Source organism: Aphelocoma coerulescens, chromosome 1, assembly GCF_041296385.1.
Source record: "Aphelocoma coerulescens isolate FSJ_1873_10779 chromosome 1, UR_Acoe_1.0, whole genome shotgun sequence".
Classification (NCBI taxonomy): Eukaryota; Metazoa; Chordata; class Aves; order Passeriformes; family Corvidae; genus Aphelocoma; species Aphelocoma coerulescens.
The window spans coordinates 108,592,312-108,664,400 of NC_091013.1; positions in this window are offsets into that span (position 1 = coordinate 108,592,312).

Sequence of the window (72,089 nt, forward strand, 5' to 3'; positions counted from 1 at the left end):
ATCTGATCTAAACCTACTCTCTGTCAGTGTGAAGCCATTCCCCCTTGTCCTGTTACTTCAGGCCCCTGTAAATTGTCTCTTCCTGTCTTTCTTGTGGGCCCTTTCAGGTACGGGAAGGCTGCAATTAGGTCACCCCAAAGGCTTCTCTTTTCCAAGCTGAAGAATCTGAAATCTCTCAGCTGTTCCTCATAGGAGAGCTGCTCCATCCCTCTGATTATCTTAGTGGCCTTGGTCCAACAGGTCCATGTCCTTCCTCTGCTGGGCCCTCCAGGGCTGGATGCAGCAATCCGGGTGGGGGTCCATTCCCCTTAAATCCAATAGGTGAAAAATGAATGCCCTTGCACATCAGTGATGTGGAATCTCAATAGCATACTGAAGCAGCTGGGCATTTCAATTCTATGCTGATAAATTTGTTCCTTTGAAAATGTGGAACATACTTCAAAAATATCAACGTGATGCCTCAGTGAGCATCCCTTTATTGAAAACCACAGTAATGACACAACTCTGGTCACAAACAAATGGCCTGACAAAGTCTAGATACAGACAGTCAAGGTCCTCTTCTGCCTTCACATTCACAAGACTGATTATAGTGGAAGTGGCCCCCCTCATGGACCTTAGAGAATAATTGGCCTTTAGTTTACAACACCTTTAGGTCCATGTCGTTCTGATAATGAAAGCTTTCCTCTTTTGCTGCTACCAGCACCATTTTCTATCTATATAGCTCTTGTGAACATCATGGTATTTTGCTCTGAAGGGGGATCGCTCTATCTGCATTACTAGAAATGAGGAGAGCAAAAATAAAAATATTGAATGACAAACTGACTTGCTCAAAACTATTGGCAGTTACAAAGAATATTAACTCTCAGACATCCAGTCCACCACACTCTATCTATTCAATCTATCCCAAGAGTTGCTAGATACCTTGGAGATTGTACACAAAACAAAAAGGAAGAAAAAAAAGCACTGTGAAAGAAATAATAAATTAGACAGTGTTAAAACGAGGATTGAAACAATTGGTTACATGGGAGAAGGGGAGTCTGGGCAGCAACACAAAAATGAACAGGTATCAGAAAGTAAGAGAAGAAACACCAACAGATTGCACCATCAAGCAGCAATCAGGAATTAAATTTGTTTTGCAAAACCTAGCACATGTAAATCAAGAGGAGACATGTATCAGAATTTAGGTGAGGTGTGAGTGTCAGCTTGAATTTACAGGAACTAAAGATAGAAAAATTATTCACATTGTGTAATTGCTGTTGTTATACCTTCGTTTGGCATTCTGGAGGAAAAATTTGAATGGAAAGGTCTTGCCTTTACAGCTCTCTGTTTTCATTTTGCTCATGTTTTTTTCTCTGGAGTTTTGCACGTGCAAATAGCATAACCAACTACTAAATTCGAGCCACAGCTTCATTTTCTACTTTCCCTGGAGTCCAAAAACCAGGACCGAAATATTTTCTTCTCAGATGCTTTTCCACAACCCTAGGCCAGAAGGCTGGCCAATACTTTTAACACTTCCTAAGATCCCCTGTTGTTTGACCAAAGGGTTTGGAAGGCATTTCTGACAGCTGGGGTTGAGCTTAGCACCCTGCAAAGACATCTACTGGCATCTCACTTGTGCCATCCCAGCACTGCCGGGGGCTGTGGCAAACCCTTCACTCTCACAGAGTGGTGGCTGTGCCCTCTCTCTGCTGACCTTCAGAAGCAGCTGCAGGGCATAACCTGCCTTGGACTGAAGTCCTGTTGCTGTGACCAAGAGCAGAGTGGGATGATTTTTCTCCCAAGTTTTTCAGCTCCTGTTCAAATCAGGGAGTAGTGCACAAGTTGGGCTCCTTTGCCTGTGCGGAAGAGTTCTGAGAAACAGAAAACTGATGACTGGGTAAAACATTACACATGGCATAATAATAATGTCACTTCCAGGCTTCTAAGGTTATGCAGACTTCAGCCCTACAGAGTGTTTATTATGTAACTGCTCCCCATTAGTTTATATATATATACAAACTGGTAGAGAAAAACATTTACATAGGAATGAATAATTATAGTTACAATGTAATATGTTGTATCTCAAGAAAAATAATATTGGCATTCTGTTTGAAAGATCACTTCTAAGTTTCAGAATATAAAATAATTACCAATTTCATATACGTGTATGTGATGTATAAAATAACATTTGTTGGATAAAAGAAACTCTATAGTTACAGTTTAATTCAATTTTATGCTATAAGGAAGGAGTCTGTCTGCAGAGGACACTGTGGAAGGCATAACTTCAAATGGCAGCAAATTGGACACAAAATTAAAAAATTTATCCATGATACTTATGAAAATATTACTGTTCATAGAATAAGAGGAGAACAGGCTCAGAAATGTGTAGGAAGTAAGTAGTGATTTAAAAAGCGTGATGAAAAAATCTATATGTATTTCACACTTCGCCCTAACTTTCAGTACCATTCCACGTCACAAAAATCTTTTAGGCTGTTTTGAATACCATTTATGTAAAAATTTATCTTCAAATGATGTTTGAATTTTAGACATACATTATGAGGGGAAAAGATTAGGACACAGAAATATTCATCAATATCCTAATTTATTTTGAACTGGTTCTGACACCTGCAATGATGAAAGCAAGCTTATTTCACATTTGCAAACTTGAACCAAATTGTTTGATTTGAGGAATTAGATTACAGTTGCCATTGATTTATAATTCTGAAAAAAGCCCCATGACAACAAGTTCTCACAGAAAATATAAACTTTGATTTTGAGGACCTCAGGAAAAAAAAAAAAGCCAGTTGCACTTCCAGGTGTCAGTGGTAGCTGGATTCTTTCTGTACACTTTCTGTTATTTTGCTGCTATCTGTTAAAAAGTAACACAGGTTTGTCTTTTAGCATGAAAACATTCCAGATGTATCTTTAATGAAGTTAGAGGTTAATGAATAAATAAATTAGAAAAAACCATAAATATAAGAAAAATTAATACCTGTTAAGGCTGGGCTTCTTGGGACTTTCATGGCAGAGTTCTCTAGCTATTAGCTGTTCTATCACAAAATATGATCTTGCTACAACCACAAAATTTAACACATTAATAAAACCAACTGATCAATACAGCAGTACCAGCAGTTGGCCATCTGTAAAGTTCAACACTTAATCATAATTAAGTCAGGAAAAGCTGACAAATACAAGTGTAAGAAATCACACAAAAATAAGGCAATAGAAGTAACCAAGCACCTTAAAATCATCAATTTGGTCAATTCTGACACTGCTTTCAGTTACTTCCAAATTAATCTGGAATAAAAATTAATCCTTAATGCATATCTTTTCCAGTTATCAAATTAAGATTTGAGTTAAACCAATAAATGCAGCAGTATTTTAATTATATTAAACCACATGAAACACCCAGTAAGGAAGAGGGGGTGCACAGATAACTACTTGTGTGCCACACATTATATAAATTAATGTAAAAAAAAATAATGGTGTGTTCTCTTTCCCATGCAATATTGTGCTGCTATCACAGCAACCCCTGTTGGTCGGTAGATGGGTATAAGGAAAACAGAGAATTTACAGCTTTGGATATGATTTCTTTTCCTAGGGCACCAGGTGCTTTAAATGCCACCAGAAGGATGCTCTAGGCAGTGCCATACTGTCCAACATGGCTTGGCATAGATTAGCTCAAAGCTTTTGTGTCTTTGCAGACTTTGATTAAGGGCCAGTGCTAGAACTCCTATGGGCTTTTACTTGATCCAGTGTAGCATAGGGATTTTTTTCCTTTTTTTTCCTTCTCATTACAGCTGCCAAAAATATGCCAGTTAAGATAATTACATGTCAATTTAAATTGGTAATTTAATGGAAAATTTTAAACTAGGATGTAGGGCAGGATTTTACTTCCAACCCTATCCCACAACACCTTTTGTCTGTTGGAGATGATTTAGGAGGCCAGTTTCTTATTTTTGGCTCTCAGCAAGACCAGAGAGTTTAGAAATCTCCACAGTTTTGCAGGATTGTTTCTTCAATCTATTTTAAGTCTTCAAACCTCACCTCAATTTAGTTTCATCTGTCTACTGTTCGCTGTTCCATTGACTACCTGCCTTTATGAGTCACCATACATGCAAAAACCAAATTATTCATCAAGATATTTGCTCCCTTTTGAGAGGAGAAGTAGAAGAACCCAAGATATTCTGCCTGCCATGGCTCTGCTGCTTTCATTATTTGTTTCGGGGTGACACAGAAGCCTGGCAGTCGCAACATACTGTAAGGAGAATCATCTTCCTTTGTTTAGAGCGCAGTGTGTACCGTCATTTACATAATAAAATCCTCACACAAATAACAGATGGTGAAGAGGCACTCATGTTGCCACATGTTGGAAGCATGATATAGTTCCTTGATGAACTCATTTCTTTTACTTTTGCCTACAGACTCCTACCAGCTATTAAACCTTGGGGGTTAGTCATCTGGTCAGGGGTTTAAAGGCAGGCAAAAATCTGTCTGCAGAATTTTCCTGCTTTTAGGAGGAGCAAATGTTATGCCCTGATGGAAATGTGCAATCCATTGAAAATGGTTTGCACTACTATGAAAAGTAAATAATAGTCTCTATTTTCAACACTCATTGGGCTGAAATGCTTCACTATAGAAGACAGAAAATATCATTATTCCAGTGGGTCTGAGCTCTTTTTCTGTCTTTTTGGAATCCTTTTCTCAGCAGAAGCTTGGGACAGAGCAAGCTATGCTAATGCTGCATATTAGCAATACCAGTTCTTGGATGCATTACCATTAATTCTATGTGCAAATTAAGTGCTGGAAAACAAATGTCTGTCACTTGAAATAACAGCTACAGAGGCTGTATATAGTGCACTGAAATAAGATCACACCATATTCCCTAATTAGAGTTAATGGATCTGCTTCTGATCCCATTTGCACCGATTTTATAATAATGTAATCCCTGCTATTGTCTTGAGTGGAGCTGGTCTGTAAAAAGAATCAGTCCCCAGGATGACAGAGGGTATTTAAATGAGCAGTCATTTAGTTGTCTGAATGCTGCTGTTTAGATGCAATTTTCTACATTGCTTTCAGACCTGGAGTACTGCAGTTTCACTGCAGGAGTTGGGATGGTGAGACAGGCTGTGGGAGCTCCTGAAGACACCTTGTGAAGGCCAGATCTATGCAGGAAAAGTGGCCCAGGACATGGCATTAGCCATGGGTGGCAGGTACAGTCCCCTGTAGGACTCACATGGAAACTCACATTAGGAAACTCACATGCCCTGTAGCCCTAAATCAGCAGCTCTGAAGCTGCTGTGCAAAGCAGAGGTGACTCATGCAAAACCTCTAGAGTCAAGAAACTGCTGCAGCAACCACATGCTTTCATCCCACCCTCTCTATTTGTTACCTCTGCTCCAAAATGACTAGACTGTGCATTTCTGTCTGTCTCATGTCTGCTGCATTAAAACCTACAGACACAGAAATTCTGTATAATAGAGCTGTTGATCAGGTGGTACTTCTTTCAGGGAGATACACAACTAAAAAGATCCACTCTCTAAAAAAATCTAAAAAAATCCCAGTCCAAAGCAAGCCTAAAAATTTAAGGTTTGCATGAAAGACTACACTATGATGGCTTTGAGCTCTTATTCACACTGTAAACCTGCTGTGAATACTTTTTTAATGTTTGGTTAGCTCTGATTATCTTGTTTGGGTTTCGTGGGGTTTTTTGGTTGTTGGGATTTTGGGATTTTGTTTTGCTTTTGCCACAGGAGCCTGTCCCTAAGGCAAGAATATTTTGAATTGGCAGTTTTTTAGCTAGTGCAGCTTAAAGAGGAGCTACAGGTCTGATTATCCCTTAGGATGGAGCCTTGATCTGCAGTCTTTAGAATCCAGGAAGTGTGTGGTTATTTTTCATGCATTAATGCACTAGTGTTGACCAGTTAATTTGAAATCACTTTGCATCTCATGTCATGACAAAAAAGCAAATGCAGCACATCTGGAGCCACAGATTTACAAGGTTGCATGAAAATATAAGCACAAAAAGGCACATAAAATCCCTTCACATATTTTTGCATCAAGGTCGAACACCAAAGGCTCTCTAGAAATGCTTTACCTGACACTGATGATGTCACCAAGAACTTACTACTCCTTAAACAATTTTCACATCTGCAGGTTATATTCACAGAATATTACATTCCACTCAGGTAATCCCACTGAACTGTCTTCAGTCAGTGTCCCTTCTTACCTTTCTCTGTCTTCTCTCCTTTACCACTCCCCAGAGCAAACAAAGACAGAAACCTGAGGATTGAGAAGGACTGAAAAATGTCTTCTGGGTAATTAGGGAATTTGAAATAGGATTTTGATTAATTTCCTCAGGAGAATCTGCATCTGACTGACAATAAAAATACATTATTTTCATTTCTGCTTGTTCTGTAATTAGAGCTCCATAGATACAGCTATACATCATATATTTCAATTATCACAAATACAGCTCTTAAGCATAATATGCTTGTAATATTACTGATGTTGGTCAAACAAATAGTGGGACTAGAGTGTAGATGTAAGACTGTCATATGGATGTGCTTCTCAAGCTATAGCTAACATGCATGTTATAATTAAACCTCTACCAAATAAAAATATTATGATTGAATAATTAAAGCCAAAACTGACCAACGTTCCTGACTGACTAATTTACATTTCTCCAGTTACAGATTATATAAACATCAATAATTTTTTCATAAATGAATGTCAAGAAAATTAATATTATGCATGGAACTTAAAACCAGGGCATTAGAATTACAATCTGAATAGCTGAGAACTGAATTTAAGTGTCTTGCCTTCATATTGACATACAACATTGGCTGTGAAATCAGATATCTATGTACTTTCTGTAAATAAGATCTCTTGTGCACTGGAGCTAAGATACACAAAAGAATGATGAGTACAAGCAGAGAACAAGCATATCATGTTATCTTGCTTTGCACTCAGGGTTGAAACAGAACTCAGGATTTAAAGAAAATCAGATAGATAAGATATCTATCAGATAGATAAGATAAAATCAGAAAGAAAGATATTTAAAGCAATGGTAACGAGTCAATTCTAGACAAAAAGGGTCAATTGTTTTGATAAACATTTTTACTTGAAAAGGAACTGGTTCACACAGTTGAAAAATTTACCCCCACTCTCACTTTTATTATCCAGAAGCATTGTTAATGATACCTTTTTTGGATAATATTTTGTATTTCCAATTCTAGACACATAGAAGGAATCAAAATTAAAAAAACAAAACCAACAACAACAAAAACCTGCAACCAAACAAACGAAAAACAAACAAGAAATCCATCTTTCTCCTAAAAGAGTATTTGTTTTTATAGAAATTTCCATACTTGCCAGGCCAGTTTACTGTTGGCATTAAAGGCTTCCTCCTCTAGAAGAAGGCACGACCATGGTATGACCATGGCTGTATCTGTCATGTCAACTCTGTTGCTGACAAGCCCATAACACTGTATACCATGCTTCTACTGACCCTTTATTTCCATTTTTATTCTCCCTTAGAGCTGTTTCTCTTACTGCTTTTCCCCTTTTTTCTTATTTTTTTTTAGCTCCACAAACTTGCTTTTCTACAAAGAGATTGATTTGTTTTGTACTTTTAAAAGATGCCTTAAATTATTATTACCTCCTTTTAAGATTCCTAACTGATGCTGTCTCAGACAAATAAAAGCTTCTCATTTGTCTCAATTTTACTGGTTTTTCTAATGTCTTGAATTCAAATTCAGGGTTTTTTTTTTTGAGGGGTAGATACTCACTGTCAAGGACCCCTCAACTTCAGCAGGTCTGTGACATCACAGACAAACCAAACTCCAATATTTTGTTATAATCTATTTCTGCTTTTTCCTAAGTACTTATTGCAAATCCCAATCTCATGGATCTCTCCTTACAAGCAATTATTTCTCCAAAACCTGTTTCTTAATAGGTCTAGTACTAGGTAAGGATTTTCCTTGTCCAAAAGCCTATTTCCCATACAATGCAAATAGAATACAACAATTTTACCTGTTTGTAAGTTTATTGAAAACACAGGTGCACTGATGTGTCTACTGGAATTTCCTTCCTTTTGACACTGACACATCTTTTGTAGTTGTACGTAGAGTGAAAAGTCTACACTGGCAGTAAAGCATAAATCCAAGAATTCCATCCTGATTGCCTTTTTATTTTCTGTTTTATTCTCCTGCTTTTGTTGTCCAGAGAGGTCAGAAATAGCTGCAAATGGTTCTTTTTCATCCTTCCCAAAATTCTTATTCTGGACTAGCTGCAGAAACTCTGTAAGAGCAGGGAACAGTGTCAGTTCAGAAAAAAATCATGGCAATTCCCATGTTTATGTATAAAACTTCTTGTAAGCTAACTACAGAACACATGAATGAAGGTGATGTCAGAGTACAATAACCTAATGCTGGTTTTTGGGGCTTTTTTTTGGAAAGGGCAGGGTGTCTGATGGTATTTGGAAATATCAAAGGAAAAAAAATCTCGATATTATTTAACCTATAAACAGTTCATTTATCTGGTGGAAGTTTCAGCTTGTTGATTTCTACTGCTGCTCTTTTTGAAGTAGCTCATAAGCAGCTCTTCAGCTTTTCCCTTCAGTTATTGACAGCTCCAGAGAGACACAGGACGACAGGGGGGAAGTGCAAGATCTCTAGAAACCTTGAAAAGATGTTGCAAATATAGTTCCTTTTTTGGTTTGTTATTATCCATCAGCACTTAATGTCTCAGTAACAGCAATATCCTAACAAAATTAAGTGGTCTTCATGCTAACAAAACAGAGAACCTATCATGATTCCTAAAGACCACAATAAAATTAGAAGACACACCAACTTTTCTCTTTTTCAGTTTTAAATGTATTTGATAGATCACCCATTCAACTCAGACCTTCAGAAAACAGGGTCATAACCTCAAGACCATCACATCTACTTCATTGCCTGTTCTTTCTGCTAAATATTTTTTATATCTTTTATTTTTTGTCTTCAAGTGTTAAGCAATTATTTAAATAGCATCATCTCCTCTACCAAATAATTTACAAATCCTTTTTCATTTCACCACAAATTTACTATCTCTAAGTGAAACTGTAAATCTACACATGCAGTTTTCTGGGTCATACCCTTGACTGTACACAAGATGACAGGATCCTTGTCTTTTCCCTCATCCCCTTGAAGAAGGGATTGGTCTTCTTTTAAAAAACAAAAACCTAGCTGAATAACAGGAAATAAGCTATTCACAGACATCTTAAAAACAACAAAAGAACTAATTCCAAGATATGTATTTGCAATTCAGCATTGGATTTCCGCTTAATTTTCATTTACCTATTTCATTGATCTCAAGTCTCTAATGAAGCAGCAGAATTTGGCTATGACTATTTTCCTTGCTATCTCAATTTACTCCAGCATAATCCCCTGAATGAATAACTTCACTGAACATGGAGGTATTGTGCTTCTCATTTTAAATACAGAGAAATACCCACTAATTCCTACCAACATGCTAAAAATTCTGGATGACCAAGTTGTCAGTGAACCAGTACACACAGCTTTCATTATTCATAGCAATACAACCTGATTATTGCCTGCCTCCAATCCTAACAGGCAATTTCTTTATTTTTTCTTCTGTAGCACGTGTTTTGCAGCATTGAATCAGTTAATATGTGAGGATACATCACCACTGAATATTAGCACATCATTACTGGCAGAAGGTAAATACTTTCCAAGGAATTTTGGAAACACAGGTCTCCTCAGTCACAAGCTGCATAAATTCCCAGCTGCATAACTTCCCTCCTTTGAATCAGAAAGATGTGCTACCCAGTGTGCAAAACATTAAAAGTAGTATTAAAAGAACAGACAAGTAGGATCACAGGCAGAAGATAGTTACAATACATTTGCGACTTATTAAAGTAAAATAATCCAACTTTTGGAGATTGTCTTGTCACCCCAAGACAATATTTATCCAACAATTTCACCTGTGGAGGGGAAAAAACCAACAACTAAAGACTCTCAATTTGAGGTCTGAACCTTTATGTACTCAAAACTTTGTATTCTGGTTCAGACATTTCCTTATCCATAGGCACATAAAGTCCCTGCAGAGTTAAGCCTCCATCAACAAGGCTGATGTGTTCAAATTTCCTTGGTAATGTGCACAGAGGTACCTTGCTCCTGATTCTCAGTGCACATACCTCAACAACTTTCACATTTACTCCTAATCTTTTGTGTTCAGCTCTGTCTAAAGCACAGAAATATCTGAAGCAAAAGTAAAAAGGATTCTCTGCCTGACCACCGCTGAAGGCATTCACCCAGGAGACCAGCATCTAGTCCTGTTTTAGTGAGTGCATGCAAAGGAATAACTTCAAAGTGGGAGATCAAATAGTTACTGCTGGCAGACACCATCACCCTCTCACAGGGGATAAAAATGGATCCAGGAAAGAATGGGCTTAAATCTGGATCCTTCCTTCTCTACCTGTTGGGTAGGCTATAAGTTGAATCCAAACTACGAGTCAGGAGTAGACTTCTTGCATCTTCTCTCCACAGACAACTACAAAAGCCTGGCTGAAGTAGAGAACTGAAGACAATGGTTGCTGAATCCATGCATCTCACAGGAAACCTTAACACTTAGCAGACTCCTGGCATTGTCACTCCAGATCTAAACTGTTGACTAGAGAAGCTTTATGGCTCTATTCCTCTGTGATTTTTGGCAAGCTGTCTAGAAATTTCATTGTACAGCAGAGGATTAAACCTTGACATGCAACATTCTGGCCTTGCCAGTTAAATATGTCTGTCTGAATATTAAACAGTTACATGCTACTGAAATGCAGCTTGCTCCTATCCCCTGCTCAAAAGCAAACACCAACTTAGCATGGTGAAATTAAGGCTGGTGCCTAAGCTTGGCTTATAGTGCACATGCAGGTCTATGACAGTACTAAATCAGAGCAAACCTGTTTCAAATGTATTTGCTGCAGTAGTAGTAACTCCAGCACATCCTGATCATGGGCATACTTGGGCTGATCGAGGTACTGGGGTGCTCACAGTGCAGGTTCCCTGGACTGCAGGTCATTCTGCAGCAACTTGTCCACATGGAGAGCCCATATTTCCAGCTAAAAAATATCTCCCTCTTGTTCTTTGAAAGAAACAAAATACATAAGCATTACTAAAACACACAAAAGTTTAAATTAGATGTTTGTACACTCTTTATTTGGGTGCCTGCTTTTCAGATATTTACACTAACATGTCACGTGACCTGTATACATAATCCTAAATTTGAAGAGTATGATTCATCCTTTATACTTGTCCTATGCCCCTAGTCCCGACTGAAGAGTCAAAAGACTCAAGAGTTTGCATAAGTGGTTTAAAAAGGAGGAGTACAAGGGCTGATGTGGACTTATTTTATCTGAGTTTCTGTAGGGGTTTGGCCCCTTGGGCAGATTGGAATCATCCTGAAGGATGCAGCACATTCCAATGCTGTAACACCATCTCCATGTGTCCATCCACCTCCTCACCATCCTCTGAGACTATGGGCTGGGACAGGGACCCACAGTCATTAGACATTCGAGATCTTTGCCTGCCATGATCCCCTTCCACCAGCTGAATTCCCAGGTTTAAACATCTTACATGCACACATTGGGCTAATCTTGCTGCCACTATGAAAAAATAACTGAAACAGGTATTGGACTCTTTGTAAATACCTAGGAAATACTAAACTGATAATACCAGCTGAGTCCAACTATAACCTTAATAATTTTGCACATGATGGCAGAAAGAAAAACACTTCTGCATTCTCTCTCCAGGAGCTCCCTAATCTTCAAGAAAAGGCAGATAAGTAAATGCACTTACAAAAAAATTGACAGAGCTTTGCCCCGATATGCTGTGGAGAGATATGACCTATCAAATGAGGCACCAGTCTGGGCATAGGGGACTTTGGTTCAATTTCCAGCGGTGTTAGGGCTCTCATACACATCTTAAGTAAATTGTGCCTGTGCGTTGGTTTTCTCCACCTTGAAAGGGATTTTATTTTTTTGTGGTTTTATCCTTTAAAGCACTGAATTCTACAAACACAAGGGGAAGGTATTACTGTTTCACAACTTTGTCTTTACTATCTGAAAATGTATCCTTCCATGCCAGTGGCACTGCTCTTTTGTTGTTTATCATGTACTTTTCCATCATCCAGCAACAGATGTACTTTCTGGATAGTCTTCAAGATTGTTTTACAGAGCACTTGAGAGTATTTTATTTTAATTTTATTTCTTTTGTTGCTTATTTTCTTTAAACATTGTAACCTTAGGGATTTGGCTAAGCTACGACTATTAAAAAATTATACAGCAATATGTAGTTTCTGTTTTCCATTTCAGCTAACTTTTGCAAACATAAATCTCAAAGGATTGAATATACCTTCTCCACTTTTCTGATTCTCTCCCCATGAATGCTTCTTTCTGTCTGGGCAACGTCTCTTCCCTTTGTAGAATGATTATTAAAGCCAAATGTTGCTTGAAATATGGAATATATTTGCCTTTCTCCTAGATTGAGGACATAGTGATTTCCTTACTTTCCTGTTTGTCCAAATTCTGTCATCATGTTTACATAAACAAGTCAGGTAGTCTTTCTTGAGACCAAGGAGACAATGACAGGAAGAAAGCAGACCAGAATGAAGTTGCAGAAAATGGGACCTTTTGAAAAAAACCCAGTGAATTTCTCTAGTCTCCATTTCAAAGAGGCCCAAACTACTTAAATAAACTTCATATATCAAAAGCATGGCTAATGCAGATCATGACCTTGTTTTCATTCCTACCCTCTGTCTTTTACTGTTCTTAAAGCCACGGCATTTAAAAAGTTACGTATTTTTACATCTTAAATTTGACCCAGAATGTAGAAGGCTCTGGAAGGTTTGAAGCCAATCACAACTTGCAAAGGAAAATAAGCCTGTGATCAGCTGTAGCAAAAAGAAACAGAAGAATTGCAAGATTGATTTAAAATAGTGCCATAAACCTTCAAAACTGTGCTGGAGTTGCGACTACGCAGCTCCCATTCCATTTTATAGGGGCTGTGTGTTTGTGTTGCATATGTTGCTCTGAAGAAACTCAGTCTGCATGCCTAATCATAACTTCAGATTTATTGCTCCATTTAACCTCACTCTGGCCACTGACTGATTCCCCAATTCTACAAATCCAGAGCAGCTTCAAATACCAATCTTTACAAAGAAATAAAATCCTGTTTCAGAAACAATACCATTCTTTTCCTTGAGTATTAAGCATAGATAGAGAAAGAGGGTTAAAATCTGATGTACTTGACATGTTTGGTCTACAAGCAGTTTTTGTTCAGTTGAGAACAGGATAAGAGTCACCCTAGGAATATTTAGGTAAGCTCAAGAAGCAACACTGGCAAGGCAAAAAAAGAAATCCAACCTGTTCCTAGTCATCACAATTAGTTCTGACCCACAGACACAACCTAAAAAAATCTTTAAGAAGCTCTAAACATATAATTATTTACAATTCTCCCTTCATTAAACTGGCATTTTACTGAATGTGTATCCATTAAGAAAGAAAATTACATCCCAAACCCCCAAATTTTACACATACACATGGAGGCCAGTTGCTTCCCTCTCTGAACCTTAGTTCTGGCACTGAACTAACAATTATTCCAACTAAATTGCTTTTTGAAGGGTAAATTTCAGATACTCTCTCCTTTTCTTTCATTATTTTGCCTGAGGGTTTACATGGCCTCAAAAACTAACTAAAATAAAAATAAGTCAAGCTTTCCAGGAGGACAAAACCAGTTTTTTTTTTTCTCTCTGCAGTCTTAGCAACTGATCAAGTGAGCTTCTGTGGGTGTTTTACAAATCAACCAGTGGTTTCTCCCAGTCCTGCACAAACAAGATTCCCATGACCAATCACCATGTGATCATCATTTTGCAGGACAGTTAAAAACTACCCACAACCCCCAATACAAATTGCAAGACACCACCTAACAAAAAATCACCTTGTTAGACTTTGGCTGAATGTTGCTTATGGAGGTGAGGATAAAAATAGGTGGCACAACATGTTATGAGACAATTCTGCACAAAACCCCAATTCACACAGACAGGTTTGTATTTTCAAAGGCTTCAGCCATTATTTATTAGCATGTATACCTTGTACAATTATAAGTGGAAGCTTTATCAATGACCAGAATGCTATTTAACTCCTAGAATGCTGGCAGTTTCTAAACATGTTGTTCAAAAAAATTCAATGCATCTATGGGAGATCTTTCAGGAAATTAATTTCCAGGATTTGTGGGCTGGTATAAGCCCTGCTTATTATCTTCAAAAAGGCCATAACTAGGAGAGACCTTAAAAAAGTCACAAAAGTAGTTAGGTGTTATGATTTAAGTACCTAGTTCCTTAAATAATTGGTGACTGGTACTACCAGTTATGCAGGAGAGAGGATTTTCACTGTAATTTCAAAGATACAAATAGATTTTACCAACATATTCCAGATTAAAATCCTCACAGAATGTAACAGGATAGAGTTCACATGCATGTTTATTTTCTGATGGATTGAATTAATGACTAGCATGTACAAAGGGCTCTTTAAATCTTCACATAACGTGCAAGCTTCCATTACTATGAAAGCAGAGAACGTGGATTCTCCCATTCCAGCATTCTAAGGGAGTTCATGGGATCCCACCACGGGGTCTAGCTGTCAGAAGCAAAGAGGAAACAGCAGCCTGTGAGAAGGCAGTGAAACAGTAGCAAAATGCTAGGACTGGGTGAGTGAAGTGGTGGAGGAAAGCTGTACATTACGAGAATGATTTTGCATCTTGAAATAAAAATCGCTCAGAAAATACAGACTCCACATTAATTCCTTCCAGTTAATTTTCACAGGTCTGTGTCACCTCATTTTCTCTATGTAAGATTTTAGGATTCTGTAAATTTATAGCAGAAGTTATATTAACAGATGTTTTTAGGCATTCACTGCACCACTTCAATTCTGTGTAATATAAGCTTGTCTATGTGTATTTAAAGGGAGTAGTATCAGAAATAAACATGGCATCAAACATTATTTCAAACATACACATAAAAACTATTCTTTCTTCCCATTCACCTTCCTTTTCCTTGACAGCCATCTTCTTTAGCCTGCCTCCCCTTTTCACAAGTCTATCCATTTCACTTCCCTAGTTTTGTCAGCCTTGCCTCTTCCCTCCCTCTCTCATATCTTTTATATTCACTCTTACTCTCCTGTTTGGCCTTTTAAATTTGGTTTTGGCTAAAGTGTTCTTAACACTATTTGAGTAAATACCAGCTGAATGGATACCATAGGCACTAATCACTTCCATTGTGCTGCAGTAAACAATACTTTGCAGTTGCTGCTGCTTAAAACAATGTATTGTGCTCAGATTATACTCACTTCATATATATATTGTTTCAGTTAGTAGAAAGTAATTTCATATTGATTGCAGAAGCTTCAAAGGAATGTTTGAGCAGAGAAGATATAAACCCAATCTAACAGGGTGAAAAATAAAAAAGAAAGAAAGGGTTTATCCTCATAAGAGTACACACTGCATGTATACATGAAGTAGAAGATTATAATTTTAAGACATAAAAAGAGTGGGGAAAAGGATTTTTATTTCACATATGGTAGAGGCTAAATGTCCTAATGAATTCAGCTCCCGCTTCATCAATTAAATTAAGGAACAGTCCTAGTATATTCTGATACAAGCCAACTTTTCCTCAAAGCCTCTCTTCTCTTGGTCTTCCCCTTCCTCCTTGAATGGCCTCTGGATCCCAGAACAAAGAGAAGGAGGAGGAGAAAGCAAAGGAGAGGGACAAGCATGGAAGTGTCACTGTTGGTTTATCCAGAGGTTCACAGAAGTATCTTTTTCTGGGCACAGATAAAGTTAAGATAATTAAGACCTAAAATTATGAAAGCAATATTTAAAATACTTTAAAGAAATATCCTGTCACATGTGTGTTTGAGAGAACGGGGAAGAAAGCACTTTAGCTCCAATTAATCTGTTATCAGTTATGGGAATATTAAGTCTATGAATGCTGAATCCATCCAGGGATATCTTCTCCACTGAAAACAAGCCTTACTGGGGGAAAAAACCCCAGATACACATGCCTCTGCTAATATATACATGGAAGACGGTGAATAAAAAGAGGTGAGAACAAAAGTGAAGAGATACAAAGGAATTTAATTTAAGTAATTGATTTGTAAACATAGGGTATGTTTATCATTCCTGACTTTCTTTGTACTGTACAACAACAGCAGGATGAACTCTTCTTGATGATGATGACAATGTCAATTTGCTGTTAGCCCAGGTCCTGCACTATCAAAGTATTTTATCTGTATATTTTCTTTTTCCATTATTACAGGGGTTGCTGCAAATAAGTTTATTTTTATGTTAATGTTCTTACCCATTCCTTCTCCATCAAAATTCCTTTCCTTTAAGCTACACTTAGGAGAATTTGGCAGATTTTCCTCTTCATATAGATAGGGAAAAGGCCCCTTTCCCTCTTAAACTATACTTAGGAATTGTTAGTCACGGAGGAGGAAGTGCAGAATGATGAAAAAGGATAATAATTATGATGATAGAGTCTTTGCTCATTTAAAGCTAATCCAAAAAGCATAAACCATAAGCAGATTCAAACCTGCATTGAAAACAATTGTTACTTTGCCCATCTGTTTGTCTCTTCCAAACACATGCTTATTCAAGTCATGAAGACTTCAACAAAATAGCTTTATTTACTTCACTTCATCCAGTGTGGTCTTTCCCACACCCATGGAGTATTTCCTGATAGTTTCATTTGGAGGAACATCCCATAAAAGCCAGCTTGACATGTTGTCTCTTGGTGGTGATGCAAACCTGAATGCTGCTGCTCTTTGGAATGCATGCTTTAATATTAATATTAATCTTATTATCACCATCTATGATTTATTCTTGGCAGAACCAGATGGCCTCCCTGCCCACTCCAGGGTAAACAGCCAAAATTTCTGTCTGATTTAGTACTGAAGTAAGGCTAGTTCCAGAGAAACTGATGATTCCTCTCTTACCATTTGAAAGAGAGCTGGGGCAGGGGGAAGACAATACACCTTTTTTTTTCAACTTTTCCTCTTTCAAGTTTACATCACCCTTGCACATTCAAAAGAGCAGAACAGCCAGTGACCCACCCCCTTGTGAACTGACTCTGAAATTGTTTCACAAAGATGCCTGCAAGAGGTGCTCAAACACCAGCTCCTCACTTTCCCCTCATGGTTTGCATTTTGCTCAACTTCATCAGTGAGGGGTAAGACACCTAAGGCTGCTTGTGATGCAACATCTCCCAAAATGTAAAATGTCTCTTTTAAGAAAGTACAAACTACAATGGGTTTAAGTACATAATCTAACTTATGTTAACTTCATTTGAACTGGGAAAACACCTGTATTCATTCTCTCTATATGCACATTTTTTTTCCCTTAAAACACACTCGATGGCACGGAGCTGTTTATGAGAGATTTGTGACTGCAGAGAGAAATATTTTTGTTCAAACCACATGAAAGTTGTAAGATCATAGTGATTGGCAGCCTAAAAATAAATGAATTTGTAGTGTTGAATCAGGCTCTAGTAAAATATTATCTCCTGGGTCACCTGTTTGTTTCTCCCAGTAGAAAATTACTACAAAAAGCAGCACTGATCACAATATTTGCAGTAGAGATCAGAAGGAGAAGAATGGCCTTGAAAATGAAATTATTTTCACATTCCTACAGTCTGTGTAGTCACCTGTATAAAGGCAGAAACAAAGAACACATTTGTAGGAGCACCAAAATATGTCTGTATTTACTTGTTTTACATGGAAAAATAATATTATCACATCTCTGTAATTAAATCCTTTATTAAAAATAGTCTAGTTCTGCAGGCATGAGGTAACACTTTAGAAAGAGGTTCATAAAGCCCTGTGGCAAGACCTGGGTTCAGCAGACTGAAGCAGAACATTCCTGTTCTCTGAGAGCAGGAATGATCGGGGCATGGTAACAGAGGTGAGTGAAGACTCTGTGCAAAGACTCACACCAAACCAGTGTGTGCCACTTCATGTCTGTCCTGAGAGTGTAATTCCATAGGAACCTGCTCAGCTCATCTGGTGCCTTTCATAAGCATCACAGAAAACTGCCAATTTTGCTTCTTGTAAAGCACTTTTTTTTCCACTGTTTTCCAAAAATAAAAAGACTGCTGGTGATTGTGTCCTCTCTGTCAATTACACAGCTAAAATTCTAACTATTTTAGACTATTGAATGCTACTTCAAATTAAATCTCACAAGTCTTTGAACAACAGAGTTAAATTTTTCCAGGCACAACAGCAAGCCCTTCATTTTGTAACCCTTGGAGTCCCATTTCCCTATTTTGTAGTTGTACTACAAGGCCAGCACATAATTGTCCCCAAAACTATATGCACACATACTTTTCATCATTTCCAAATGGTTCACTCCTACCTGAAAATGGGAATTCTTTTTATATTGGCCCCAAAAACACCACCTTCTTGCAATAAAAAAGTCCATTCTTCCCATGTATTGCCATTCCTTGGGATTATCCAGTTCATCCAGTATGAAATTTCTTCCAGTATGAAATCTTTGCTCTCCTGTATACTGCCAACACCACTTAACATCATGAACAGTTGTCACTAGCATGCTCCCTATGTGAAAAATATTAATGAAATAGTGAGTAAGAAAAACCTCAGGAGTGATCCTAAGGGAACTTCATTGGTAAACTTCTTCAGATCTAAGACCAAAACTTTTGACAATTTGTTATTGATCTCAAATTTCTGCTTATTATCTCCATCTTCTTAAACAAAGCTAATTTTCTGCATAGTACCATTTCAAATTCATTACAAAAGTCCCCACAGACTAAAATCTAACATTTTCCTTGCCTATGAAATCAGTTGCTTAAAGTCCTAATTTAATGAAAATATCAGGTTATCTGATGTGATCGTACTTTAATAAACACATGCAGTGCTACCTTCCCCTTTTTTTTATTTGCTATCGTATTTCAGTTACTGTTTCAGGAAATAATCATATTGAGGGAAATTACTGAGGCAGATTAAGAATTTGATGGTGAAGTTGAACAAAGTAACTTCAAAAATTTTGGCTTCCCATCCTAAACTAGGGACAATGAATGAGAAGAGTTTTCTAAAGAGGAATGGTAGAAACGCCACACCTATAAAAGCAAGGTCATGGCAAGTCTGTTGTCGGTTCTTCTACATATTGCATATTTTTCTAGCCCCAGTATTATTGCTGGGTAGCACAGTCAAATTACAAATGCAGTAGTGACACTTAGGAAAAGAGAGATATGTTTTTAAAATACTAAACTTTCAGCCTTAAAATTAGTGCTGTTATTATTGATATTGTCACCTGGGAAGCACTTCTGCAAAGTATCTTAATGACCAAACAGCACTCCATAGCCACTGCTTATGTGTGAGGAAAGGTAACGTGGCAAAGGAGTAAAGAAGGACGAAAGCAAGGAAACAGCACACTGGGCATGGCATGGAAGAGCAAGATATGACAATAAGGTGCTTGCTTGTTCTGGGAACAAGGGAAAGCAAGACTTACAGCAGAGTAAAGGGGAAAAGAAGGAAAGCAAAATTTTTTAGTGGCAAAATTCCTCCTGCACTAAAGGAGTTGTATGGTCAGTTTGGGAGTTGTAGCAGCAGCCTGGCTTTTCCCTTGCTTAGAGAGCTACATTCCAGCAATGGGGCTGTTCTGTGCCCACTTGTGTGTGCTGAGAGCAAGTGCCTAAAGGGGGATGAAATAACTGCATCAAAAGTTTTTCAGGTAAGATGCTTCTGAAGAACCCAAAAGTTTGCCTGTTTTCACTTAAGATCATTTACTTCCAGCACCCATGAACTATAAAAGCAAACTTCCAGACAATTCCCATTACTGAGGCAAAGTGGAAAGAAAAGTCCATCATGTATTTCAAGAAAACAATTACTGTTGCTACTTTTCTTCATCATTAAAGGAAAGCAAACGTAACTCTAGCTAAAACTTCAAAGAAAACAAATCTCAGAGGGAATTCTGCCAAAACACTGCTCAGTATCATATTAGGAAATGCTTGCAGATCTTCAAAAGTGTAAAGACATGGCTTTTAAACAATTAAGGTCATTTATGAACTTAGACAGTGGCAAATCTTTATATTTTGCTAGAGAGAGGTCTCCAGGAGCAAACTTCAAATTCGTTTGAACTAGACTCTACATGTCAATTTTTATTTTCTATTTCTATTGGTAAAAGTGTAATATTGAGATCAAGGTTAAGGTTTTTAAAAAAATTATAATCCTACCAAATAACATTGTCATACTTCTCAGAATTTATTAAAAGATGTTTGAGAAGAGATGATAGCAACAAAGTTTGGCTTAGGCAGTAGGAAAAGAAATGCAAATTTTAGGTGTTTTTTAGACCTTAATCAGAAGGAAGGAAAAAAATAGCAAAATATATCCAGAATATTCTTTTAAAATATATATTTCTAATGGTAATGGTTTCTAGGATTCCTGCAATTTGGCTATACCCACAAGATGATTTAAGTTAAAATATAGTTATTTTTCTTTTTATCCACTAAGAAATTCCATTAACCTTGAGCATGCAATGTCAAAACAATGATGGTGAAATCTGCAGTTTGCACTTCCAAAAACAGTTAGTAAAAATATGGCTGAAAGCAATCTGCAGAAAGCATAGGGAGAGCTAATGGAAAATAATATGACAGATCAACACAAGGACTTTAGAAAAAGACCACTTGTCTGCCAACATCATTGTCACAGTTACCTCTTTCTCAAATAAATTCTAAAAAATAAAAAGTAAGAAGTGCTAAACTTCAGTCAGAAGGATTCCATACTTTAAAATTAGGCCATAAATATGATTTAATATAGGATCACCTTACCTTTTTAATACAAATGTTTTAAGCCTTATTTTATGTTCCACATGAATTATACATCTGCAGTTCATATCATTTATAAATGATGTGGCCTTTAAGGAATCTGACAATGGACTGATCTAAGATCAAGGGAAATTCTCCAGAATGCTTTTAGGAATAAACATCAATCTGACAGTATAAATTTTTAGGCATTTTGAAGTGAAGTATCAATTTTATCAGATAATTACCTGCTGGAGGTCAGTGTATGTCAGTTCCCAATCATTTTCTATTAGAGATATAATGCAGAGAAGGTATATATGTACTGGAACAGATTTTCCCTGCATATTTATAACTAGGTAGTCCTTCAGGCTTCAGGAAGATAACACATGTAAAACAAAGATGTTTAATCTGCTCTCCTGAGCCAGACAAGATCCATAGCATGCACAAAACCTGAGGTCTCCTGTTATGGTACTGTCTTAGCAGGGATAGATTATTGAAAAGAGATTAATTTATTCATGGACAAAATTCAATGACATTCAATTCTTCAGAAAGAAACATCGTATTTTTCAGCATAAATATATAAAAAGCTAAATACACCAGTAATAACAGAAAAACATCGGTAAAGCTTGTTTGAACTTGCTTTAACTATGATTTTATCTTTTCTAGGGTACTACTTCTTTCCTTTAAATGAATTTTATTCCAGATCTTTATGTCGTTCCTTATTTTAGAATCAAATTTGATCTGTTTCTCTATAAAGACCTGGAGCTGCAGTCTCACCATAATTCATGAATGTAAACAAAAGCTGGAAATGGTAAAGTGGAATATTATGTCTTGCAATTATTTCAGAGAGAGGTCTCTGTGGTGTTGTAATTTCCCACTGATTCACTTATTAAATGCCTTTCACATTGTTCCCCCCTGCACTTTCCCCTGCCCCCAGCCCTGGCCACTCCCTAGGGCTCTCCCTGTTGGTTCCTGTACCCCAACTCTGCCCATGTACTGCCCCTGAACCCCTGAGAAAACCCCCCTGTGCCAGGATCACAAGGTCTCTCTGCCTCTGGGAACCACCTGAACAACATGATGTAACACTGAAGGTCCCAGGAAGCCCTCATGGAGGGACCCTTCTCGCCTCCTTTGCTATCACTGTGCTGCTGAGCTGGCAGCCGGCTGGAGCAAGAGTGTGGGGCCATCCAAAAATGACTACGGGAGGGCAGAAATGGCTGCTCTGCCCTAAGCAACCCTGCTGAGCTCTCTGGGAAAGCTGCAGCTTGCTAAACCAAACCTAGCACTGCAACAGGTCTCCAGGAACAAATTTCTAATTTTTTTGAACCAGACTCCATATGTCAGTTTTTACTTTCTATTCCTAAATTTTCATAACAATACTAAAATCCTCACAATTACTGAAAATTAGTGTGACCTGCAAGGGTATGAAAATTCAGACTTTCCAGGATCTGTCAATGAAGTCCTGGGATATGGTCTATTAACCTCTTTCCAAGACCACCTGATGCTGAGTGTTATTGGCTCTACAACTAACAGAAAGTACTAGGCAAAATTTTAAATACAGGTTTTTAAATCTGCAAACTTGCAAAGCAGAACAGAAGGATGTATTCTGCACCTGTTGCAATCCTGTGAGTGACCATGGGGCTTTGGACATCCCCACTGCTCTTGGAGGGTGCGTCCCTTCTGTTTGACTTGGAAGCCTTTGTTGAATCTCTGGTCCTTTTAGACTCTAAGAACTGATGGAGTGTGAGAGCACAGCTATAACTGAGGTAATAAATGCACTCACTCTCTCATCATACTGCTCTACAAGAGCAAGGATCTAGGGGATTCAGTTGGGAACCTGGCAAGCTCCAGGAAGGTCTTCCACCTGTGAACGTGCCCAAATGGAAATACCAACCAACTGCAGCCCCACAGGGCTCATTATAAGATAAAAAGCTACTAATTAGCTTGCAGAACAAAAAACCCATTGGTTTAGAGGCTTCTCTCTATGTGATTCTTAGGGGATTTATGTTTTTCTGAGAAAGAAATGTTCTCACTGCGTAACTTCCATATTTAACATTGCAAGGGAAGTGTAGAGAAAAGGGAAAACACTGTCTTAAAAAAAAAGCAGGACATCAAACCTCATGTAAAATTTTACTTGTTGGGCTCTTTTTTTGTCTTTTATATTTGACTTGAATAAACTAATTGCCTAAAATTGTCAAATAGTGGCATTACAGCCTGCCATTTCAAACTGCAATACTGATTGTGTTTCATAGATGAAGACAAAGGCTTCCCTGCCCTACATGCCAACCAGGCTGCCACTGCCTCCCTCCACACCAGGGAAGTAAATGCACATCTAAGACAGGCTTTTGGGGCTTTGCACAGCACCACTGGGAGAAATTCTGTAGCCCTAAGTGCAGACAACAGCAGATTAGGTCCTTTCTGGCTATGACATGTTTTAATTTCAGTATGGCCCATTACGAAAGTCATTTTAGACCCACAGAAAGCAGGTGTAATGCACATGACATGGCCCTTCCACTGCAGGCTGGCTTCACCATACCCCAACTGTGGCAGAGCTGCCAATGCATGGAGAATCCCGCTTTAGCCTTCCCCAAACCCTTAATCCTCAAAGATAGGAGACACTACAGCAGAAAAAAGCAAATTGCTTTGCCTCAAAACCACAGTATCCAGAGAGATAGCCCAGCACATAACAAACTATATTTTATCCTTCTGGCTGTTTTTTTTTTCCTGCAGGGTGCTCGCTATTCATCCCAGAGAGCTTAAAATGCACTGGGAGCACATTAATGAACAAGGCCTTGTGTTGCAGTTATAGATGAGGTATTGCCCCCATTTCACAGTTGGAAAAATAAGTGCACAAAGAGAGCAAATGACTTTCCCAGTTGCAGAGCATGCACATCTGTGGCAGAGCTGGGAGGGACTATCCTGCTGCTTGAACCACCGTCCTACGCCCTATCCCTCCCCAGGACTCATTCTGTTCTCATGAATGGTAAAAACCAGACAGAAGTTCCTGAGAACAGACATGTCTAAAAAAAGTCTTTGGCACTGATTAAAAATGGCCTTGAAGCTTTAAAAAGACAGTCTATGGCTCTGGAGCTGTGTAATGGGTTTTTAAGCTCCATTTTTAGTTTCTGTGGTTATGCAGCAAGATTTTAAGTAGTCGACCAGCCCAGTGCATCTGGCTGTTGCTGCCAGCGATGATAGCAGTGGCCTCTGTTTATACGTGCTGTGCTCATCAACAGAGCTCTGCAGCTGACATGCAGCAAACTCAGGGTTTGTTCCACTTGGGCTTTGAGCTACAGCATTTGAAGATGAGCAGTTCCTTTCAAGATATTTGCAAACCTTGTCAGAGTCTGATTGCAGCATGACACTGACACTAGGCTGATTATCTCTTGTCTGAGAAAGCACCGTTTCCATGAATACACTGGCTTTTCTCCTGCTATCTACTGAGCTAGATATCAGCACATAGAACTGTGGCAGCAGAACTACAGCAAAGCCCCACAACACTGCTGAAACAGAAAAGGATCCATTTTTTCTGTAAATGCTAAAAATTTGCCAACAAGATTCCTAGGACAGTGTTGCTGTCTATCTCAGATTAAAAAACAAACAAACAAACAAAAAACCCCAGGCTGGCTGTATCAACTTCAACTCTGACTTATTTGGTATATTTGAGTAGGTAAAGAAAATCTATTTCACCTAAATAGTATATTCATTACACATTAGTGTTGCAGGAAGAAAGGAAATAAAGAAGGAGAATAATATCTTTGAAAATGACACAACAATATTTTTCTTCATTATGTCTTTTTTTCTTTCTTCAATTTTCATTGTTTTGGCCTCCAACACCACCCTTTTTTATACAGCATAAAAATAAAAAATAAAACAATCCCGGTCTTTCAGTCTGGAATGAGTGGATTAGAATAAAGAGGTAACCTCTGTGAGGTGGCATGTACATGCCATCTGTACAGAGAGCCACAGCACGCCCAGAGCAAATGCCCAGTTCCACGACATCGTTCAGCTACTCCTTGGGAACACTGAGCAACCCAAGTGCATCTGAATGGAAACCAGGAAGGTTCAATCTCTGCTCCCCTCCCCAAGATCTTATAGGTTACAGTTTACAATTGCTGGTCTCTGGAGGAAAACAAAGTCACTATAAATGATAAGAAAAAATAAGACAAATGTGTGTTCTATACATAGCCACAGTCCCTATGCAAACTTGTGTTCTCTGCACGTGCCTTAAATCCACATTGGATTGCCCTGATTCAGATTCCTCAAGCAAAGGCAAGAGACTGGAGGGGACCTGGACTTCCTCAATATCTGATCACATTTTGGCAGTGGTGTGGATTTTCTGCCAAGCACAGTGGAAAGGTTAAATGGCAAATGAGCCAAAGTCCTACAGGCATCTGACAAGAGCCTCTGGAAGAGAACTGCTTTCCTGCACCCAAGCAGCTGAGCTAACAGAGACAGCATTTCTTTTCACCAGAGCATGTTGCCACAACCCTCTGTTTATTTTAGCATTGTCAAATTTTCCAGTAAATCTTTTGGGAATATACTCTGCATGTAACTTTCATTAACTGTAGGGAAAGTATGAATTGGGACAGGGGAAAAAAAAATTCTTACGGAAAAAAATTGGGATCTTCCTGCATAATTACAGGAATTTATCCATGTTTTTAGTCCTAAAAACTGAAAAGTAATTCAGAAATAAAACAAATAGCCAACAGAATGAGTAGAAACTATATAAGCTGGTGGTGAATTTCTCAATTCATGATGTTAAGAGACATTTTGGTCTATTGTGCTGCCTGCTTGCTAATTATATAAATAATAAAGGAAGAAAAGAATCACTGATGAGAAGAAAAAAAACCCCCTAGAAACAAAAGAAAAAAGGAAAAGTGATTACTTCTATCCTTATTCAATCATTATTCTGAAAGGAACATTCATTAGAGGAAAAGAAAATAAATGTCTGAGATCATGTGCCATTACACACAGGAAAAAGCAGAAAAATACTTTCAGAGTCGTGACAGACCCCGGGGCATGTGTCCTCTGCTTAAGTGTCCTGAAATTCACAAGTATCAGATGGGAATTTGCAAGATGGTTTGTATTCCCTTAAGACTATTTGGGAACTAGATCTAGATGGTGCACAAAGGATTAGATAAAAGAACCCCAGTGCTTTTTACTAAACCTTTTAATGATCCATAAAATGTGTGTTTATTTCTGCTCCTGGATATAACTAACAGCTGGGATGTCACTAGCACAGTGTCTACCTGCTATAGATATATTTATTTCCTAAGCAGTTTCAGGTTCTCTCCCTCTTCAAATGGCTTTCCCAATTGCCACTTTTATAGCTGTACACTTCCACAAAGTAAGCTTATGCCACTAAACTGCAGTGCCTTTGTTCCTGATTGCCTTCTTTCCCTCAGCAAAACAAACTAAATGCCTAAAAAAGCTGAACTTTCTTTTTTTAAAAAAAAAATTTCTATATTTATTTTTATTTATAAGTTCTTGCTGATGGAGCTTGGGGTAAATTGTAACTCATCATTGACTTGTTTCTGTGACCTGATGGTTTTCCATGACAATCCAGCAATAACTAGGACATGGAATGAAATGTAGTCAAGCCACATGCTTACTTTTGCAGGTAGCCTTTTCACATGACTGTGTCCCCACCTTTTCTACATTTTCTGCAGGGTCAGTCTCTACCTAATTTTTAGCATCTTCTGCAGATAGCCCTGAAGAGTCTCTCATGCTCCTGCTTCTAACAAACAACCTTGAGTGACGAGGAAACAGAAAAGATTTATTAATTTATCATGCTCACCCCCATGGTGCCTCTTCAATCTTTCCAAGGTGTCTCTGTCCCACAGAACAGAAGGAACCTGCCAAAGGTCTGCTAAATTTGGAGGTAAAGAGCAGTATTTGTCTTTACCTGTTCTTCAGTAGAAACAGTGCATCACCTCCGAGGAACTTGTGCTGCATCATGATGCACAAAGAAATATTATTTTCTCAAATAAAGTTAGTCATAGAAACAAAGACAACATGATTTTTTAAAATTAATACTTATTTTAATTGGGAAAATAGCAGGAATATATATGGCATGTTAGCATCTAGCACATTTTAGGAATAAGGCACCAAAATATACATAGAAATACCTTTCAAAATTCCTTTCAGTATAAATTTTAACCTGTATGCAAATCTATTTTGCCCCACAGATACCCTCCTAACAAGAGACCACCATCAGAACAGTCTCTACAAATGATTATCTGTCTTAGAAAATAGAAATTTAGAAAAAAATCAGTGCTAAAATATTTTTATATTTTTCTTAAATTGTTTACATTTCTCAGTTCTCTTAGCAGATTATTATTAAAAAAAAAATTCAAGAAGAGCACTCCAAATAACAGTGTTCATAGTTTTTGTCAGGTAACACCAGATTTCTATTAGGGATAATTTGAAATAATTGTGAACATTTTATACATGCATTTATACATATATTTGTCAGATAAGTATAACTATATTTAAAACAAATTGCTTCATGTAAAGTGTGAGTACAAAAATGGCAATTTTCACATTAGGAGAGGGAGTAGAAAGAGGTGCGAATGTGCCCTAACAATTTTTTGCAACTTTAAGACTGCTTCTATCTGCAGCAGCCATTTGCAATAGCAACTACGAAAATATTCACTATTCTTTCTTTGGCCTAATTAGTTGTATTTCAGTAGTCTCCAGCTTTAATGTCACAGTGCACAGTGAATTAGTACAAGGTTGACAGCAACAGGAAAGATTTTAATGGCTACTGCTGAGCATAAAATATAAAACAAGGGGAATAGAGAGCAAGAACAAGAAGCAGCTACAGACCTGGTGTTGGTGTCTCAGCTATACAAACCTCCCCTTAAAGTCCACACCATTCTAGAGACATATATTTGAAATCAAAACCTTTTGGCAAGCTGATCACCTTTGGCATTCTCTCATTTGGGCCCTTTTGGTTTGGTACTCAGTGAATTAACAAACCCTTCCTAAGCAGCCAAGTGTGCCAGCCCAACAAAAGGACGCCCATCTTTGGGACCTGGTTGGGGAGATTCTAAGGACCTGCAGCTTCTGTACAACTCCTCAGACCTGTTCTGCAGCTTGTCATCAGATTTTGCTTGCATATTTCTGCTTATGGCTCGATTCTTGTGTGCTTTTACAGCCTCAAATATCAGGTACAAAGTACAAGGGCCAGTCTCTCTTATTTCTGTTAATTTTTCATGAATCATCCTGTTACTTCTCAACAAAACCTTGCTGCCTTCACAATCCACTCAGTGGAGAGAGAAAAAAAAATCAAACACCAAAACAATGAAGGAAAGAAAGATCTGTGAAATCTTTCCTCTGACTTCAGTGAGCTTTGGGGGTCAGCCTCTTCTCCAAGGCAACCAGCAACAGGACAAGAGGAAATGGCCTCATGTTGCACCAGGAGAGGGTCAGGTTGGACAACAGGAAGGATTTCTTAATGAAAAGGGCTGTTAACTTTGGAACAGACCACCCAGGGAGGTGGTAAACATCTCGAGGGATGGTGGCTCCAAGAAACACCTGGATGTGGCAGTTGGTGCTGTGGTCCTGTTGACCAGGTGGTGTTTGGTCAAAGGTTGGACTCAATTATCTCAGAGATATTTTCCAGCCTAAATGATTCTGTGATTCTGTGAATCAGGACCACAAACATATGAAAGAAATAGACCCAACACTTAAATTTTTAAAACTACTAAATAATTAACTAAAAGAACCTAATGTTACTGTGCAAAATAGAATATAATTGCTCTGATACACGCAATGAAGAGCCACAAATAGAAATAGTAGAGATGCAAATATAAAGACAGTTAATCTCTCTGCACTACCATTCTGTGAGCTACCACTGGCTCTTAGCATTAGCTGGAAGGATCAATGCAGATATTTCTAATTTGAGAGGTAGAGCAAGTTTCAAGATAGTTGTCAGTAGAAAATAGTATACTTTTTATGTTGCTGTTTCCTTAGGCACCCATACACATTTATTCTCAGTTGGCTTAAAAAAACACACAAAACAAACAAACAAAAAAATAGAACATCTAAACCAAAAAAAATGCAGCCCAAAACCAAACCAAACAAAAAAAACTCCACTAAATTCAACAACTAAAACCCTTCAGACCTCTTAAAACAACGACAACATCCATTAATATAAGTAACACTTCCTTTAACATCTCTCTCATAAATTGCTGTGCAAAATGCCTATATCCTAAGTCCTCTGCAAGAGAATTTAAATCTAAGATATAAATTCAAACTTCAATTTTGTTTAAACTGGGACTATGAAATAAATAAAGCTTTGTGTTGAGATATACTTCAAGAAAAAAAAAACCAACCCTTTTTCACATCCACAAAATGTGGATCTGAAATCAAAATAAGCTGCCAGAAGTGATGGAAAAGGGAAATAAGACATAAAGACGTTTAACTACAAGATGGTTAGCACCTTCTTTAAAAATTAATATAGCAGTGATGTTTCAGCATAAAACACCCCACAGTTTTATGTCATGCTCTAAAACCAGCATTAGAGTCTACCTACAGTTGCTCTGATCAGCTGAAATCCTCAAAAATAGTATACTTTAGGCAACTGCATATGGAAACCATGTACAACAGTCAATGCATAGACAAACCAGAGAGAGGAAGGAATCAACATGCCACACTGCTGATAGTCTTTCTAAAGCCTTGGTGAGGAGCCCATGTAAATCCTCAGAGCATAGCAAATAGCTAAATTGGCAAAGCTTTACAATAACCAGCAAATCATTATTGCTTTACTCACCATTTGTTTTTAAAACAACGTGCTGTATTCTGTTGATGTTCATGTGATGGTTACGCTTACTTGTGGCAAGAACTTTGTTGCCCTTTAGTGTAAGAAAAGAAGAAAAAGTGTAGGAAAGGAGGAAAAAACTCAGATGTCCCCAAATTAATCCCTGCTGTGCTTACACGCTCAGGACATCTCAATGGAAATGTTATGTAGGTTATATTGGTGAATTAAAGCCAGGTGAAGTTTGTAATGAGTCAGGATAATTATGGCAGAATTCCTCCAAGTCGAAGGCCTTGGCGGCTGCTGGCTCATGTGACACAGCAGCTGCTTCAGAACAAGTAGACTGATGCTTTGTCTTTGACTCTCCACTGTTTTCCAAACTTTATTTCTATTAAGGACTCTCTCCAGGTAGTTTTCCTTGTTTTATTATTAGCTTTAAATATACTTTCCAGTGTAGTTTCATGGAGCAATTAATGTCAAGAGGAAATCAGAAGAAAAACAATTAGCAGGAAAAGGTCAAGCCTTGTGAGTCTTTTAATTTACATACAAGTACTTGCCTGCGTGAAAACCCCAACAATGTGGGGTCACCCCAAAAGACAGGGACATATTCATGCTACCTGCGAGGCAGCAACACAGCAGCTGACAAAACCTAGACACTGCCCTACCATTAAAGCAGGTCAATATTCATACCAAAAATAAGAGCATCAGCTGCCAGTCAAGACAAATACAAATGCGTTTCTAGTGTGCCTTCCCAATTCTCTCTGTCAGGTATAACTTGCAGACAAGACTATTTTAAAGAGCATTTTTAGAGCACTATTAATTGTTTTACTGGTGCTATTTTCAGTCTCTCTTTACGTAAAAGCTCCTTCAACAAACAACCTGCACATGACAGAGAAGACAAAAATGCACAGATTAAAATATCTGTAAAGATCTGTTAGAAACAGCCAACATTTCATGAACTGTGATAATTAGAGTGAAACATACTCCATGACAGTTTCAATTTCTTGGCTTTTCCACAGCTTTTTGGCAACTATACAGGAGCCTTAAACAAGCAGGAAGATGGTGCTTCAAATGTGTTTTTTTCAGAAGGCTGATACACCTGACACACCACATTTAGGACCCAACTTTCCAAACCAAAGAATGACCCACCATCACACTCTCTTTTTGATGAATTAGTTTTTCTTGATACATATTCTCATCAGAGAACTTAATAAAAAAAAGGACCCTTTTGATTTTTTTTTATGTCCACTTGGGTTTAACAGCAATACTGTGAGTCAAAACCAACCAAGGTGAAGTATAACGCCACAAGTACATTTAGCTCCCTCAAGTTCAAAGCCACTTGAAATCCCTGTACTTCCTAAAGGCTGTTTCTAGGAGATGTGGATCATAAAGCAGAAACAAAAAAGTTTTGACAATTAAACTTTCAAAACACTTTAGACAGTGAGAACCAAGAAACAATGTAAATGTTTGACAGAGTGGTTGCATAAATTATTGAATGTACACTGGATCTGCTGGTTCCACCCTGGTGTAAGATATCACTTGGGCAATATCTTTACTGCCTGAATTTTCCTTAAGAATTTCTAATCTCTGTGGGTTTCTAGAATGCATGTTCAAATATATGAAGAAGTCACACTGAAACCTATGTTAACTGGCCTTCATTACAGGTTCATATGTATGATTTTATGTGCATAAAATATGTAGGTAATGCTGGTTCCCTTCTACCAGACAATCAAGCAACATGGGAAAAGGCATTGCTACTAGAGAAAGGTTATTCTTTAAAGATGTTGAAGCAAAACATGGCATTAAATACTTACTTTCTGTCAAAAGTGTTACAGGTAGACAGGATGGTTAAAGAATTAAAGCTCAAAATATCCTGTGCATCGTAACCTGTATTAATGAAGCAGCTGAAGTATAAAAATTTAAATCCCTAGAGGGCAACTTTAATATCAATTTAATTCCTATTTATAAATACAAAACTCCTTTTTGTATTGTAAAACTAGGCTTTTAGTCTAGTTTTAGAATAGTATGAAAAAAAAGTTGAATATGAGGTTAAGTTTGAAAAACTGCAGTGGGATCCTGAGTTTTAGTGGTTAAAAACCAATTGCCTAACAGAACTGTTAGAACAGGAACTCTTACCCATTTATTTGTGAAAAAAATGTATGCCATTTTTTACTGGAAGTTTTCGAAATGGAGAATTCTTTTTTCCTATGTAATATGTAAAAAATACATATTATGTTTGCCACATATTCACTCTCTTCCAAGAGGCAAAACTACAAAAAGTTTCATAGGTCACATAGATCACATAAGTAAAAACTGATGATAATGCTAAAGATGATGAACTGATAAAAAGATTTGTATCTATAGAATTTGGATTAAAACATTTTTCTCTGATTCCCTGAAATTAATTAAAAAAAGAAAAATGGCAAAACTCTTATGATAGCTGTATTTCTCACTGTCAGCTGCTCAGAAATATCATGCAGACTTTTTCTGCACTTTTTACTAGATATGGAAATACAAAACCAAGATACACAGAAATATATTATTTCTTCCACACTGAACAAAATTCAGACTTACCCAAAATATACAGATGTGAGATGAAGACCAAATGAACTATTCAGCTTTGTTTTGTAGGACCATAGATAGGTCTAATCCACTTCTAAGTGACAGTAGCAGGTCAGCCTTTGACTTTTTGCCCAGTAATTCAATGTACCAGTAGGTTCTGGGGAAAATGTGCACCTGTAGGAAATTGAAGATATATGAAATGAAGCTCCTGGGAACTTATTATCACTGGAGATCCCAGGCCCATGTGAGATAAGTGCAGGTGGAAGAATCAAGACAAAGAACAGCACAGCTTTACACTGTTGGTGTGACTGTCACTATTCTCCTCAGAAGTGAAAAAGGAAACTGTAGTGGGGTGATGGTGTTTCCCTCCAGCCCTGAAACATGCAGTTATAATAGGTAAGCAAGGGGTCCAGAGCAAGACAGTGCAAAGAGAAATCATACCCAAGTAATAGCAGAAATGACAAAAAAAATTGAAATAGCAAGTTTTCCGGTCCTGGGTTTGCTCCATGGTGGTGTAGAGCACTTTGCAAAGGCCAGGGCTTTGTACTGGGCTGGAGGGAGGGAATTCAGTGGGGGCACTGATAACCATCACAGTGCAAACAGAGTTAAATAACTTATTACAGAAACTGAGCTGGAGGGGATATATGTGTGTCGCTAAACAAATGCCAAAATTTCTAACCTAACTTTTGGCTCCCTCTTCCCTCACAGACAGCCCACCTGCTGCAACTTCTCCAAAACCTTTAATTGCTTGCAGGTTCCTCATGACACTTCTGCCACAAACCTGGGAAATATTAGCATCCCTAAAATAGTTATATTCTAACTTTGAAACATGCCCTTTACTTCCATCCATCCCACTGCTCCAAGCTCCTCAGCTGCGTCATTGAACTGCTGATTCATGTCACAGATGGTGCTTTTAGCTAAAGGCTGCCTTTTACAACTGGGCAGAAAAATGCCTATACAGAGACGTTGCTCAGTACACCTAGAACAGGATGCACTATTTCAAATAAAAACACACTTTTAAAGCTAGAGTCAACAATATTTAATCACTATGCAAATCTTGCCATATGTCCAGACATAAACCCAGACAGTCATGTCCCTCCAGCCCTGTTGGTCGTATGGTCAACCTGGTTTCTGCCAAGTCTGTGGCAAGGGTGTATTTTTTCAGGGCCCTGGAAGCTTTCCTCCTTTCGGATTAGAGCCATAATTACTCAGGGATCCCAACAGTTTGCAGAAGAACTGCCTGTGCTCATGCCAGGTAGAAACCACTACAGGCCAGGCACTCAAGCACTTAGTATTATGCTGCCTGATGTGCATTTGAAAATGCACTGAAATCTGTATGACTGAAAAATACAACCAAGTTTATTTGTTTTTTGCATAAGACCAACTTAGGCATATGATAGACATACACTTTTATCTCTCATTTTGGAACCTTAATTCCTATATACTGGTTCAGAGGTTTCCCTCCTTTGTCCCCAGAATGGAAATTTCAAATGTATAATGGAGTGGGAATAACAGAGAAGTAATTGTAAAACCAGCAGTGCTTGATATTTTTGAAAAAGCTTTTTTTTCCTTTCCGCCGCTGCAGCTCTTTCTGTCTGCCTGCCTGCATCCCCAGTGATGACAGTGCAGTTTCTTTGCCTTCAGGGTCCCTTTTGTCATTTAGGCTCAGAATTCACTAGAAGATGTAGACAACCAGGCCTTTCATTGATCTCTGTTAGACAACTGAGGTGGTGACTCAGCGTCTGTACCGAAATATTGCCTTAGCGATAAGCAATTAACCTGATTAACTGCCCAAATTATCTTCAGGTAATTCTGAGCTCCTAGCATATGCTCCATATACTTCTCTGAGTGTTAGCTGCTGCATCTCCATGCTGCATTCATATTTCTCTGTCTGGCAATAGCTATGCATGTAGACTGCTAGATGGATATTCACAGATAAAAGCAATGATGAACAAAACTGCGTCTCCCCCTGTTTTGGTATTCTGTGACATTCCCATCTCAGCAGACTGTGTCTGGCAGTCTCACAATGAGGCACTGCATGTGTCAGGGAGATGGATTATATCTGCAGTGTCTGAATTTCAACCCTGACTACATGAGCTCCTGCTTAACCTTACCTCAGAGATCTTGAATTTTGTGTCATTGAATTAGAACAACAAATACATATATTTTTGTGTGCCCTTATGATGGCACATTGCAAACATTTAGTAGTGTGAGATAACAAAATTAAAGAAAACCATATCCTTTTTACACATTTGGCAAATAGCATGTTTACTCTTTATTTTGAACTATAAAGACAAAATACTGCAAGAACAGTGCAATAGTAATTTTTGGGATGATTTGCTTTAGGTACTGGGAATTTTAAAAAAATGAAAATAATATGAATTCCTTTTCAGGGTCTTTAGGCAGATCACACAGAAACTAGAAATAAATGGATTAGTGTACTCATTTCCACTAACTGAGGTGTGAGCACCAATGCCAAAAAAACCATAATGAAATAAATTGATTCATCTCATCTCCTTCTGACTCATTAAAAAACATTGGTGCTGCAGCTCACAGCTTAGCTGAAGTTTATATATGGTATGTATTAAAAGAAACAATGAAATACTTGGAATATTTCATAGTAACCAATACCAGGATGAAGCAGAAAAAAAAAAACCAAAAAAATCACAGCAACGGGAGCTGCACACTATTTTTTCCATGAAAAAGTTTTTCATGAAAAATTGCTAAACTTGGACCTTCCCTGCTATAAATTGAGATCTGGGCAAAACCAGGAAGATACTAAACATGTAGGGTTCATACTTTGTAATTCTTGAAGGCAGTCGTATGGGAAACAACTTTGGCCCTTTGAGGTTATTTTGGTCCTTTTAAGTTATGACCTAAAATTTATCTTTTGGAAATTTAAACACTATAATATATGTGTTACCTTGAGTAGGGCAGTGAATGCAGATGAAAGGAAAAACGTAATTAAATCTGATAGCACACACCTGCAGTTGGATATCTCCTACTGCTCACAATATTGGGCATTGGACTGATTTCAGAATGGAAAAATCAAGCTAAAATCCTTACAGGTAAGTTTTTTTTACCACTATTTTCTCCTTTGTAAAATCACAATTAGCAGGACTTATTGCACCAGCAGTTTATAAAAGCTGCAATGTGACTTTTTCTGAGAGATGGCTACAGTGCTGCATTGGGAGCACTTTTCACCCATCCTTAAACCCAGATGGGGTTTGGGGTTTAAAGTACCATCTGGAAGAGTACAGGGCTCTGGTGACTACAGTGCAACTGAAAAGGTTGGAGTAACACAAGGGATTTTAGGACGGTTTAATTAATCTCAATACCTGCACTTGAAAGGCTAACTTCTTAAAATAAGAACAAAATAACTCCCTGGTTCTACACCAGTTCTTCCCTTTCATAGTCCTGAGTCAGAGAAAATAATATTAAAGAAAATCTTAATAATACAATAGACTGGGACCACAGTGCTATACATATATCTCTCTGCATGTTCATTTCATGCTAACCCTATATAATTCCCTATATCAGAACAAGTTGTTAGGAAGAGAAACACTTATACATGGCTTATTGTCAGAGATATAGCTCATAAAATATTTCAGTTTTTACCCTTAAGCTTGGTTTGCAAATAATATTTATCCATCCTGAATCAACACATTTGAAAATTTAGAATCAAGGCAGTGCAATAAAGAAGCACTCCAAAATATTTGCAGAAATGGCCTCATATTCTAAATTGTAATTCCTGGCTCATCCCAGCTGAGGCAGAGCCCAGGAGGTTTCTCATGCACAGACAACACAATGGTTTAATTGATCACCTTATTTTGCATTTCAACTCCAATATAATAATTTAGTTTTCAAATTGTCCTTGTTTCTGTAGCTGTTTCATGCTTCCTTTCCTTCTTCCTGCTGGAGACCAAGCTCTAACTCCCTATGGACATATTGCACAACCCACAGTATTTCTCATGACTGCAGATTCTGCATATCTTGGAAAGCAATAACCAGAATGACACATTCAAAAGTCTTCAGTGACCTTATTTTAGAGACAGGCTTGAACAGTAGAGACAACTTGATACATTTGAAGATCAGTGACAGACTCACACTGTCACTGAGATTATTTTTGGCTGCCCCCGTCCTCTGAATGGTATGAAAAGCTGCTTCTACAAGTCATTCCAAGTCTGAATATATCGCCTCAGGGTATACATTGCATTAGTAGTTAATACAGTTACTTCTGTTATGTAAACACTGTTGATGTTCTGTAATTTCACCATGGATCCCAAAGGCATTTAATGCTGTCTGGTGCTTCTGGACCTAACAATATTGATAACGCCTTTGGAGGGATGTCTTTGGAAACTAGCAGCAATGTCTTTCTAGAAGACTGTACTGGGATTCATGCTCACCTTGGGAAGTTCTGCACAAGCAATTTCTTATGAGTTTTTGTTTCACTAGAAGGAAAAATTAGATTATGAACAACTGAGCACCAGTAGATATATCCACTGTCAGGTAAAAATGAAGACTTCTGTATGCAAAAATACATGCCATTCTCTCCTCCTTCAATCAATCAACATACATTTGCTCACAAACACAGACTTACCCCACATTAACAATACCTGTAGAAGGTTGAAACTAGACAAGCCAGTCTAAAATAAGTAACATAATTCAGTGCAATTCTTCATGATTTGAGGGCAAATAGTAAGAAAACAGTTGCACTAAAATTGCTAAAACTTAAGTCTTGAAAATGGAATGTTACCTCTATTATTTTATTATAGGACCTGATTTTATTATTTTCCTCCAAACTGATGCCAGGGATAGCACCTCAAGGTCTTCAATAAAAGCTTTTGGTTTTTTCATCTAGAATTTCTTCCTGAACTTTGTCACTTAGAGTAAGAAAACTGCATTATAAACAATGTCTGACAGATGGTCTTGTTTCTCTGCAGCTTCAATTTTTCACAAAATCATTGTTTAGATTTAAAACAGAGGACCAACTGAAAGCAGAAAATAATCAGTGAAATTCACCTATAGAAAATGCTATCTGTACTACATTGGTAAGCCTTTAGAAGACTTTTAATCATCATAAGGATGTCTTAGTATTCCCCCCTTCCCCCCGATTTCTCCCTTGGAAAAGTCAGTCAGTTAGGGTAATTGTCCCATGGATCGAGCAGCATGGGTGGAAAAGTTAGCTGCTGGACAAGTTATATCAACAGATTCACCTCCTAGAAATTAGGAAGAAAATTGTTTTCAAGATTCAAACTTTTCATCTTCCCTTTATATCTGAACTGAAAACACACTACCATAATCTCTGGGAATTGTCAATCTGGCTACTTAAGAAATAGAATGAAACAAAAATCAGGTTCTGATCTAAGATGCATTTGTTGAAATCAAATTTGCATTAGCAATATTACTCTTTGAAGTCATCTTAACCTCACAGGTTGGCAACACGTGTCCAGAGGCCGCTGACTGAGTTATGTTGCCATCAGTTAAACAACAGGCAAATAGCAAGAATTAAAAAAGACAGAAATACTTAAAAACTGCATGAAAGGAAAGGGGTTGTTGGTGTCATAGGGGGCTCATACTGAACAGACTGTATATGAACAGAGCAGGTCCACTTCCCCCCTTCAAAAAATGAACTATGAAAGGAAAGCTTGCAGGACTTTATCCAACAAGAACAAGGGAAAAACACTGTTCTTTCTGTTCATAGATTGCTTTATCTTACTGGCCATTCTTATGAGCTCTGACTCCAAGTAAACCATGACAACCTGACTGTGATCTACATCTAACAACTCATCATAACCAGAAAAAACAAGCTGATTGCTCATCAACGCAGAACTAGGGTTCAAACAACTGAATGCTTTCTGCATAACAGGTGAAATTCAGTCTCTCTAGTTACCAGTAATTTTTGACCATAACCAAAAATATCTCTGACTTAGTGCAGTGGTATCTTAACAAGCTTCCTTTAAAAAAGATGTACAAAATGACAAGTTCCTGCTGAAGTACAATACTCCCATTATCTTAAAAACAAACAAACAAAAATTAAGGAGGGAGAGCAGAAAAAAAAAAAAAAAGACTTTCTAGATGTAATAAGTAACCATAATACCATCTCTCCCATAAAACAAAGGAGTGCTTTGGAGAAGGAAAATGACACAGCAAGATAACAAAGTAGAAGGAACACCCAAATGTCCTGAAAATGTGCTGACAAGTTCACTTATTCACCTTTGTGCCATGAAGTTCTTAGGTTACTAAACTTACTATCTTAGGAATGGTAACTTAATCAAACAACTTCACCATGGGAGGAAAAGATTAACATATATAACTCAAATGGGTTTCACCCTGTTTCTACCGGTCAAACTCTTTGGACAAATTCTCGTCGGTCCTACACTTGAACCTCCAGTAAAGTACCTGAATAAGCATGAAACAGTAAGTGGAAGAAATAACTTTTGTAATTCTGATATCTTCAGCTAAGTCTGTAAAGAAAGCCTTGGCTGTTTTAACAGAAGAAGGTCTGGCTGCATAGCTCAGGACATAGTCTTCAAAAAGCATGAAGTATCTTTTAGGAGTTAAGGTGAGTGAGCACATTAAGAGGATAACAAACGAGAGCAAATGAAAATTAAGCAAACAGGCCTTAAAAAAGAACAAAATAAAGATTGGGAGCTCCAGCTCCTTTAAATCTGTTTCAAGAAGGCCTAGAGACACAAAGGGAAAAATTGACTAGACTGTAGTCATTGAAATATTTTCTAGCTCTTCACTGTGCTAAAGCAGGCTGGTCTTTGCTCCCACTGGATCTTTGAACTGCACTTATTTCTCCTTCCACACAACACAAGCAAGATTCAAAGGTTTCCTTTGCCTATTCTGGTTTTTGCAAGGAATGTGATGCCATTCTGGTGCAGCATGACTTGTGAGATGCTGAATGAGTATCTCATTCTGAGCAAAGTTCTATCCTTAGCAACAGTTCATGACCATATTTTATTCTTTTAATGAGTGATGGAAATAGCAGGAATGTTCAGCAATGTTGCAATTACATCACTACATTGCTTATTCAAATGAAACTGTATTAGATACAAACTGTTCATTAAAATACCATTATGTGAGACTTAACCTTAGAAAGAGGGCAATTCAAAGCCAAAGCTGAGTTTTTTCTTTTATTTGTGCCTGCACACTGCAACTGTCACACCCCACTGGTAAACAGACAGAGCAAATGATTTGCAAGAACTAGACAGATGGGTCAGCAAAGACTTAACCTCAAATTCTTTCCATCACTATCTTAAACCTCAATAAGAAATGTTGTTCTATAAATTTTTAAAAATTTTCTTAGTACCTCAACTTGATAAAAACTATGAGTCCAGGAAAAAAACCCAGACACTCTGTGTAACAGATTGGGAGTTTTCTAAAGCTGTGCACAAGACAGATGCCCATTTCCAACAGAAGACTGAACAAGTTTTATGAAAGGTGATTTTTTTCTAGTTTAGTAACAAATAAACAGATGTATGGAGAAAAAAAATGGTACACAGGTTTCTCACACACAAATAGACTCAGAAAAATCCAGACTTGACAAGTCGTTTTACACATGGGGAGGGAAGGTATAGCTCTTCTGTTCTCTTTCCACATGAATATGTCTCAGTGTCATTCACATCAGCTGCATGAAGGCCTTCCCCTAGTTATTTGTGTGAAACAAAGGGCTAAAACTATCCTGATTGGCTGAATCAGAGTTTGGCAAGAATAACATCCATAGTAGTTTTGCTTGTTCAACTGCTAATAATACACTGAGTATCACAAAAATCATGGAACGGCTTGAGTCAGAAGGGATCTCAAAGCTCATTGAGTTCCAACACACATCTTCTACTAAACCAGATTGCTCAAGGTCCCACCCAATCCAGCCTTGAACATTTCCAAGGATGAGGCATCCAGAACTTCTCTGGGCGACCTGTTCCAGTGCCTCACTACCTTCTGAGCAAAGAATGCCTTCCTAACCTCTAATCTAAATCTCTCCTCTTTTAGTTTAATACCATTCTGCCTCTTATCCATTATCTGCTTGTGTAAAAAGTCATTCTCCCTATTTTTCAGAAGTCCCCTCTAGGTTCTGGAAGGCCACAATGAGGTGTCCCCAGAGCTTTGCCTCTCTTCTCTTCCTCTGAACGACCCCTGTTCTCTCAACCTGTCTTTGCAGAAAAGGAGCTCCAGCACTAAGAGAATCTTTGTGGCCCTCTTCTGGTCCTTCTCAAAAGCAGCTCTTCCTGATATAAACCTGTCCCATTCTTCTCTCTCCAGAGACACCAATAAATGCCATAGTATTCAGGAGGAACGACAGGAGATCGCTGGATTTTTTTAGCATTTATTAATTTGTTTTTATGATACATAAATCACAGCTAAATAAGCATACTTTATCCATGAAACCAAAGCAGAGAGGGGGTTGGTGATTCCCTAGGGGTTTGCAGAGATGTTGAATTTGTTTGCACCTATTGTCTAGAAAGTTCTTGCTCCACGTGTCTGACCACTAGATATGGAGTGTGTGTATGCGCATATATATTTGACTTACTAATTAAAACTGGGTCATTTTCTTCCATGTTTTGTTTTTCCTTTGCAGTACTAGCTGGAAGGAAGGTGTCCCGGAGGATCTCCAGGGTTATAGAACAGATTTTGAGATATTTCTTCTGAATGCATTCAAAATGTATTAACAATATATATATATTGACTTCACATTTCAGTCAACATCAAAATTTATTGACCCTTGAGGTAAATATTAATCTCAGCCTTGACTCAATCAATATTTACCACTTGGTTCAATGCATCTTGATGATCATCTCAAGTTAATTCAATATATACTTGATATGCAAGAAAGTTTGTTACACTGTTACATGGGGTTTATATACCTTGTATGTTCTTTCTATTTTAGTTTAGGATGAAGTTTCTAAATAATATTTTGATAAATAATATTACCTACCTTTGAATTATATTCTTGATCATAAATAAAATAAAGGTTCATAGACCGGATTCTCAAGCTTGGGGAATGAACTGCTCAGCACCAGCAAGTTTTGCTTAGTAAGAAATTCAAGAAAATGTCAAGGACAAAGTACACAAGTGCCATCTTTAAAAAAAATTTTAAAAGTCAGTATTTTTCAATCCTTCATGCACTGTACAGAGCAATAGAAAGGCTTCCAAGAAACAAGAGAAATTATCTATCTTCAAACAGGCCTGCTTTCACAGGACAGAGATAAAATTCAATGTTTTCAGACTGCAGTACTTGAAGATTTTGTATCTCTGACCACACAGCTAATGAGTACTTTAGATATACATTTCCCAGGCATACTGATGTTGAAAATGGCAGACCTGATGCTGTTTACTGCCTCTGTATTGATTTCCACAGGAGCAGCTGAACCTCTCAAGGAGAAAATGAGCACATAGAGCACTCCAAATGCTGCATGTATGAAAATATGGGCAAAATATGCCTAGATTACCTATAAATATAGGCACCTGAATTTGAAGATGTGCACAAATTTACTGTTTACTACTCCACAACATTAGATGGTGAATGACAAGTAGTTCTTAGGTCCCAACTATGAGCTCCCAGAAGCCAGCAGATTACACCTGCCTGCAAGAACTAAGAGAGCAAGCCTATATTCAGCAAACTAAAATTGCTGAAGGAAATCTCTTTCTCCACTGGAAAGATTTTGATTTATGGATCCTTCATAAGATTAGGTACTACTGATGAAAGTCCCATCTATTTGTTATACAAGACTGAAAATGGGATCAAAGCTGTAAACTAACATACAAGATGAAAATTAAGCTAAAAGTAGATAAAGCTCCTCTTAATGCAAGGAAAACACTCTGAAGAGAAATTGGGATTCTGGAAAAACATATGGATCACAATTTTTTGGTCTGTTTCCTTTCTCTCCCATCTTTAACGCAACTTTACCACCTCACTTCTGTGGCTGTAGAAAACAGCAGTAGAAACAACATTGCATAATTACAGCACTGAAATTGCTACAGTTCCCAATGAAACAGCAGAAAAAATGTAGGCTGGAACAAAGGAAATACAGACATAAACAAGGTCAATATAAGAGAAATCTTTGTTGCATAGGAAACCAGTAAAAGATACATTAGGATAGAAAAAAAATTCAGAAAACAAGAAAACCACTGATAATATAAAGTGTGAAAAATTGTCTTTTCTAATGAAGTGGATCTCTCAAGTCCTTCTGTAAGCAGCCAATGCCCCAGACTTGCATTTCTTTACAAGATGCTGATAAGTCATGAACCTGATCAGCCAAACCCAAGGAGGAACTCTCAAAGCTGAACTGAAGATTCTTCCAGACAGAAGAGTTTTGTCCTTTGAGTAAACATTCAAGTCAAGGGCAAAGACTGGATACTTAAAAAATGAAAAAAAAAGTATGTAACAAAAAATATGTAGGAATTTGGTGATTGGAATAATAATTCTAATCTGCCCCAAAATAAAGAACAAATTATTAGGTAAAAAAGAGTTTTGCCATTTACCAGTACCATCAGGATTAGGGGGAGAGCAAAGGTGGCCCTAAATAATTACTAAGTCTTATTTGGCCCTATTCTCCATTTTCTTCCTCTACATTCAAAATCAATATGTCAGCAAAGAAAAGAAAAGAAAAACTGAAAGGTGGACAAGATTTGCCATGGGACTTAGAAACGCCCCAGGTACATCTCATTTCTTCCTATCCCCAACTCACTTTTCTACTATTGTCTTAAATCTTGGATTATATACTTCTGACAGGACAACATCAAACCACTGCAGGAGACCCCAAGGAGGCTGTGTATTTTCAAAAATACACTGAAGGTCTCTGTGCTCTACCAGAGGTCAGAGATGCTGCCAGTGAAACCTCATCAATAATTGCTACCAGCGAAGTCAGACAGACCAGCCTCATGCTTCCAACATGTAGTGAAAACTGTCTTACAAAAAGATAATAAGCTTTCTTAACAAAAACAAACAAACAAAAAAATGAACAAAACCCAAACAAACAGAAAAACCCACATAAAAAAACAGTAAACCCCAAAACTAAAAATATCAGGATAAAGACCCATTTTTCAACCAAAAGTTAGAAAGCTATTCTTCTGCTTAAATCCCTTGTTCACAAATCAATAGGGCCCCTTTATGTAACTGCCAATGATGGTATGTCAGCCTGCACAACATACAGTACAAAAATAGTTAAATCACTGAAAGCTGCATCATTTTACCCTTACGCTTTAAGATGATTTTGCCACGCATTTTAGACACTGGGTGATCTCTGCAGAGACAATACAATAAAGAATAAGATAAGCAACAATTACAATTAGTGAAATGATCTATCTAGAATATTAGTACAGATTTATGAAGTCCAAATAAGTCAAGATTTGGACCTGTAAGAGCATGTCCTGGCAAAGGGTGATACTGTCAACAATATTTGATGTTACACCTGTGTGCTGGTTTGGGCAAAATTGGAAATATATGCTCTGAGAGAAGGCAGGTTACAACCATCCCTCCCCCACCAGGTTTGGGAATAAAGAAATTTTCCTCAAAGGAAAGTGAAAGAGATAAAAGCTATTTATTTAACAAACACACAGGAAAAGGATACTAATGCTAAATAATAAGGTCTCTTGCAGTGGAGAAAAATCTGGGAAAATTTCAGAATCCTTCCGTAGATCTCTCTCTCCTCCTCCTTGGAGCTGGGTTGTGGTGGGCCCACCTCCAGGGCCAAGGCCTTGGTGGAAATTCCTCCTGATGTATTCTAATGTTGAAACTGTCCAGCAGAGAGAAAGGGAAAAAAAACAAAGTCCCAGGAAAACAAAAGTTCAACTCTCCATCTCTCTCTGGAGAAAAAAAAGCCGAAAGCTGGCTGGAAAGCAAGCAGTGTGCTTCCTCCGCTCTCTACCGCAGAAAAGCAGAGGAGTCTGTGTGTCCTTGAAACAAAACTGCTTTGAAAGTTTTGCTGTTTTTTTTTTCTCTCCCCCCTCTCAGGCTCAGTTTAAAGGAACAGAAAAGGCAAAAAATTAATTTCTGGGCATAGGGCAGTGATATGGGATACACATCATAAAGTCACCCCAAGACAGCCTAGAAGTTGGGAAAAGGCTACTGAAAACTACTCTCAGAGCCATATTTAACCATTCCTCAAAGTAATCCATGCATTCAGACCAGCATTCATGGAAAATAAACAATGTATTTTAGAAATACTGCCTTCTGAATTTTGCCTCCCCCACAGTTTCAGTGAAACAAATCAGAAACAAAAAGCACACAAGGTTCTACCTTCAAACCCCAAGCAACACCACGTGGAGCAGCACATGCCCAGGCAATACCACAAGCCAAGATGCAGTGGATGAGAGCTGAAGGGGCCATCGTGTGCATGCTATAGGCACATGAGGGCACACCAGGTAAGGTGGACTGATCATTAGCCAAAAAAAGGCAGAGATTATTTATGGATTTTAGGCTGAACACAAGTACCCAAATAAATCTGCTGTTAATATTATCTTGTGGTTCAGTCAAATAAATAGATAAAATTCAGGACTTAACAATGTTTAGCCATTTTTCTCCTCTGAATTTAAGTCTGAAATTCAGTGCACAGATAACCAGACAGAAAGATAATTTTATCAGAAGAGAACAATTCATCAATTACACTGATAAACCATTTAGTTAACAATTATGAATCAATAACAATATTTTCAACTGCAACAAGATTGCATTCAAAAAGAGGTAGCAGACTAGAACTAAGGAGTTTACAGAAGTCATCCTTGAAAAACAGAAACTCACAAGACAGAATAGAAGGGCTGTAGAAGCCCAGCCATCTCGTGATTCATATGATGCTGACATACTCTTGATGCAAATTTACACAATACAAAAATCTAACACATAAGAAATATTATATACTTAAGCAAAATAATGTGCATATTTGTAAATAGTAAAGGAATATGTAACAAATATGGTGTTTTGGTATCGATAAGTTCAAAAAGAGTTTGGAATGGTTGGCTGCACTAAAAGCCCAGAAGGCCTTCAAAACTCAGGGAGGTTTGCTATAATCTTAGCAGACCCCTGAACTGGGATATCCCATTTCCTCCAAATAACACTTGTTCTGTGTTACACAGGATGCACATGCAGCTACAGCTTCTGATGGTACAGATGAAAAAAGGGTGAAACAAAATATGTGAGAGGCAGAGGAAGGGCATGCCCAGTCAAAGATAGATTATCAAAACTTCTGCCAAATCACTTCCAGGAAGTGAACATGGTTATTCAAATAAGGTGGTTGGATCAGCATATTTCTTGCTTTTGTTAGGAACTTAAAGAGAAGCTTTCATTGTTAAAGGCATTTTTTTTGTAACCACATGAAGACTGGGTAATTCTGCTCCTTTATGTAAAAGAAGAGCTGAAGCCACAGAGGAATTGAAAGAAAATCAAAGAGAAGAGGTGAGAAAAAGGAACAGTGCTACTGTGAAATTGGGGTATTTGTTAAAGTATGAGCCAAATGGAGAAAGAACTTCATGTGAAAATAGTGAAGGAAAGGCTGCCCTGACACAAAGTATGCTAACAGTTGGATAACAATAGCTGGAAAAAATATAGCTATGACTATCCTAGATTAGTGTTCTCACTTTTCCGAGGTAGCCTTAATGGGAGTTACTGCAGTTAGACAGAGCCTTCTTTCACCGAATGCATCTTGTTAAAATGCATTTCACAGTGACTCTCACTTGATGAGCATTTTATTGGGCACTTAGCAGTAAAATACAGATCATGCATGCCACAGCTAGACGTCATCATCTTTAACCCATAAGGCAATCAGAAAATGTTTTTAAAATATTAAAACATATAGATTTAAAAGAGCTACAGGTTTTGTTATACTCTGTTGAATTACAGAATGGGAATGGCACTACTGAAAGTTTTGCTGAAATTTGGAAATGCATAGTTTTATATGAACACAAATCTATTGGGGGGAAAGCTTGCAAACCAGAAATGAAGACTCTTGTTCTCTTAGGAGTAGAGAAATATTTAATTTCTCTTACGATTTTTTCATATTTCTCCTTTTGATATATTTTAAATAAACTCCCTTTAGGCTTGCAAGGCTGAAAGGAAGGGGGATTCTCCCTCCCCTTCTTTGTAGTACAAACAGAAATTGCTCTCCATGCAGATTTTTCCAAATGCCCACAACTTTGCTCTTATATAAAAGGTCTTCGAGATACAACAGTGTAGGATGGTTCATCATCGATTTGAGATTTTTCTAACATTCCTACACTGCTCCAGTTTGGAGGGGTTTTTGGTCAAAACCTCAGCTGCTATTTTCATCCAGCCATAGATATCAAGATAAGCAGAGCACACTCTGGTACTTGATACTGGAGTCATGCACATCATCAAGGATGTAACTTTGTTGTTAACAGAGACTGTCACAGCACCCACTGAATTTTTCTTTGTGCATATTTTTAAATTCCAGGCCACGATCTTGTTTCACTCTTTAACTTAATGTCACACCCTCTGCTTCTAAATTTATTCTTAAGCTGAAGTTGTTCAAAAGGCACTTTCAATGATATGGAAGGGAAGCTAAATAGGTGTTGCTCTGTAAAATGATATATTCCCTAAAACTGTTTCCATTGGGTATTATAAAGGCTCAGCAAGCAAACTCTCAGGAGGCATAACTAGGTAATGCATCAACAAAGACACAGAAAAACAAGAGGCAGCTGGGCTATTATTAAGAAATGAAGCAGAAGTAGTTGAAAATATAGGGTGCAAGCTAGAGGAAAAAAGCAGTTTGGTTAAATAAAAAGAGCACCAGCATCTGCATCTACACTGGAAATCAAGAACAGCCATCAACAAAAAATAAACAACAAAAAAACCAAAACAAAACCAAGAAACACAGAAACCCCCTATTTCTCATTGTATAACAGTCTTCTGTCTTTTAGCTGCAACCAGAGTGCACAGCAAAATCCATGTCTGAAGGGGTCTTCAAAGCAAAAATTGCCAGACATATTTCCACTTTCACTGAAACCAGCAGGACTTTTGGGGTGTGGGCACCTCTGGGAGGAGCGGTGTGAGCCCTGAGCTCTGTTATCTCCACGTGGGGGCACAGTTGTACTTGCATGAAGTCCCATTGAGCTGTATGGGTCCATCACCCTCCCTCAAACCCTCTAAACAACATAAGGGCATCTACTTAATCACCTCAGTACAGACTTTGGCACTCTTCTTTGTCTTTTTTTCTTTTTTTTTTTTTTTTAAATAATTTATAACCAGGTTTTTATTCCCACCATCAACAAACTTCACTTTTCCTCCAAGCTGGTCCTTTATCCATGGCACTGTGGAATACAATAGGAAACCATGAATTTAGATACGAGCTGCTCCAATTTTTATTTTCAATGTATTAAAACAAAGTTAGAAGTGATGCTTACTAAACTCAAATAGAGATTTCCTGTGGAGGCATACAATAAAGACTTCAACATCAGCTGATCTTTAACCACTAAATATCACACTAAAAATTTGTTTTCATAGTCATGCAGACATAACATTCAACTTGAACTGTGGAAATGTGTTTGAAGTTCATCACTTCATGTGCAGAACAATGAATTCATGTCTGGACACTTCAGTACTGAAAAACCAAACAAACAAATTAGAAATTACAACCATGCAGATCCAATATCTAATTCTATAAATAATTTCCCTGTCCTAGTGTATTACACATCCCAGTAAAGCAAAGACAATAAAAATTCAGCCAGAAAGCAACAAAGAAGGAGATAAGGACCTAAATAATTTACAGGAAGTATCAGAGAGCAAGAATACAATTAGTGTTTACATTGCAGTGGTTTTGGACTGAATTTGTTTTATTGTAATCAAAACCAGGGCTTGACCCTCAGCCGCCTAGTTTTGGAACATCAAGTCTGGCTAGAGTCCTTCAAACCTCTTTGATAGAATCAGTCCCCGGAATTCAACATTCCAACATTCTACATGTGACTTTGCCCACAGCACAGGCGCCATCAGAGGAAGCACTTGCTGCCTTGAACTTAGTAAAGGCTCCCATGGTCAGACACAATCGGCACAAGACACTCATCTGGCAAGTGACCCAGGGCTGCATCAGAGAAAATGCCCTCTTCTGACTCATTTTAACATAAGGAAAATTATCAATTCATCCATATACAGCATCCATTTTAATGCCTTAGACATAGCACCAGGTAGATGTATTTCAAAGAGCATCAAACTATCTTTTAGTCCAGCCTATAAGGCAGGTTTTTTTGCATTTCATCTTTCACTGTCTATGATTTTCTCCTTCTGTGTAGTTAGTGGGTTTACCTGTCTCAGGTTAACAAAAACCCTTTATACTCATACCCAAAGCCCAGAAAAAAAAAAGAAAAAGAAAAAAATAATATGTATATATATACAGCTTTGTAAATCACAGGCTGGAAGAAATGACATTTTCAGCTCTTACTGTAACTACTTCATACAAGTAAGACAACAAGGGCCATTTTTTTCAACAGACCACAAGACCCATGCTAAACTGCCTAGAATTAGCCTCTTCTTCTTACTTACCTACATTGTTTTTTATTTCCAGACTTTCCTTTCTTACAGTCATAGTTGTAGTCTTTTAAAATTGCTGCCTTTAGTGTGCTGCAAGAGATGGGAGAGTAATTAGGGGCTCCACTAAGCCTTTATGTGCTTCAGGTACATGGAATATACAACCATGCCTTGCAATATCCCAGACCACAGCCAGATCCTGACCAAATTATTGCCTCAATGTTAAACTGCAGAATGGAGGTGCAGTTCCAGCCTTCAGATTATACATCTCTGTCTATTGACCCGACATAAAAGTCACAGATTCAGTTGTTTTTCTTACTTGCAGTTTTGCAAAGTGGTGAATTTTCATAGGGCACATGCATTAAAAAATTGTGAGCCAGTAAGTGCTCAATGCAACAGAAGAAAAAAAAAAGTGTGAGCTAGGAGGGACAGAGGGGTAGATTTTGTAAAAAAAAATGTGCAGCTATGAAAAGGACATACCAACTGACAAAAGAAAGATGATCCAATTTCTATTTGTCAAACCTTACGTTCATGCAGAGAAATTTAAAATATTTATTTCCAGTCAAGACAAAAGCTAACAGAGGAGGCATTACTGAAACAGAATCACATTAAAAATATTTTAAAGGAATTTTTCAAGAGGCTCATAAGGACTCCATCTAGTTTCCTCTGAAATCACTAAGATCCTTGCCATAGATTTTTTATAAGGGACATTAGGAAAGAACCTCCCTTGAGAGAAAAAAAGGGTCTTTCCACCAATTTATGACTCTTAGAATTGTGCAAGTGGAAACGAAATTTTGTTGCCAGCACTTGCCCTGCCATAACTCAGATATTACATAGCAATAATAGCAAGAAACTACCAAATATTGAGTAAACTCATTGTCACGTTGTAAGAGCAGCATATACTGTATGAGCACATATTACATTTTAGAAACACTAGTTTTTAATTAAATAGTGTTTAATTTCTGACTGGAAACTTGACTCATCCCATGTCCCAAAAGAAGTCACTCAGTCTGGCCATAGGAAAGGTGCTTCCCTGGGTCTGCATGGAGCAGCATGGGTTAAACAGGTTATTACTATCCCTGCCCTTATGAAATTTAAATACATTTAAATACATTTTTAAAATTTCAGTGTAAGAGGAAGATAACTATCAGCTGATATGGAAGTCCCTCCACAAACATTTCAATGTTTCAATCATTTCATACTTATTTCAAACTGAAACATTCTCTGTAGTTTCAATGATGACATATGCTTTTGAGTTCTGTAAATTTTTTCGTGTTAATAAAGATACTGGTATAGGTATATATATTCCCTATCAGAACCAAAAAAGTAATAGTAGTAGTAATTTAAAATTAAAAAAAAAAATCCTCAAACAAAAAAACAGCAGATGCCAAAAACCTCAGAGCAAAACAAGATAGGAAGCCATTGAAATTGGTTATATAGAAAATATTAGAAAAATATGAAAAATAGAATTCCTCCCCTTCCTAAATTTAACCATTACCATTATCAGCAGAGAAATAAAGTATTTCAAATGTGTGACAAGAAGTCTGTTGTGATCTTAAAATTTACTAAAATTTTAGAAATTTCATTAAGTACCTTCACCATGATGCATTGTAACAGTTAAACTTATTACCAAGAGAGAAAAAACCCCATGAAATGCACAAAATTTCCCAGCAAACTCATATAATTTTCTCCTCCCTTTGTCTTACTCTTTTCTCCCATGACTACAACTCTATATTCAGAGTGAGTATAATACCATTATATAAAACCATGCCATTGCACCATAAAACCTTTTTAAAAATTATTTTTCCCACAAACAGATTGTAAGATAAATTTTGTACATAATTTTCTTAATCTAAGAATGTTTTGGTCCGCAAAGAAAGCAATTAAGTAGATTGAGAGGCATATTTAGTACTCAATTTTCTTTATCATCAGGAAAGTACTTTTATTATGTACAAAGGACTGTAACTTATGCCTAAACATGGTAAACTTTTGTATTCTGTGGTATGTATGTACGCATCTCAAGACATCTAGAAGGGAGCCTGTAATTGTCTGCATGTGAATCACCCTAATATAATTTTTCTTTATTGAAACGTAAGAGGGAAAAAAAAAATCTAACCTTTAAATTGAAAATTTTTGAAGCCCAAAACAGACTGGCATGCACTCTTTTGAAAACATTTAAGTACACTGAACACTCAGCTCAGCTTTTTTTATCTTTCTTTTTTGGTTTTATTTTCCTCTTTCTGGGCTTGTCGACACAAGAAGGGATAATGGGGAGGTGTATCATTCCCAGCGAGCTGCAGTTCAGTAACTGCTGCATATTTAATGTTACACTGCAGCCATGGCCACGCAGCCAGCTGGCTCACATCTACAGTGCAAATAACTGCTTTCGGAGTTGGGGGGATTTTCTTGACATTAGGCATTACATGACCATACTCCATGTTCCTTTCCCCCCTACCAGCCCATCAGCATTGCAGAATTTCACCTGCTGTCCACTTCAAACCACAGCAACAAACAAACAAAGCACATTTACCAGTCCCCTGATCCCTCTCCTGCCATGCAATAATCCATCTCCTCCTCCCATTCTGGCACTACCCCCACCCAGACCAGCCACCCAAGTGGAACTGGTGCAGCTTTTGTGGTTATCAGAAAAAGGGCATCTGGAGGTATATTTGGGGCTTTGCCAGGACCCAGGGCAGCTGCAGAATTCCAGCCTGCCAAAGCCAAGCTAGAGCCTGGTCACAGAGCAGTGACTGGCCCATCTGCGGCCACAACAAGGGGACAAAGCACAAGCATAGCTGGAAGGAAGTTCCTTGGGATAATATCTCCCCAAGCCACTGCCCAAAATTTAGGGCCAGAGGCAGATGGCCAGCTAAGCTGCTCTGCTTGGCAACATTTAACAAAACACAGAGACTCACCTATCAGCCAGAGTAGTAGAAGTGAGGAAAGATCAGGACATGTCAGCTTGGGACACCTGTAATGAGATCATCACTATTGTCGATGGTAGTACACAGGTGAGAAAATTTGGGCTTTCTTAATGAAACAAAATGGTTTTGAAACCGCCCTGTCAATGTAGGCCTTTCCAAATCAACCAGTATGTTAGAAAATGTGTGAGCTCAAAGGACAGAGGACAACAGTACAAAGAATATGATCATAGACACCATTTGTTGCCTCAGTGCAATTCGGGAGCCACTTTCTGTGCAGACACCCCAATAGTGTCCTAGAGGCTGGCAGGTTTTATCATCTGGCTGATAAGACTTAATGAAAACACATCTCTTATCAATGGATCTGCCCCCATCATATATGTAGGCTAATGACTAATAGCTAGGTTGGAATTTTGGGGTAAAAGCAGCTACATGATTTCCAATGAGCAAGGGATCCCTTGTGGTCTCAATCTGCTGCTGTTCCTGCAGCTCTGGGAGGAACCTGTCCTAAATGTGCAGGGTAATTTTTTTTCTATGAAGTTTGTTTTGAGAGCATGGCAAAGGCAGGGATACTATACTCATTATTCTGGGGGAAGTTACCTGCCAGATGCTATCCTGACTGATAATGACTTTTATTGGACAACTGGATATTCAACAAAATGGTTTAACCACCATCAGAGCAATTACATTTGGCTGAAGGAAGTGAAGCTGGTGCTCTTTCACAAGTAGGTTAGTGCCTGCTAAACAGTGTCTCCACCTGGTATTTTCAGAGCATGTTAGGTGTTACATAACACCTGTGGAAGCATGAGAAAGCAGCTCTCTGGTGGCTGGAAGGCACAGGTTCAGTCAGCCTTACAGAGCCAGCAGTCAGCCTTCTCCAAGATGACACTTACAAGGGACATGTCCAGCTCTTACTATATTCTTTCTAGCTTTTCTTGCTAGATAAAGACTTGTCTTTTAAAATAAAGAATCCAATTTCCAGTGGTACATTATTTTTCCAGTACTTGTATAGTTTTCATGCATATTTCATGGGCAGTCAATGCAACACAACATGAATATTTCAAGGCTTTTTTTCCCCCAGAATGCTAGGGAAAGTTCTCTTTTATTTGAGTATGAAAATTTTCTTATTGCTCCTTTTTAAAAGCTTTTTCTACTGAAAAAGGAGGAAAACTAAGTATGAGTTAAAGTACAGGTTTAGCAACTACTGCACAGAAATCCTGCTATGAAAATACTATGATCTAAACTAAACTAGATGAGATGGATCCCACCTGTGCTGTCTCATTCCAGCATTCCTGAGGATCCACTGACCCTGACTGTCTACAGGCACCTTGCAGGTCTGAGAAAACAGCAAATTACTCTTACAAGTAATGGGGTGTGTTCACTTTGGGCTGTGGGAGAAGCAGGACCGATTATCAGGCCACTTGGCACTGGTGCAAGTGTCTCTTCTAGCAGAAGAAATGGGAACAAGAAGCAGAGAAAGTTTCTTTAGGCAGACTAAAGTGAGTTCAGCACTGTATATGTCATTCACCAGGACAGTGACATTTGGTGTTAGTGGAAGGGCAAAGCTCCCCACTGAGGGATGGGTGACAAGGCCTCTACGCTTGGCACAGTTTGGATTTAGTAAATTGCTTTCCCTATCTTTCCATTTCATACCCCCTGAAGTCATGCACAAAGTTCACTGTGAAATAAATGGAGTTTTGAAATGATTGCTGACAATGTCTTCATACTGATATGTATTTTCATGGAATTATCCCACAAAGTATTTTTTTTCTTCCTTAGAGTTCATTGCCTAAGAGCAATACTAGGTTTTGTTTAAGGGCAAGAACTGAAATGCCTTTGTACAGCTGTAATGATCTAATCTACATGTGAGTAAATGCTCCAGGGAATACCTTGCATGTTGCCTTGCTGGTGCTCTGAAATGCACTTCATAACATGCTATGATATTTGTAGAACCAAAAAAGGGCTTTTAGAAACCTGTTTCTTTTCAGCCCTCTCAGACTCCTATTGCCTCAGCTCAGGCTTTTGTTGCAAGAATTGCTTCTCCTGCTCTGAGAGATAACCCAGACCATCTGCAGCCAACTTGCTGCCCTTGCATGCACCATAGTCCAGGATTGGTGTCACAGCACCAAATACCCCTGAAAGGAAGCTGTTCTTACTGCTGGAAACTAACACAAACCATGCTGTTTTCCTGAAATGGGTTCTCTGTAAATATACAGGAGAGGGCTGCTTCTTGACAATCCTTGCTAGCTGAATTCTCAGATTCTTGCTGTTCTTCTGAAGCCAGTGGTCAATCTGAGTGCAATGGCCAGTGGGGAGGCCACAAACACGTATAGTCACCTGCCCACGGTCATGTAACAAATGTTTCTGCTGTAAGAGGTTCCTGAGCTCCTATCACACTGGAAATAGGCTAGCCTAAGGAAATTCAAGGCTTCCAACAATTTGATTTTACTGTCCTTGCATATGAGCCTAACTGAAACTAGCCTGGTCCTGGCTGAACTCAAACAGCAAGAAGATAGCTAAGTAATAAAAAAGACTCTGGCTGTCCTAGTGGGGAGATAAACTAGAGTGAAGGAAAAGGATAGGGATGTCAAAATATAGAATAGGCCAATTTGGTTCATTATTAGCTCCATGCTGTCTAATTTACTACACTTTGAAACAGAAGTATGGAGCAAACAATATTCTGTCAGGTGTGTATGTACTATAAATTGTATTTTGGCAATGAAGTTTAGCTCACTAAGCTCATTTGAGAAACTTTACTCAGAACCAGCTTCCTTTCCATCCTCCCTTAGATAATTCCCCTGTTTCACTGAAGAAATGAAAGCATACTAGCAAACCATGCAAAAAAGTCCTGACAGCACCCCATTAATTTTACAGAAACAGACTGATTATCTGTGAAAATGAAAAAAATCTTCCCTTCTGAACAGAATTTCCTCGTTTATTTGTTCAATAACAACTGCATGTTAAAATTCCAAAGTTAATTTACTTCTCAAAATCATTCTTTGCACGTTCCTCCCCCTCACCTTCCACTGCTTATGTAGCCAGTAGTCCTGTCATCTCTACACAAGCTTTTCACTAAATCCCTGTGTTCCTGTGGATTAAACCAAGAACATGAATTCTTTCTGTGTGTTTAAATGCTAAAAATAAAGCATCAGATTTTCAGCTGACATAAATCAGCCTGATTACACTGAAGCCCCAAGAAAGCAGGGAATAACCCAGCATACCAAATCCAGCTCAGAGAAATTTCTGAAAGTTACCCATGTACCTGCTTCAGGGTGTACCCATAGGGACAAACAGCAACACAGAGAGAATAGGAAATATATACTTGCTTCAGTAGGCTTTCCACCAGAAATGCTTTAATTTACCTGCTCTTGATTCTAACATACATTTGCTAAATTTTAACTAAGCCAAAGGTGTACAAAATAAACACTGTAGCAAAACTAACCATAAACAGGTGCAGAAAGAACCTGTTCACACGATTATGTTATTTGCACAGGTAAGACCTAAGCATGCCTCAGATGATACTCCCATGATTTTTACCCTGTGTGACCACAGATTTCTTGACAATCCTCAGAGTTCCCTCAGGATGAAATTTGCTGGTCATACATCTGCAATGCTGTTTCATGATGTCTGCAGAAGTACTAATAAAAGCAGCTGGAAGGTTTATGCTTTTTGTTAAGTTTGTGACAGTTGTAAATATTTTGTACTTTAATGAGATGATAGAAATCTTGAAACTCCAGATCTTATGCTCTGTTGGGGAGTGCACTATTTGAGCCTTAAGGCTTTTTTTTGGAATGTCTCATGCCAAAACCACTGGCTAGGGACAGAGCAGAATCCTAGGATTTACCCAGGCCCCCCTCAGCCTCAGAAAGGGTCACAGCACATGTCTAACTTTTCCCAAGACATATTCAGCAATGGAGCATCCTTAAACTTGCTGCTGCAGTGTTTTACTTTCCTTCCTGATAAAAAGTTTATCTGATGTTTAAATTTTAGGTTTCTTACTGAAAATGAAGTCTATTACTTCCTTCTTGGCATATTTGTCATGAAGATAGGGAACAGATCATTCCTTTCTTCTGTGCATTCTTAAAGATTAATGTCATGTTTCTCATTAGACTTCTCATATTTAAAATAAATAATTTTACCCTGCAAATGAAATTATATGGACTTCCCAATTTCCTTACTTCACTTCAGATTCTCTTCAATGAATCTGGAAGAGCAGTGGCTGAGACTGAGCACAATGATTCAGTTGTGCTTCATCCTGTTCTGTGAGATGAGTGTATCTTATAAACCAAACCTGTTGGTACATCCTGGTTTATATTTTCCTGGTTTTCAGCAGTATAATTATCTTTACTTCTCGTTTTAGTCTCAACAATTTGCAGGTCCCTTTCCATAAACAATTTACCTGGCTGTTCTCCACCTGCCTTAGTATGGTAGATTATTCCTACCTAAACTTTGCATTCTGCAGTTGTCCCTACTGACATTCATCCTAACCCCACGAAGCTCCAAGAAAATTTCTCCCATTTTTGAAATAATTTTAAGCTCCAAAACTGTCTTTCACCACTCTGTCAATCTCTCCCTACCTGGAGCTGAACAGGCAACTGCAGAAACTTTGAAAGATCTTTCCATCTTGATAGTGTTATGAACTGTGGCTTCCCAAGCAGTTTGTTTGCCTTTTTATTTTTTCATGTAGGTCCCTCTTCTTTAATTTGTTATGTGCTACAGTTTAGTAGCACAAAAAACGCTACTAAAACCTTCTTGAATGTCAGTACATAACATCTGCTGTTACTCTGTTACAGATATTAGTTAAATTTTTTTTAGAATGAAAAACTTTGTTTACTGTTTTGTTTTGCTGCTGTCTTCTAGCTGCCTGCAAAAATTCATTTAAATCATTAAGTGTGAGGTAAAATAGGTTTTTTTCCCAGTCTTTTTATTCACTTCCATGGCAGTTAAGTTCAGGAAGAAACTTTTTCTAGCAAAGATGACACTCAACAGTGAGATCTTCCAAATTCTTCTTCTATTAATAACATCAGTACAAAGTCCTTTAAGTACCAATTTCTATAGATGTTAAGGTTAGCTCTTACCACATATGGCTGTAAAAGCTGAAACAGTATCAGCTAAGCAGGAAAGAGCAGTGAGAGCCAAACTTAGCCATGTTGTGAAAAGACATCTTGCAGAGGAGGCTGTGTAGTACTTCTACCTTCCAGAACTATAGTACGAAGCAACAGAATTATCCTTGGACTTGTGGGTGGTTGTCTGCTACTTCTGCTTTTCTGTGTGCCTTCTGGCAAGTAATCTAACCTTTTCCTGCTAGAGATTTTCTGCCTATATGATGGACATAATGATGCTCACCATCCTTTTAAAAATGTGCTTTAACAGCATGAAAGACAAAAAAATTTCTATAGAGTGCTAAGGTGTTATTTATGAATCACTGTCCCTGGGCAGAGGAAAGTGAAATTTAGAAAATGGTGAGGTTAAAAAACCCCAAACAGGTAGCATCCAGGGTAATAAAGGTAATATGTATGAAAAAACCTAAGAAGTTTCAGAGTTCATTGTTCTGCTCTTAGAAGTAAATGAAGATGTAACATATGCTTTTAACTCCTCTTTCATTTCACCAGCTGTCTCAGGCAACCTTTAACTCCTCAGAAGAAATAAGCACATAAGAAGTGCATTATTGGTTGGAAAAAAAAAAAAAATCCTGTCAAATTTTGCTGTACCATACTCACTCCACAAACATTAATATGAAATGAGGATTTAATGGAGTTCAGTGCCACTTTTTTGTAAGATTATTTTTTTCCCATAAACTTAAGTACCACTCTTGTCTAGACCTTGATGACACAAGGTAAGCTGTCATCTCAAAAACCAGCTATCAATGCAAACAGCTACAGAGATTCTATGGAAGAGAGCAGATCAGGTTAAGTAATTTAAGCCCCAACAATTAAACTTTTCTCAAGAAATCACAAGATTAAATAAATAAATAAATATTAGTATCTACAATACTAAGTCAGTTATATATATATTATGACTCCTTGTGAAAGAATGTACAAAAAAACAAAAAAAGAGAAAAAGAGAAGAAACAAGAGAACGGTTACTGGGGAGCCTTTGTAAGACCTTTGTAAGACCAGTCTGGCCTTCACTAGACCTTTCTTTCAATTTAACTTACTTGAAATATTTGATTAAATTTTGTTTACACCTGTATCATGCCCCTGACTTAAATATCATTGAACATTTTCTCCTACCATGTTCTGTCATATTCCTTGAAAATGTGAAGTAGTTGCTGAAACAGGAAAGTAAAGCTTGAAATCTGACGTGGGGGTTTTCCCTAGTGAACTTTAAAAGTACCCAACACATGCTGGGGGGTGGTATTCCTCTAAAGAACTTGTCGAAGCTATAAAATTATGTGGCAACATTTGTAAATCCCATTTGCTAGAGTGTCGCCAAGTTCAAACCAGCAATGGAAGTGGTCCTCACACACATTTCCATATGCTTGCATTTCTGAAGTACTTCAAAAGGAGTGTCTCCTGCTTGCATATGGCCTGTGGAAGGCATTTACAATTCTGGAGTGCTAACTGTGGGATGGGAAGCAGCTCTGTACAGGAGAGGTGGTTTCCATGTGCAAATGCAAAAAACTAGAATTGTATCCTCATCAGAGCCTTAGCATTTACTTTTTCTTTCTTAATTCCCTTCATTGGCATATACTGGGGTTACACGTTTCAGATCTGCTTTTAGCTTTGCTGTGATAGTCAGCAAATGGAAGTCCATTCCTAATGTTTTGTTCTTTTATTCTTTCCTCTTCTTTTATTTTCTTAAACTCTCTGTTACTCCCCTTCAATATCAACCTGATTATATCTCTTTTAAAACATGGTCACTTTTGCTCTCCCTTCCACTCACCACACCCACATGTTCATTATAAACTGTTTTCATCAACTCATCCACCAATTTTGAAAATATGACACTGTGATCGTTGGTTACACCCTTCTACATTTCTTATTTAACTCAAATTGTCTCAAGTTTTGTCTTGCGACTCTGCTTTTGCTGACAATGCAATATATTGACAGTAAACTTTGGGTTCAGGACCATTCTCTTTATATTTCTCACAATTCCGTTGTAGAGTCTGGACTATATCAGCCAAACTACCTGATAAATTCATTGCCAGCTGAATAGATCCCAGCTGAAATGTTGTTTCTCACTTCAGTGTGGATTCTAAGAGTTTTAACATGCCCTTCCTGACTTTCATCAAGTCACAAATGTTACTTGAAGAAGAATCTTTTATTTCCATATGGATAGTCTTTGTGATTGTCCACCACTTCTTATGGGGAAGGATCCTCAAACACTGGCAGTAGGCAGCACAGCTTCAAGGGAATATTCTTGTGAACGGGATACTTTCCCAAATGAGACCACATACCTCAACAAGGACTTGAGCCACACATCCCGTATGGTTTTAGCTGTGCTTTAATTCTCCCCAGGATCTGGAAAATGGGAGTAAACTTTCATTGCATGATCACATAGCTCTATCTGTATCTACAAAAATTGCACAGAAGACATTTGTGTCTCTGGATTTCAGCATAAGCCTGGGAGCAAGATCCATCCCCTCCTCCATGCCACATCGGAGCAAAGCTTTCAGTTACATTTGCAATGCCACACTGATGGTTTTGGCAGTGAACAGCCACTACTACACAAGTCTGAGATGTCATCCAGGTTTCACAAGTACCCTCACCCATAGATTTAGATATTTTCATCACAAAAAAATATTGGAAGACATTTGAACTTTCCATTTAATGCGTACAGATCTGCAGCTGAGCACATTTTGTGATTGTTTCCCTGTACTTGGCACAGAATTTGGTGTACCTCAAATTCTGTGTTTAGTTTTGGGCCTCTCCCTAAAAGGAGGACATTGAGGTGCTGGAGTGAGTCCAGAGGAGGGCAACAGAGCTGGGAAAGGGTCTGGAGCACAAGTCTGATGAGGAGCAGCCGAGGAGCTGGGAGTGTTCAGCCTGGAGAAAAGGAGGCTTGGGAGAACCTTTATATCACTCTGATCAACTGCCTGAAAGGAGGTTGTAGCCAGGTGGGGGTCAGTTTCTTTTCCTAGGTAGTAATTGATAGGATAATAAAACAGCCCCAGTTTGCACCAGGAGAGATTTAGAAATTGAAAGAAATTTTTAGTGGCAATGGTTGTCAAGCTTTGGAACAGGCTGCCCAGGGAAGTGGAGTCACCATGCCTGCAGGGATTTAAAAGCCGTGTAGATGTAGCACTTGGGGACATGGTTTAGTGGTGGGCTTGGCAGTGCTGGGTTGGACTCGATGACTTTAAAGAACTGTTCCAAACTAAACAATTCTGTGATAACTTAAAGTGTCAGGATAATCAAATCATTTTTGGCAGATTATTTCTGCCAGGTGTTTTTGATATAAGTGTTTGATATTTCTGAAGGCATAATCTCCACATTTCAAGTTGGTAGGTAGCCTCACTCAAGGATTTCCATAACAAGGCCAATCATAGCTTAAGGAGAAAATGTAAATCAATCACACTAACAACCAAGTAATCAAACAACTCAGCTCCTCATCTGTTGTGAAGAAAGTTTGTAGAGCTCTTGCAAAAACTCTAAGCTTACTGCTCCAAGACTGTTTTTCAGTTCAGTACTGTTTCCTTCTTTGAGCAAGCTCTGCAGCCAAAAGTATAAAAAAAAAAAAGAAGCCAAAAATCTGTCCCAGGTCAAGCCAACTCTATCATGGTATTTCCTATTATAAACAAACCTTTGGAATCACAAATCAAAACTTAGTATCTATATTGTTCTTTTTCTCCCCAAGTTAACTTTGTTCTTATCCTCCAAACTCACTTTATCCAATTATCTTTGAGGGATAGTTTCCTTTATATATACACAAACCATCATTGCAGTGATTGATAATATAAATAAGCTGTAAGCATACATTCCATCTAGGCTTGTACTGATGTCCATTTGTTTGTAACATTGTGTCAGGGACATTGCTGATCAAACCTAACAATTAATTAAAATACCACTCACCTACACAGAGGGATGATGCCTGACACACCCAAGGGAAATGAAGAGTCTCTGTCACACTTGCTCCTCCTTTTGGACTTGCAGAGTTTTTGAAAGTAAGTCTAGTATGAGACCTGAGCTTAGATTAATCCATCTTTTAACAAGACTCTGTAACACAAAGTATTTCCATAGTCATTCTTTTTTATTATTCTATACTTATATTTTTTTCAGAAAAGATGATTCAGTTCTTTTCCTTGTCTTGCCAAAGCATCCTGCTTCCTTTTGGGGTAGGCATAAAAAACAACAATCTCTTACTGTGAGGTGTTCTTGCTCTTCCTCACAAGCTCGAAGAGGAATCATTAGATAATAATTTTACAGGTAACCAATGACCATAGTTGTGCTTTCTCAGCTCGGCCAGAAATCATTTAGCACCTCAAGTTTTCCAGTCCAGAAAAATCTGTATCAGAACTGTCCAGCTCAGCCTCTACATCTATAGACTGAATTAATGTGCAGAGGTATATTTCAGTGCTCTTCCAAGTACAAGTTTTCACAAGACTCTCATGTGCCATTTTTCTTCCCCTGTGTGCTCATTCAGGATTCTTTGGTTCTTCCAATTACTACTTCTTTAGGAGGAAACTTTCTGCATCATCTGACATCACAGACTATGACCACCAGAAGGTCTATTATTGAGAGACATTTCCTAACCCTTTCCTATATTATTTTCATCTGCAAAACTCAGACTTCTTAGAAAGGGCCAACAAGCCCATAACAACACCAGGGTGTATCTAAACTTATAAAGAGAGGATTCAACTTATCCCAAGATAAAAGCAGTTCACCCAGTTATTAAGATGTCTCTCTTCATTTGTTCCCTTTTTGATTCCTTCTGTTATACTTCTATCAGATAGTCCCATAAACAAAGTTCATTATTATTTTATTATTAGTTTTCTAAGATACTTCAAAGTCTTTATTTAATGGAAAAAATAAATCTTGAACAGAGGAGCAAGCTATTTAAAACAGGCTGTGCCACTATCAGTTTCCTACGCTCTCCTGAATTTTCACTTAAAGGAAGAATAAGGAAAAAAATCTAAATAAAATAGGAAAATATTTTCCTTCTGCTTTTTCCCCCAGTAGAAGGCTCAAAGACTAATATACCATGCAACAGAACACATGGCACTTCTACAGATCTTAACAAAAGCACCTACAGTGAAAACAACTACTTTCTGCAGAGGATCTTTTAGCGGTAAAAGGGCTCTTCAGACAAGGCCTCTGAACAGGCTGTTGGCAGGTGCCTCTTCATGAAGAACTCCGTGTGCAGTTGTACCCACCATTCTCTGAGGAAGATAATGCTTCCCTTAACATCCATTTGATGGGCTAAAGCTCAGCACCAAAATTAAGCTTTCCAGACTGCAAGAGTCCCCCACAGTAGGAGCATGAGCTCATATAGAGATGGTAAATCCACAGTTGGGAATGTGGGTGAGGGCCCCAGGCAGGGCTGGTTAGAGCCGTTAGGGCCTACTCAAGACCTTATTATAGAGTAAATAGTCAGAAAAGTGAGAATATGGCCAGATTCAGGAATAATAGTAATAAAAACAAAAAAAAAACTCGACATTACTCACTTTGCATGAATTTTAAGAGAACTGCTTGAAGAAGATTCCTTGGTAAGGTACCATGCTTTGGGAACTATTAAGTGAAGTTCTGAAGGCTGTCCTTTAATGAGTCAAGTGTTTTGAATAATGAAAGCTTGTAGAAAAAGAAAAGCACCCAGAAAAAAGCAGTCGTTATAAAATAAATTATGAACAACACAGAGTGTATATCTTCACCTGTTTTGGTATGCTGTTATTTAAATTATTCAGCCAGTAGCCACAGACACATCTTCATGTGGGCTAGGAAATATGCTTCCCAATGATTTCCAGAAGACCAAAGTCTTTTTCCACCACATCAAAAAGCCATGCAAAAAGGCATGCTGAAATAGAAAAGAAAGTCCAAGTACTTGCACAGACTTCTTTACTTGTTCAGTTCATATTTGTTCGTGGTAGCTTTTGACAAGAAACAGGACACAGTTCACTGGATATTTTTTTCAACTACAATCCAAATAATATGATTTTATTTAATTCTTTCCCCACATGATGAACTTATCACACAAAAGTTTTCAGAAGAGAAAACACTCCAGCCTTTTGAAAATAGAAAGTGGAACCAACCACCAAACTAAGAAGCAAAGATGATGATAAGTGCAATCTGACCTCATCCTGGCAGCAATGTTGGTTGATCAAAGCAAGTTAGACATGAAAATCTAACACATGAGATTTGCCAGTAATTTCAACTCCACCTTTGTCAGTGGTGAGTGTGTCAATGTCCAGCAAATCCATTTCCATACTGGCAGGACTGGAATAACCTTTACGTGACTGATAGACTGCTTCTGAAAGGACCACTGATTTTGATCCCTCGAGCACTTCAGAGGGCAGTGTTAGTCCAGTACCATGAGGAACATAAATTTATAAACAAATACAAGATCAGATCACAACATGCCGTATGCTAGACTGTTTGGGGTTTTTTTCCAGCACATTCATGTTATCCAGTAAATAAGCATTTGGAATGTAATAATTTAAGTGTAGGAAGGGAAAAAAAGGCACAAATAGTAACAATCACCAGGGCCATTAATCTCCTCAAAGCTACCTGCCAGATCTTGGCAGTAGAGGCAATAGACTAGTTTTTTTGGAAACGACACAAATACAGTACTGTGGTTGATTACTTGTCCAGATATATTGGTTTGGCTCTACTTATATGACGTAAGTGGCACACATTGTACAGAAAGTAAGTAAATACTTGAAAAACATGAAGTCTTCATGTCAGATAATGGACCTTTAGAACAATCAAGGTTTTCATAGAGCTGTTACATTCAACATCATTGTCATAGTTTATTTTGCCCCCAGAGCAATGGGACTAAAAAGGTAGAGATGAGAAGAGCCCAAACTAGTACATATTAAACGAAAAACAAAACCCACAAACCATCTGCAAAAATTAATGGAATGATATAAAAAAAATCTAGCCAGTCAACAGCCATTGCACCTGGATCTGCTCCTGCACAATTTCTGATGGTAAGAAGATTAAAGATGATTCTATCTATGGCACCCAGATAGCCTTAAACTAAATGTTCCAGCTGAAAGGAATGCTGAACATGAGAAGATGAAATAGAAATCCATCAACAACAAATGTCAGTGGTTGGCACACAGCAAAACCACTGCCTGACCTGAGATCGGGGACTGGAGCTCTCAGACATGTGGAGCTTTTCAGAATGTAGCAAATATTCCCAGCCTCCCTTTTGTGATGATTCAGAAGGATTTCTTTGGAGGATCTGGGCTCATCTGCAGAATTTTCCAGTTCAACAATGAGAGAATCAAGGACCTGTTTGCATTCTCTAATGAAATGTAAACTACTTAGGAGGCTTCCCATGAGACCCCATCACAAGCCAGAACTGTCTTCCCCATGAAGTGATCTTAAAACTTCTCTCTATGGGTATGGTCCATAGGCATGTGTGTTTGTGTTTTAGAAATGTTGATTTATCATTTTAAGTTTTAATACAGTTGCCAGACAGAACCATGGTATAGCATAAGGTTCATTAGAACAGGGCAAGTTCAGGAAAGAGCTTTTCCTAGAAGCAGCATGAGCCACGTTCTTCTTTAAAACAGGGCAACACCAAATATTTCATTTTGTATGAGATCACCCATATCAAAAGTTACCCTTTTCTAAAACAAAATACTACTTTTCATGTTGGGAAAGGTTTATGTTAAACTCTAACAACTTGGAGCAGTTATTTGATGCAGTTGATGCAGTACCTTGTACTGCAAGGATCTTATTTTTCCCTCTGGTGACAGAGGCTTTCCCTAGTTTTGAACTGCCAGACACAGTTACTTCTGGAATTGAATATACAGTCCAATCCCAGAGTACAGATATCCCATATCTGTAATTTTATACAACAAAGTAATCTTACTTTAAATCTAGACTCTTCAAAACCCTAAAAGAAAGGAACACCCTAGCACATCTTATATGCAGATATGGAGGCTGTATGGTTTATTCTCTTCCTTCCAGTTTTCTTCTTGTAAGATGTTTTTCTCACCATCAAGCAAATTATTTCAGCCAATATCAAACTACACTAATACCAAAACCACAAAAAGGAAAAAAAATTAAGCCACCAGGGACAGTTAGAAGAAGAGCTGGATATCCTGAATCCTGTGGTGGGTTTACCCCAAAGAAGCTATGCTTCCTCAGGAATTTTGAAAATCTGCTCTTGAAGGATAAGAGGAAGAATTTGCTGGAGTGACAAAATGTAGAAAAAAAAGTACTACTTCAGATGGACTCAATAAAGCAGCTCCAAACTGATAATAACCTGAAGAAGTACAACCTTTGCCGCTGACCCCAGCAGAGATCAGATCTCCTCTGTAACTTTGTTCTGTTTGGTGGATTTGGATTCACTTGAAAATATAACATATGGTTGGGATCTACATGATACACATTGACATAGTACCAGTATTTCCAGTTCAGGAGATTTTTGGCCATGACAGGTGCCCCTGAAACGAGTGCAACTACTGTAAACATCCAAATCTTGACAAAATTCATCGTTTCATAGCTGCAGAAAATACTGGCTCTGAGTGTGATCATCCTAGTCTCCCTTTCATGGTCTCCCAAAGGAGTAGGGAACTGGCAGGAGAATGAGAGGGAAAGGCTCCAGGGCATCTTTCCAGCTGTAGCTGGACTTGCCACTTTTCTCCTGCCCATGTGTGGGCATACGGATCTCCACACTCCTAACTTTGGAGTCTGCAGAGGCACCAGAGGAGCCCGAGTCACACTTTCAAGACAAGGAGTTCACTCAAAGGCACTGAAAAACCAAAAAGGAGGTTGCAGACAAAGTGTGAAACTCTTTCCCAGCCTCCTCAAAATAGATTTGTGTATCCTTTCACTGAGATTCTGTCTTGTTACTTCAGTTCTTCCATCACATTATTTATCAGAGTCTCATCATTTTAACACGGTAAATTTGCCTGCCAACCAGGAGGAACTGAAATTCATGAACTTCCCAGGCCCAGGTTCAGAACTGAAGTACATATTGTTTCTTCCCGCAGTTAGAGACACACAGCTGCTCCTGTGTCAGCCAAAGCAGTGCTCAGACATCCAAAAGTCTGAGAGTTTATTTTTATCAGTCAGCAGTCCAACAGAGGGTTTACACAGATTGGTTAGAATCCTACATTTATGTGTATATTTTATTTATCTATCTGCCTATAAAAGAATATTTATATACATATATATTTATGATACATGCATGTCTTAAAGCAAAGTCAAACCTATCATCAGCTGAATATTTAATGCAGATGCATTACTTGCCTAGAAGAGAATCTGCACAAGGGAGTCCTGGTATACCAGCAAAGTGCATTTTGTACTTCAATGCAAGATTATCTCACCTCCATTTCCCCTAAAAATCTTGGTAGAAGAGGAAATTAAGGGAGACAAACTGAACTGTGATGCTTAGGGAGTCCCTTGATTCTGCCTGTCACAGTTTTAAGCCTGCTCGGGGCCTCAGGGGAGTCTGGCTGTTCTTACTCCTCCTCTGCCAACCAGACAGTAACGGCCCAGTGCTTTTATTCATTACCCTGAATGTAATGCACTAAATTTAACAAGTAACACACTCAGCGGGAATTTATTGGCCTTTTGCAGCATGATTGCAAGGTAGGATATGGATATGGGTTCCAATTACTGCTGACATCCAGATAAGAGGAACAAAGCCTATATATGATTGTTATTAATCAAAGGTGATATCTGGTATTACGAAGAAAAGAAAAACAAACCAAGAATAATTTAAAAATACTTAACTAAGTACTTTTTTCCTATCAAAATGTCAGTTGTTGAAAATAAAATTATGCTGGCATTTTCTAGCTAGGAATAATAAAAAGGATAAACATAATATACAAAAATGGTCAGAAAGAAAATGTAAATAACAACTGCTATTGATTATAAAATGACATGCAGAAAATTCACATTCCATGTGAATATGTAATATGCTGTGTGAAGCCTAAAAAAGAAATATGCCTGGGTTCACAGCTATAGAAGTATTAATAATCACTAAACAAAATGAAAATTCTGTGTAATATATTCCAGGGAGCTGAGATTCATATTCATCTGACAGTATTAAAAGATGGGATAGGAAGAAATTAATTTTTCTTGTCCACATCTGGAGTTTAAATAGGTACAATATGAATGGGCAAAGAACAAGTCAAAGACCACTGCATCAAAATTACAGAAACCAACAGATGTGAAACACATGTGTATCTCTCCCAAACCTCTCCCAGGTATGCACAGAATCAAACCACTGAGTCATATGGGATTGCTTTCATTTCATAACACTGCAACCCACAGCATGTTAAATACTACGGTCATTCAGAGCAGCGAGAGGCAAAGAATTTGGATTCATAGTGTTTAGAATTGCCACTCAGCTTGGACCTAGAAGATTAAAGTCCTTTCCAAGCTGTCTAAACTGTTAAGGTCAGTAGAGTGGGACAAGAGAGCTTATGAAGTTTCTTACTGCTATTTCCAGTATTCAGGCTGAGCACATCAGATGAATGTCTTCTGCAAACAACTCCTTTCCCTTTCTGAAGCATAAGCAGGATGAATTACTTTCCAAAACCAGAGGGTTAAAAAGAATTAAAATTTCTGAAAGACACAACAGTAAAATTTGCTTGAAATCCAGTGAGTCTGCTATTCACTGACAGGCTGCCTTATATGCCTATAACTTATGTATTACTTAAAAAATGAATAAGAAAATGGGAAAATTATGTTACAAATACCACAGTGGTCCTTCCTGGATCTATCCTAGACTCTTTCCTGCTTCTTGAGAACCTTTTTATTTCCCAGTCCCTTCAGTATTTGTAAAAGGCAATGTATGTGCCCACTGGGACCAGAACTGACACAGTAGCTGTCTCAAACAAACCATCACAAACTTCTCAGTGAGGCTTCCAGAAAGGAATGTAATGCAATGACCTGCAGAACAAGCTTGAAAGAACTTTGACAATTCTCCTGTCTTTAACTAAAGATTTTTTTCTGCAAGACATCACTATCACACCCTTTACATAAGGCATGGCATATGCATGAGACTTAGAGCACATGTAACTGGGGTTAGCCTGCCTTTCATGGGATGCTGCCTCTCACCTGTGAGGAACAAGAGACCAGTTTTTGCTGATACTGAGGATTACATTTTCATCTCGCTTGCGTGGAAAAGTGCCATAAGCAGTGATCATGCCCTACACACACAAGATATATAAAATACAAGCTATAAAGATTTACACATCTCATCATATAAAGAGGGGAGACAATTTTAACAAAGGCCCTTAGTGAAATAGAAAAGCAATCATGTTTTCTCACTGCTTTTTGCTACTTTACCGGTATATAAAAGTGTTTTCAGTGTGGGTACAGCAGGAAGGAGAAGAGAATAAATAGGAATAATATATTTTTAGAAAAAAAAGTATTTTAAACACATCCTATATACATTATATACTGTATATTATCTATCACATGGCATTTGCTATGTATATATGAATGACGGATTGTATGAGAGTATAAAATCATTTTAGCTGAATTTGATGCTGCAAGCTTTTCCTGATAAATATTTGATTGCATATATACATGATTTCAAACTGGGGGACAGTCAGCTCGATGATGCAGCCTCAGATGTCGAACAGATCTTTTATTTTTATTAATAGCTCTAGCATTTTCTTGCAATAGATGAAGTTTGTCACTGAGGCTGAAATGGAAACAGCTAAAATTTTGATTCATCATAGCATGCAGCTATGTTTATAAATTTAAGCTTGAGATTAGTGCTCACCAGGGCTTTGTAAATAAGGACTTTACTAAGTAATGACTTAGTAAATACACCATTTCCCCAACATTGACTGCAGATTACTGCAGTAACTACATATTACTTCTGTAGACCTCTAGCTAAAATGCATGCTACTGTTTTACAGTCCTTGCTCACAGTAAAATAAATGCACAGAAGGCAAGTTTCTGTGATTGTCTACACATTGTTTTGCAAAGGACATGAAACTAATGTTGTTTCCTCATATTGCAGCTAGAACCTTATATGAGTAAAAGCCCCATGGGTGGCAACAAATGTTGAAACTTCAGTCTTTTGTTCTCAAATGTTAATGACAAAAATCCAACAACATTTTCTGAAAAAGATTACAATTTAAAATGGTAATGGTGCATTTGTCTCAAGAGAATTTGTATTCTGCCTGCAAACCAATCAAGATATGGTAAAAGGATTTAGAGAGAAATCACAGCTGAATGCGTAAAATCCTGGGAACAAAGAATGGTACCTGCATGCAGGAGACAGCTGGCAATACCCATCCGTGGACAGAGAATGCAATTCTCTTTATTCTTCCAAATAAAAGACCTTCTAAATTCTGGTAGTTTCTGCTATATGTGACAGGTTTTGTTCACAGCACACTGTCAAGGAAGTTACTATGTCCTCCATATTTTTGCTAGCCCATAACATGGATGTGTATTAGATCCAGACTCTTCTGATTGGAATAAAAATCACCGAAATGTGGATCAGGTTGATAACTCTAATGTAAAATATTATCTTCTCCTTCCCCCCACGCCTCCCCTCCCGAATTTCTCACAATGCATTTAACACACTAATCCTTAAGAATCATTTAAGCAATAAGAGTAGGAGAAGGCATCACATTGGAAGGGAATAATTTCATGCCTCAGATGTGTTGTGATGAAGAATAAGTGACTTCAGTCACCTGAGAAGTGCAGTGATTCCCAGAAATTCACTGCCTAAAGTATCTTATTCCTATTATTGCATGGAAATTATTTTAGAAAAGGTCACACCCATGGAGCTAGTAAGAATGATTAGATTTGAGTGATCAAGGTGGCAACCATACAGCTTGTATGTAATTCACTTTTTAATAAATAAGTAAGTTCTCCCATCATGCCTTTAAATATAAAGTGTACATTTTAACAATTGAAAAGGACCTCCTTGCTCAGGTGAAGTTCCACCCTGGCCAAGGTCTGCTACAGCATCTGGGAGAACTCAGTGTTTGAGCCACTGTACCCACATCAGGAGACTTTCATGGTGACGTTTGTCCAAACCCAAAACAAGCATCAGAATGGGAAGTGCCCGTTTTCCCTTTCTCTGAGTGATTCCTCTGCCACAGTCTTCTGGGATTTAGGAAGGCCAAAGAAGTAAAGATATGTTCTGCACCACTGTATAGGCAAGAGACACCAGTGCTCTCTGGGTCAAACATCTGTTTGGGTTAGGAATGGGTACTTCAAATTTTATTATTAGTTTTGTTAGTTATCACCATTTTGCTTCTTTTACAGTGAAAAATTACTTCTATTCTTCAGAGTTGAAAAAAATGGTGTCTTCTTTGTGCCGATTTCATTTTTAATAAAAAAGAGGTTTCAGAAAACCTGTAAAAATGAAAAATTTAAAACAATCATCTTTCATTACACAGATAACAAGCTACAGTTCTGCTTGCTGAGGCATCATCTCATGGGTTCTACTAGGCAAATTATCAAATACTGAATGGAAACAACACTTTGGTTTTGGAAAAAAATCATCTTTCTTTTGAAATGAATTGAGCTGTAACCAATTTTTAAAGTTATATCATTAATCTAAAGTTTCATCTTTAAAGATCACAGTCCTCTCATTCTTGGTATATGTTGTAATTTGACAATACTGTAAGATATATTCTTCCTTATTTATGTCATTTTATGTTTCTTAAAGTCCATGATACTATTTTTATGACACTATTTTTTTTAATTTGCCTGATAACCTCAGGGAAAAAAAAAAAAAAAAGAAAAAAAAAGTTAAAAATTTAAAGACCCAGAGGAAAAGAAAAGGCATTCCAGATTTTAAACCAGAATATTTTGTATTCCTGTTAGTCTGTTATGGCTCTGAGGAACTGATCAGAGTAACCGAAGCACTTTTGACTTTGCTGCCACAATGAAATATTTAAATTAAGGGACTTACTTTTGCTCCCCTGTTCAAGTACCTCATAAGGGTAAAATGTGATGAGAAATCAAAAGGGTGAGGCACACTTGAGGAGGTATTCTCACAGCCTACTCAAGGTACATAACTCAGACATGATTCCATGTAACGAAGTTTAGCAGCCAACATACACCACAGAGGCAATAATGTGCAGAAGCAGGTCCTGTCAGAGAATAGTAAAGAACATTATTTAGTTCTAAACAGCAAAGAAAGTCTTATACTCAAGATAAATTTACAGGGCATTTACTGATTGCTAGAATGAAAGAAATGCTGCAATTTCCTCTTTCTAGCCTTAACTTCTACTGTTCCATTTTTAGCAATTGTTCTGGCAATAAAGGGAAGTGAATGTATTGGTCTCAGCACCTGAGAGCAGGAGAGATCCTGCAAGCATTTGTTTTTCACATTAGAGAGCATCAGCTGTGGAAGGACTTTGGGGACTCAGAAGGACTTGACAGCTTTGCATCCTTGGGAAGAGACTAATTTGCTGCCAGTTGTGGTAAACAGTATATACTGGGCTGGGTAGTGGGTTTAATTACCTACAATAATGGTTCCCAGTATAAGCACTCAAACTGCTAATCATGAAATAATTTTCTCTTAGTCATCATCTTCCCCCTGCCCCTCCCTGCTTTCCTTGTGATCTGGTTTACATGCCCTCATTTGCAAATATTGTTGGGACGATGTCAGGTTGCTTCAGGCCAAACAATGAGATTTCTCATCTATTTTTATAAAACTTAATCCCACTGGCAATATTGGCTTGATTTCTCTAGTGGTTCCAATGAAAACAGTGTTTCATTTGGCTTTAAAACTTTGATCACAGATGAAACATTACAGGACTATGCCAGGCTGTGAGGGCCAGGCATCAAAACCAGCTCTAAACAAAAACTGAAACTATGTAGTCTGTATTTTCATTATAAAATCTGGAAAAAAAAAATGGTAGGGGGATGGGAATAACCCTAAAAATCCCATAAAAGTTTTTTATATAAAGAAATAAATCTATTGTATAACAATATACCACTGCTATATTGTAACATGCTGCTGATGTGGTATCAACCAGAGCTGTGGGGTCTCAGATGGGGCAATGTTTATTAACACCCAGCAGCTGGATAGTTTATCAGCCAACCAGCACATGGAGTTTCACACCCCTCTTCTGTAATTCAAGGGGGACCTTCCCCTCCAGCCCACTCCCACTCTGAGTTTAACTCCATAGCAAAACTTTTATGCTATTGTTGCAAGGATGTCTAATCCACACTAAATACGCTAACCAAGGAATACCTCCAGGGCCTTTTTGGATGGTTTTGGTTATACATATATGTTAAATCTGCAGCTTTCTGCATTATCCTCAGTAGGAAGTCGCCATCTCTGGTTCATGAAATGCCATTTTCTTTGTCTGGTATAATAGGCAGGTTTCAAACATTATCAACAAACACAGGCTGGCAGATTAGCTCAGAAGGACACGTTCCTTAGCGGGAAGATGGATGCGCCTTCTACACTTTGACCTTCT